Consider the following 72,089-nt stretch of genomic DNA (forward strand, 5'->3'; position numbering starts at 1 on the left):
CCCACACAATATTCCTTTACTGACGTCTTTTTATCATAATATGACTTTGCACTGTCAGCAGCTCTTTCTACATTTTTCTGTACAAAAGCAAATGCATGTTGTAAATGCTTCCTCAGTTCATCAATGTATTCATGAACTGTGGATGCGCTCACAAGTGTTTGCTCATGTGTCCTGTATGGCAGGTGTTGTGGTAACACCATTTTCCTACCTGTTAAAACTTCATGAGGGCTAATACCTATTGCTTTGGCAGGAGTTGATCTGATTGCCATCAGAACCAAAGGTAAGCGTAAATCCCAGCTGGAACCTGCTTCTGCCACGAATTTCTTTAAAATGTCCACAACAGACCTATTGCTTCATTCAATTCCACCTGAAGAAGCCGCCCGATATGCGATATGTAGCTTTCTCTTCACACCCAGTATTTGCCATACCTTACTCATTAGAGCACTTGTAAAATGACTTCCTCTGTCTGATTCTATTCTTTGTGGCAACCTAAACCTTGAAAACACATGGTTCACCAGCAATCTGGCTGCTGTTTGCGCACTACATTCTGGTGCAGGAATACACTCAATCCACTTCGACATCAAACATACCACACTTAAAATATACCGGTTCCCCCTGCTCGACCTCTTTACAGGCCCTACATAGTCTATTTGCAAATCTGACCATGGAAGAGTTAGGCCTCTTTTCATTAATGGAGCTCTATGCATTGGTGAAGCAGGTTTAAATTGGGCACATACTAGACATCCTCTAGTATATAATTCTACATCTTGGGACATATGTGGCCAATAAGCATAATCTTTTGGTATTTCCATTGTTTTCTGTGAGCCTCTGTGGCCTGCAGTTATAGCATCATGCGCATGGTGTAGCATTAACCCTCTGAATGAAAGGGGTACCACCCACTGTATTTGTCCTGTTATGGACTCTCTAATCATGAGTCCATCTTGTAGTCTTATTAGTTTTTTATTCTTTAATAGCACCCTCAACTCTTCTTTTCCCATACAATAATTTTCTGTTAAAGGTTTTTTTTCAGGATCTATCAAATGATTATAATAGATTCCCAAAATGCGATCATTCTTTTGTGCCTCAATCAGATCTTGGTCTGGTGTATCATAACTCCACTGTACCACTGGCTGATCTGTCTCCTTTGGTGCTTTAGAACGTGTTACTGCATCAATTTGTATTCTACCCAGTAAATGTTCAATAGGTAGCAATTCTCCCATCACAGCCCCAATTTTAGCCAGGTGATCTGCCTTATCATTTCCCTCCTTATCCTCTCCTGGAGTTTTTAAATGCCCACGGAGTTTCCTCCAGTATACTGTTAAATCATTTTCTGACACCAATTTGTCTATGGCTTGTATCATTTTTCCATGTTTAAGTGGCTTTTTGTTGTATGTAATCATGCCTCTCATTTTCCAGCCAGGTAAATATTCCACAAAGCTATTTCGTGCATAATCAGAATCAGTCACCAGGACAATTTCACTGAATTTATTATCAACTGCAGTAGCAAATGCTTTATAAATGGCTGCCAATTCTGCTACCTGACTGCTCCTAGCAGCAATTCTCATCCCTATACTCGGGATACCTTCACACTTCAACCAGACATTCCCTATTCCTGACACTAATTGTTTATCACTGTCATTTTCAATGTGAATGGCACAACCATCAACATATACAGTTGGCAAGTCTTTGCATGTTTTTTCATCAAAAGCTATGTGTGGTGATTGGTCACATTCCTGCCAATTAGGTTCCACTTCTATTTCATTTGATACTGGTTCAGCTGCACAGTCATGTAAATCTGCTAAACCTTGAGCAATTGGGCTTTTTTTATTTTGACCATATCTCACTTCTACAGGAAAACCCTGTAATGCTAGCGTCCATGAAGTGATTCTGGACTGCGCTAGATTACCTGACCTAATTCTTTTACTCTCTAAAAACTGCAAAGGTTGATGATTTGTCTCAATAATCACCTTTTCTCCCTGAACAATGGGGCGGAAATGTTGTAGCGTCCACATAGTGGTTAATAGGGCCTTTTCACAATCATTGAATTTAATTTCAACTTGGGAAAATGCCTGACTTGCATATGCAATGGTTTTGTGATTCAAATCATGTTTTTGTGATAACACTGCTGACATACAATGTTCAGAGAAACCTATTTCTATAAAGAAATCCCTGTCCTTCATGGGATATGCTAAACATGGTGCCTTTACAAGAAATTCCTTTAATTTAGCCACTGCCTCAGACTTCTCTTTTTCCCATTTCCAGGGTGTATTCAGTTTAAGCAGTTTAGTCAACGGTTGAGTGATTTCAGCATAATTTTCAATGAACTTTCTGTTATAGCCTGTCATTCCTAATAAACTTTTTACCCCTTTCACATTTTTAGGATCTTTTAGTTTCTGTATGGCCTCTATTTTCTTCTTTTGTGGATTTAGTCCATGTTCAGTCACTTCATGGCCTAGAAAATTCACCTTTTTCTTGCACCATTGTGCTTTTTGTAAAGATACTTTGGCGCCTGCTTTCTGCAATTGGCCAAGAACATGTCTTATTTCATCAAAATGGCTTTTCAAGCTATCATTTTTTATCAGGACATCATCCACATAAATTATGGTTCCTCTTTCTGCTGCATCAGGCATAGCCTTCCTCAAAAATATGCCAAATTCACTCCCACTATTGACATACCCGAATGGAGTTCTAACCCATGCGTATTGATTCTTATCAAATGAAAAGGAAAATAAATTCTGTATCTCCTCTGCCAATGGCACACACCGATATCCAGAGGTGAGATCTAAAGTGGTGAACACTTTGGAACCATGTACCTGAGCTAATCCCTGATCAATGGATGGCAGTGGCCATCTGGATACTGGCACTCTTTTATTTAACTCTCTCAAATCTGCACACGGTCGCCATTGACAGTTTGGTTTTAACACACCTAAAATAGGTGTATTGGATGTGCTATGAATGGGCCTGATGATTCCCCGCGACTCCAAATTTTTAATAATCTCTGCCAATGATTCTAAACATGCCAGCGGTAGTCTATACTGGCGTACAAATACTGGGCTTCTGCTACACCCTTCCGGAAGTGTGGCCACATGTAAATTAGTTAGCCCACAATCATAAGCATCTTTTGCAAATACATCTTTAAACTCCATAAATATCTTCCTCAATTCATTCCTATCCTCCTCGTTGTCACATGCATCCGCTAACAAAATCTGCTCCTCTACCATTTTGGAAAATTCTGGAAAATGTTCTGGCATGGGAATCTCAGTGCTTTCCTCTAATTGTGTGGCTGTGTCTCTTTGTAAAGCTACCACATTTAAATGTTTTGGCATATCAGCTTCCACTTCAATGGGCTGATTTTCTATTTGATTTTCATTTAAGTTAAATGTTATGCAGTCCTCTTGATTACAGCACACTGTCTCGCTTGAATCATAAGGGTACACAGAATGAATTTTAAATATCCCTTTGGGTTGAGAGTCCAGGTATTCTGGCAATTCACCCTTAGCATCTACATATTTTTCAGGGATATTTCCAATCACCATGTTATTTAGATCAGCTGTGTAATGTGATTTTTGTATGGCCATTCCTACTGGGGAGTTTTCTTCTAAATGAATATTCTGATAACCTTTATTATTCACCATAATTTTTACAGACCCTTCACCCACATCTACCAATGGAATGTATTCATAATCCAGGCCTTGCAGTTTTATGGATTCATTCAGACATACAAATGCATCAGAATCTTTCATCTGCTGTCATTTTTGCATTTCAGTGTTATTGCAAACTGCTTTGTGAATGCAGGGATAACAGTACCTTTCCTCATTTGTAATTCAATTGCATAAGGGACCAGCTGTGCGCAATGATAAGCCCTTCTTTTGTCTTCAAATTCAGGTGCCGGCCCACCTATGCTTGACCATATGTTTTGATTAAGGAAATCTAGCACCATACACATTCTGTGCATGATATCATTGCCCATGTAAAAGTCATTTTGCGTTCCACACACTATCCAAACATTATGGAAAATTGTTTTTTGTCCAATGCTAATTTTCGGCATGCATCTACCCGCAATTCGGTTTTCAAAGTCTGGACCGTCTAAACCAGAGACATACTGGTTTTTAATCCTAAATTTCGGGATCTCGTCCCTTTCCATTATTTTTTGCAACAATTTCTCATTAATGAAGCTCCTTTCCTGTTCAAGCGCTAAAGTGGCTTTTATTGTTTTAGAATAGTCATTTATCCCAACATGAACCCATGGTTGTTCATCTTCCATGTGTATTTCAGCAAGAGTGGTAATGTGTTTTTCTGAACCTGCTCTAGGAGCAGTATTCTGTTTGCATGTCTTCTCTTTTAAATAAAAACGTAAGGTTTGCTCATCTATGGCAGTTTGCCATTCTTTCCTTGGGTCTAAGTATATTTGTACAGGTAATTTTTTATTTTCACTCTGCATCTTGTCTTGACACATTAATATAACAGTGAGGCTAGGTATGCAACTATTCTGGAGATACACCTCCACTGCATCATTTGTTTTTGCAACAGTGTGACATTCATTTATATTGTTGTTTTGTGATTTTAGTTTTTTAGGTCTCAATGGTTTTTTTGTTAAGGACCACAGTACTCCATTCACCCCATCTATGAGCGGACATAATCTTTTCAGGCAATCTGTTCCCATCAGAAATGGAATATCACAAATGGATGTGACCAATACCTCTTGTTTCATTCTGTGTTTACCTATCTTTATGTCAACCTCGGTGGCGCCTATAATAGGCACCTCCTCCCCGTTAAAATTATGCACTGGACCTTGATTCTCCTTTACTGTGATCTGATTCTGCGGGGACCTCCCTTCATTGATACTCTTTACTAATTCTTTAGACATAATAGTGGCCTGTGCGCCAGTGTCAATCATTGCAAATGTATGGCATTTTTCTTCCACAATGATGGGAGCATAATACCTGTCTTCAACTTCCTCTAACACACATAGGAAATGCAAATTCTTACTGATTTCAGGGCTCACCTTTCTCAGGCCTTTTTCACTTTTGGCTAAGCACATCGGTAAATGGAAAGACATTTTTCCCTCCTTTTTCTCATTCCTGTGTGAGAGACTTTATTAATTTCTCCATGTTTAGAGGTTTTCTGGAGTGTGGCCACCGTTCGCCCATCCATCCAGGTATCATCAGAGGTCACACTACAACCCTCCAACTGAACATGTGTAACAACATCACTTGGCAATTTGTCATTGTCTAATTATGTGCATTTGTGATTATTCAGTATGCTACCAGCCCTTTTAACCTCTTCAAAAATATGTGGTTCAAAGAATTCTTCAGGTGATTGACCTGTACCCTCCTTTTGAGAATTTCTTTTTCCTGCCTGTGTTTGGTCATTGTTTGGATTGCCCAGGGAAGGAGCTATAGCATCGCCACTTACTCCCGGTTCACTGGTATTCCCCATGCATGAGTCATTTTTCTTAAACCTGTCTCTTTGTTCTTTTGGATTTTCAGGTTTTCCTATTTCATTTGTACATATCGCCAATGTTTGATTTAGTTCTAGGTTAAACCGTACCTCTCTTTTAGAAGTATTTGCATTTTCTGTTACATGTTCATGTACTGGTATTTTCACTTTTAAATCATTAGGCATCTCAGAGTCATTATGCAAAATTACCTCAGAGCAAACTGTCTTTTCAGCGCTGCAGGTATCATAAGTACTTCGTCACTTTTCAGAAGCCCCCCGATCATTGCTATGGCCATCTGCCCCCTCCTTTGACGACTGTTTTTTTGTTGTGCAGACCTTTCCTATTTGCTCAGCCAACATTTTCACTTGGGCCTCGAGGCACTGGAATCTTTCCATCTCTCTAGAATCCTCTCTCTGTGGCCTAGATCGATATTGGTTGTTTTCTCCCTGATTGGATCTATTCTGATACCTCTAAGGAGAATGATTTCTATTGGGATGGTTCCTGAACTCTTGATTAATTTGCAGAGGGGAGCGGGGTGCTCCCATCCTTTGGTTGTAGTCCCCCGGTGGGGAATCATTGTACTGACGTGAAGTGTAGTTCATGTTCTGTCTCATGTCTTGTCTCTCAGGTTGTGGGTACTGGCCCCTATGTTGATTCCCATTATCAGCAAATCGATCCACATATCGGGGTCTATCCTGATTACCATATATCATGGTATTGGGATCAAATCTGCTTTGTGTCCCCAATGTCTGATAAGGACCATCATTTCTTTGATCCTGATTTTGTCTCTGGTTATTGTTCATACCTGACATATCAGGTCGATAGCCTGCCCGGGGCCTATCTCTTAAGTACCTGGGGCTGATGTAACTCTCCCTATAACTAGGATCATGTGATTGGAACATTGGTGCAGTGTGTGATGACCTTTGTTGATTACCCCTCTGTTCAGGTGCCAAATTATTTTTACTTGGACTTTGAGCAGACTCAAGGGACATTTTGGCTGACCTGATTTTCATCACTGTTGCTGAGGGTTCTTTAGATTTAGGTCTAGTATCTCTCATTTTATCACTTTCACTACCCTGACAATAGAGTACCTCATATACTTTTGTGCTTTGGTGTACAATCCATTCCAGGGACTTGTCACGGTCAAATTCACGGACTAATTGGGATATAATGTCTTTCTGCAGCCCATAGAAGTAGGCAGTTTTAAACTCATTGGAATTGGGGTCAAAAGATACATCAAAGCGAGGAAATGCTCTTTTTAAGTCTTGTAAAAACTGGCGAGGGGATGTATTAGGCCCAGAAGTGATTGTGTAAGCAACTTTCTTTGCCTCCTGCAATGACTGGAAAGGAGAAAAATGACGCCTAATATCTTTTTCGAACTCCGCCCATGTCATATTCTGCTGTTCATTCAATCCTCTTATAATACTGGCCGTTGGGGCATCTAAAGTTAAATGAAAATATTGCCTGTACTGTTCCTTAGGTATCTGGAGTGCTTTAAAAATGTCATGAACCGCTTCTAAGTGATCCTCAATGCAGCATTCCCCTCCTTTTTTAAATGGTTTGATCAGGGCTTTAATGGATTTCATTATCTTTATGGGGCTACTTCTTGCAATGCATGGAATTGCACTACTTGGTGACTCAACCCTGGTTCCAGGTGTATGGGATTGGTGGCTGCCCCCAATGGGAGTATCAAATCCCCCAAGGGCGCTGCAACCAAGTTCAGTCACCGGCCAGTCACTGGGGCACTAGCCCTTTGGGTAGAAATAGAATTCACCTCAACTCCATTGAATGTGGTACCCTGCCGCCTCTCCTGGGACATGGGAATGCACATTTGCTGTTCTAAGTCCTTACACTTTTTAAGGAGCCTGTTTGCTTCGTTTTGCAAGTAGTTGTTTTCATCACTCATTTTATTAATTACCTCCTGCATGTCGCACATTTGCATTTGGCACTCATTAAATTCTTTATTCCTCTTGTCTCTTTCTTGGAGCATTTTAACCATTTCTTGTTCCGCATTTTGGAGGTCACTTTCTTTCTCATAATGTTCTTTTTGTAAAATCTGCATTTCTGACACAACCTCATCTTTATCTTGTCTAATGTGTTCCACCAATGCTTTTAAGTGTACCAATTCTTGTTCACTGTCCTCAAATTGTTTCTTGCTTTTGGACAATTGAACATCAAAATCTCTGCATTTTAACTGCATGTCTTTTTGGCATACATCCAATTCTGCTCTTAACATTTCCTGATTTTCACTTGCCCCATCTAAGTCGGTCACCTGTTAATTAGCTGGGTGTCATTTTCTTGCATTCGCAGGGACCTATTAAAAAAAAACCAGATTTTGGTGCATAGCCCTATCAAACAGTCTTTCTCTGCATTTTTATCGGCTGCATTTAATAACCTTAGAAGGCAGACCTGAATTAGGCTGCCTTGTGCAAAAATATTGTCTAGTTTTTCTTTCTGCACCTCACCCTGAATGCGGTCATGCCATTCTGAGGTACTGTTTGATGACCACGTCCCACGTGCGAATAACTTTGCCTCTAAATATTGCACCAGGTCTGAGAATGTGGTTTCCCTTCTGAAATTTGTTTTTAGTGACACACTGCTATTATGAAATGGGTTCCCTTTAATGTACAGATGGCGGTGTGAGACACACTTGCCACGCCCAGTAGGTGCTCTATGATCATTTCCCGGCCTGCAACGTACCATAAATATGTAGGGTATTTTGTGTAGATTTTGGGCCTAGCGGTATTTTCTTACCACCAAGGATAAAAGTAATTTAGCAACAATCACCCCTTGCATTCAGATTGGGTTTGGTATTATGGTGGTATCGTGGCTATGCATTATTTCAGTACACAGATGCATTTAGTTGGTATGCGTTTCGTTGTGGCATAGTGATGAGCATAGTTTCTTTGTTTTATTTGTGGCCCCAACATACAAAACCCCTTGCTTCTGTTTAGACTGTTCTTATGATCTCTAGAGGCCTCAGGCTTCTACATTATTCAAGAACACCACATTTTCATATGTTGTGCCACTTATGGCTGTTATCACTGATTTATCTACACCAGTGAGCTATGCTTCCATAACATATTCACAATAACATGTGGTATAATCACTAATTTATTTACATTAGTGAAACTATTTACAGAGGCCTCTTTCTCTGTTGACTCATGTACGTCCAACAGACTATCAGATTGTGTTCCACTCAGAAGTCACACACACATACACTGAGTGGAACCACACACACAGCTATTTATAATTTCTCATAACATAACTTTTTCCACATGGGATGCTTGACATATATTACCTAATAACCTCCCCTTTTATCGGGTGATATGGGCTAACTGTACCAGAGAAAAACAGAAGAAAATAGAAGCCTTTACACGGATTGTGATTTACATCAATTTCATTTCAAAATCATACATTACCAGTTTTGCAAGGCAGTCTTTTCTAGAATAAACATAAGAGAAGCAATTGCAAAATACATGGCATTTCATTAGATTCTTTGCAACAATAAAAAGAACAGTGCATCAGTTGACTTGCATTTCTGAATAGCAACATTAGAACGCAGCTATCGCTACGCTGCCTGACTGAAATAGCTTTCATTCACACACCGCATTCTCGCTTTGTGTGAGATAATTACCAGCAAAATTGTAGCAGATCAGCACGCAAACTCTCTGGACAGGTCGCCTTCTTTAAATGGCTCGGGACTTCCCTTTGTAACAGCCGGCGAGGACATGCAGTTCCAATCTGCACTCTTTGGTCCTGAAACCGGTGCCAATTGACTGGAATCTCCAGCCTGTGAAAGTCAGCAGTACACTGGAACGACGCCCCACAATCAGGCAGCCCCACAGCAACTCCCCTCAGACTTCTCACCCAAGCTGTGTAAAAATGTCCACTGCCGTTCTCTCTCCCCGAGATTCTTCAGGAAACCTCTGTTACAGCCCCTAGGGTGACGTGCACCCAATAAAATTCTATCATGTCATCCCCTCCTTCTTCAAACAATAGCTCACTTTTCAGTAAGAAACTGTATCCATTAATTTCCTGCTTATTCGAATTTTGTTTCTTTAGCAAGGACCGTGAAAGGCACAGAAAATTCTGAATGTCCGTTTAAAATGACTTTCAGCCTGCCTCATTTTGCACTTGGAGAACACATTATGATATTAATAAGTTAAGATCATGTTAGTACTGTTAATTATATTAGTTCATTAATCCTCTAATGTGTCTCCTGCAACAGAGGGATTTCAGGAGAAAAAAAAAATGGTGCAATTGCTTGTACCGCATTATAGCAATACATTGATCTCATGCAGTGGTGTTGCACTCCAAAAACACGCTAAATAATCCTACACAACCCATTAATAATGCATTGCAGCGCAACTGTTTCCCTGTTCCTCACTCCAGTGCACAATTTAGTTACTCTTTACATTACCCCTGCCTCTCTATCTCTTGTCCTTGTACTACCTTACTAATGCTTTACATTACTCTTGTCTCCCTGTTTCTCTGCTCGTTCTACTGTAGGTAATCCTTTGTTTTCGTCCCTTTCTCAATTCATTCTGATGAAATCCTTCTGTGCTTTAGTAGGAAATATGGCAGGGTACAGTCACTCTGCAGTGTTCCTGTGTGTGTTTCCTTTCCCTTGACGTCTCCTGCACGCTTGCCCTTTATCTTTGACACGGAAGATTGAGGGTGGAGTATATAACAGTCCCGGGCACGAAGAGTGCAGCAGAATACAGTTGCTCTGCAGTCGTCCTGCCGGAGGATTCAGGAGTGATGTTGGATGGGGTATATAGCTTGAGAAGCAGCCGAACCTGGAAGGGCACTACCCATGAAGACATGAACGACATGAATGAGGACCCTGTACTTACACCCTTTGATCCAGGTGAGCTCGAAGAGTACAGTGAGTGCTCCTTTGGAAGTCGCTATTGTAAATAATTACTTGTGTGGCCAGCCAGCCGACCTATATGGTGTTCAAGATAAACTAATTACAAAAGAGATTCTCTGTGACTCGCGGGCTAAAAACGTTTGTAACTGTTTAAAACCTGTGATCTAGCACCTTGAAGCATCTCTTGTGCTAGATGGGATTACTAATAAAGATCTCAGACCAAATAACCGGACAGACTCAAAGAATATGGCAAATTACTACTTTATTTGCAGTCAAACCAGAGCAGGGCAAACTGGCAGAAATTAGATTGATGCTCGCAAACTCAGACACAAACTTGATTATACAGAGGTGTTGTACCCCAATATGTGTCATCTATGACATCATCATGCGTGGCAAACTGTAAAACCTATTGAAGGGAGGGATTGGTTAGGGGAAAATATTTCCCTATGGTATACATAGGGGTTAGTACATGATTGACTGCCTCTTATCTGTAAGGCATGCTTTTAATTACCTCTAAATACGTATAATACTGACTAAAGCAGAGAACATGGCAGCAGATTGGTCTATGCAACATTTTATAGAAGGTTGCCCCATAGACCCCCTCATTGATTGGCATTCTTATCCAACTTTGAACTTTTGGGTTGTTCGCAGCACGTACAAGAAATGAAAACGAGGTGTTTGAGTCACATCAGATTACTTCCCACTCTCCCAATTAATCCATCATCTCTCATCAGTCCGGCCATAAGCCAAAGTTTCCCATGTGTAGTTGACCTTGTAGCCAGCTCTCTGTTCTAGGACGTTTTAAGGGAGTGCAAGCACATCACTATCTTCATCCAAAGCTTAATGAATATCCCGTTTTTTCAACTTCTGAATCACAAGTGAAGAGACCACACATGTGTTCATTTCGACCTTTCAGTTACTTCTATTTGATTTAATTATGCTGGGTGTTCTTGGCCAATAGAGACTTGCTGATTCCATCTTCTATACACTTTATACACTTTTAATTGTCCAATACATAGCTCTTGCAGATGTTTTCTTCTTCTTTCATCTAAGCGAAATGTGTCTTACATACATGGGTTATCTGTCTGCCTACCCTTGTGCTTTTCAATTATTCCTTAAAATAGCATCATTGATACCAGGCCAATGTAGACAAAAATGTTTCTCCAACATCTCCTGACTCTGCAACCATGGTCTGTCTCTGAGGTAGCTGGATTGAGTTTTACACAAGCCAGCGTCCATCTTTCCATTATGACCATCCTAGCCATGTTATATTTTCCTCTTTAGTAAGCTTCTATATGTCTCATCTATTTTGCGTTACTGCGTATTTATACTTATTGATTAGCAAGTTACTTTCTCTTCTTTTGCATATATGATTACTTTATCATTTCGCACATGTTTTTCTTGTTGCTTCAGTTACATCATCACTCACAGCATTTCAGTATGTCTTTGTATATCTACTTCATGACATCACTCTGCCCTCATTAGGTTTCACTCAGCGCTCCATAAAGTCTACTGGTGCATACTGACATCCATCCACTCTTTCAGTGCAAGGGTACTTTCGGTATGGCTGTCTGAGTGCATATCATCTCTCGTACACTTGATGCAGTATAGGGACAACACATGGAGTCCGACATAGGGCTCTTCTCCTGCTGTTCCAATATGACAGCAGTGAAAGGGCGGGAGCCAGGGTAAACACATCCATCTGCTTCTCTACAAATCCCTGTATATGACATGGGGAAGTGAACCATTTCTGGCTTCAACCCCAAGTCCAGATGATACTATGCGCCAAGACGTGCGGGCTAGCACCATTGAGCCTGACCGTCCCCTACCTATGCCCTTCCTCACACCATTATGTTGAGCAAGCTTGTTTACCATCGATGCCTTAGAAGTTGGAGCACTACCAAATTCTGCAACTATTCCAAATCATGAAGTGAACAAAATGACAGCATACTTTCCAAAAACTATCTTAAAGGGCAATGAGAATTGGTTGAGTGACTTGTGCAAGGTTACTGATGCAGAAATATTAGAAGGAGTTGAGGAGGAAGTTCACACAAACAAGGAGTCTCCTTCTTTGCCTGCTGCCATCCCTTTTCCCCCTTTAAACAATGTCGACCACCAGTCCTGGCCATTACCCCTTATAACAGTGTTTGTAAAGCGGTGCTGCATACTAGTACCCTGGAAGTACCCCTTGAAAGGATGCTGGAGAAGAAACTGGAGAAGAGACTGACCACAGACAAAGACAGAATAATGTGGATGATTGTCAAGACTTGATAGTCGTGTAGATTAGAAAGGCCTCCGTCCCCAAGTACCACACAGGGAGATATAATATAACTCTCTGTGCAATCCTTGAGGCCACAGGTGATAGGTACTGGAACGCCGGAAACCACAAAACACTGGAAACTCAAAGGCAGCTGTAAGGCAAACAATTGTTTAGAACAAACACCAATAATAACAGCCAGGTATGGGAAGCTGACAATATCAGAGAAATGCCTTACCTAAGTGTGAAAGGAGTGTCAACTCTATCCAAACTTGGACCTTGGGAGCAAAGCATGTGGTGGGCGTGGGTGTAAGCACCCTCAGTGAATGGTATGAGTGACCGCAGAAGGACAGCAACAGGTAGGTGACCACTTTGTTCTCTATGTACCACTCACTGGAATTATCTGTAGATGGAATGTCACTCGATGCTTCACTGGATGAAGAAACAAGAAGCGTTCCAGCAAGAGGAACGCCACGTGAAATCAGAGCTGACTCGTGAGTCTAGGTAAATTCACAGAAAACAACAAATCCAAGGGCTGAAGCAGAGGGAATCCAGTTGAACAGTCCGAGGATCAGGGCAACACAGGATCCGTTCGAGAGGTGCCAAAGCAGAAGGGAAAGACAAAAGGAAGTCCGTAATTCGTAGTCCGTGATCAGAATATGCCAGGAATCAAAGTCGTGAAGAACGCCAAACAGTGCCGGTACAGAACAGCTGTGAAGCACTGTGTGAGCGCGGAGACCCGGCTTTTAACCAGTTGCAATGGAAGACCTGTCACATGAGCGGCACTTCTGTGTCACGTGACCCGTGGATAAACCACGTGAGCGGGCCTTTCTCGTCACATAGCCCGGAAGCGAGCGTGACTGCTGGGTATCAGGGCGCCTGACTCTGCCTGACCCAATGCGCCAAGGAAGCTGCCAATACAGGAATGGATGTAATCGTCCCAAATGGTATTTCCTCCTATGGTGATTGGCACAAGTTCCAGTTCCCGCACGGGGGAAGCAGACCCCAAGCTGTCGCTGTCCTGTTTGTGAGCCGGAGGTGAAGGTGGGTGTACATGCTGTAGGTGCACTAGCAGGAATAGGGACGTGATGCATGACAATGATACAGATGGTTGATTCAGGCAATCTGACCCCCACCATGAAAGATGTTGCAGCTAAGGCAGACAAGGCCAAAGTGGAGGGAACTACAGACCTGTTGGTGGAACTAGAGAGAACTTTATCTGAACTGGGAAAGGACCCAGTATTTTTTAAAACTGGCAGCCCGTCTCAAGGAATCTCTCAGGAGTCATTGTCCTCTTCAACATCTGACTCCACAATCTCAGAAGTGGAGTTTAGAAGAACAAGGCACCGTCCAAATCAGAGAAGTCTAAATCCTGTCAACTCTAAACATTTTAACATAAGGACTGCTCCAATGATCAACCTCTCTCACGTTTTGAGGCTTCATGATAACATGAATGATCAAGCCACTTTAATGGCAATGCTACATTCAAAAATAATATTCATAGAGGAGTACATCACAGTGATAAGAAACAACACTGTGATGACAACTGACCATGTAGGGGAGTCCGGAAGAGAAGATCAACACTGGAGTGACCCAGCTTCTGTACACTCAAATACCTATGTGAGTGGAAATGTGAATGGAAAAAGGAACGACCAACAGACGACCACAGAAGCAACGATTGGCACCGTGGCTCCTGACTACTAGGTACAGACACAAACTGGGGTGAAGTCAAATAGGGACAACACGCCGGAAGAAACATTGGAAGTGCTTGTACCCCTAGATGTCATCGAGAGAAGCCTAATACTGGAAATTGGAACACAGAGGACAAATTACTCCAGCAGTGACTGAAGAAAGATATGTGCTTGCAAATGAGTGGGAAGAATAAAGGGTTATTTGCTGTGCATCTCCAGCAAAGAACTACCCAATTTTCAGAGAAAGGAGAAGGAAAAGGCAGGCCAAAAAACTGGTGCCTAAGAAAGCAAACAAAACAGAAGCCACAACCATAGATGAGATGTAATGACTCACAGAAACTTTGCGAAACTTGTCTGTCCCCATCAAATCACTGGAATGTGCAACGAAGCCGCTGGAGAAATAGAAAGCCGGCCAAAAGCACACAGAGAACTGTCCATTCACCAAGCGACTAATAAGGGGAGGTGGCGGCCTACGTAAAACAACCCTCTGAAACTTTAAACATAGAAGCTTCAGGAGGGACAAGAGTGGATCTGAGCAAAACAGATGTGGGAGACCAGAGGCTGGAGGGCCACCCAGAAGCAGAATGGAATCACTCTCTCCATGCAAACCCTATGGAAGGGGAGGGGAAACTCCCTCTGTTTTTTCTGCTTGATTTTTGATGCCTCTGAAATTGGATGTGATGGCTTCTGAGTCTCAGAAAGACTTACATTTTGCTTTTCTCATCATAACTACTATATCTAACTGTGTTGTATGGGGAGTATCCCGACCCCTGGCAATCAGCTCACCAGGACATACCTTTTTCATGATTGACTGCTGCTGGCACCATGGTCAATTCCAATTGAGGCTGAATCTTTTGGAGGCATATATACCTATTTTAGCTGCTTTTGCTAAAATAGACCATGGTGATTTTGATAGGTGATGTTTCCGATTGTATTTGATATTTTTGGGATTTTCTTTGGTTGTGCAGACCACAGGCCTCCAGGCATCCAGCCTCCAGCTCTCATCTCCCTACCTTCTAAGCATACTAGTGTCTATGAGAACCTGTTTTACCCATTTTAATATCACATTGGGAAGGAGGAGAGGTATTGAGGAGGCAGGTTATTATATAAGGTTGCCTAGCGAGATCCGATGAGGTAGGCAGTTACATTTGAAAAGGAAATTAGGCTGCCGAAAAGGTTGGTCTTGAGTAGACATAGAGGCAGTGACAGTGATAGCTACATATTCATTAATATTCTTTTGTATATTAGGTACATTATGTGTAGTGACAATAATGTAAGCAATGTAACTTTATTACGTATTTCTCATTATTAAACAAATTAGACTATACATGAGAGTGTAAGAGCATTCATTGAGTGTTGATTATTGAGAATCCTGTCAGAAGCATTTTAGCATGAGCATTATGTGTGGGGCTTCTGTTTGAAGTACTGTATATTGATATGATAGATATGGTGCACGTTTTAATAAACAATGGGTTACTGGAAGGATTGAGCAGTGGACCATCAATAATGCTTATGACATTAGCAAACCACTCCGGTCTGGACGACTAAGAATAGCTGCCCACTGCAGGGGGGTTGTTGCCTACTCTCTTTACTGGTGCAGAGGGACAGGTATATGCTTTTCTCTGCCTTTATTCCTACCACAGCCCCTACTGTGGGGTCTAGGACACTGCCCATGGATGGAGAAAAGGCTCTGTGAGGTAGAGGTGATAAAAATCACATATGTGTATTTGCCACTTGATTTGAAGAAAAACAATTTCAAGGTCTGGGTGTCAAGCACCATCTTAAACATTTTTTGTTTTGAAATGGAGTTGCCACAAAGGATAAAAACCGTTGCGAAGAGCTTATTGATGTTAGGGAGCTAATAAAATAATTGCAATTTGTAGCACCAGAGAATGAGCTCTACATTGATATGCAGTGCAGTGGCAGCCTGTGACTTTTTTCAATGAAAGGATATACGTATTTCACAGCATGAAGTGCAAGAGAGGGAGCATAATTAAAGAGCACAAAGCAATCCAGGCGAGGGTTAGGGGGAGGGTTTTCTCCCGATGTTTTTCTTTTTAAATAATGGGTTAAAATGGTGCATTTTACAGTAGACGTTGTGTTAAAAATTGGATTCAAAAGCTGTGCAATTTACAGTCAGTTTATAGAGTAACACATGAAACATATCCAAGCGATGCCATGCCACCAAATGTACGCATGGCCATTGGCTAACACTTTCAAGATACATGTTTCCACAATATATGCCAGCATTGCCAATTGAAGGACACACATATTGGCTGTGCACAATATTGCCAGTATTGCTACTCTAAGATGCCATGTTCATGCCTGCTGCACCAATGGGTGGCAATATTGTCACTGCATAAACACACGTATGTTGGCTGTGCCAATGTAAACCACTATTGCCTGTGCTGGTTTTGCCCAATAAAGCCAGTTTTGACACGCTAAGAAGATATGGTTGTGTCAATATATGACAGTACTGCCACTAAGTACAAACTCATGCATGCTCTGCCCAATATGGGCAGTATCATCATAATTCCACCTGGCACTGACAGCATTCAGACACTGGCACAAACATGAGTTTGGCATGGGTAGTATAGCTCAGTTGCAACGTACTCGTCTTGGAAGCAAGACCACGCAGAACAACACAGATTCGAACCCCAGGTCTGTGCTTAGAAACCTCTTAAGCGCGTTATAAGAAACCAATTATAATTATCACTAACATCCTTCATCCCTTGCTACTTCGTCAACTGTGGGTTAAACGTATGAAATGTCAGAAAAAGAAAAGAAGCACCTCTGAAGTTACACTTAATACAATTATTTGTTTTTAAAAATGCAGGTACTTTGTTAATAGTTATTGGGCCTCATTAGGACCCAGGCGGTAAGGGGTTTACGCCGGCGTAAACCATGGCGCCCCTTACCGCCTGAGTACGAGTTCCCTTAGCGCCATGGTGATTTTAACGCCTGCTTTTAGCAGGCGTTAAAATCCATGGCGCTAAGGGACCTTGATGTTAATTACGCCACCGTAATTTACGGTGGCGTAATTAACGCCTTCCCCACTCCCATTATGCCCTATGGGGCCAAAAATGGGAATGGGGAAGGGTAAATGGGGATTGGGGACTTACTGCCCCGCCAAGGTCGGAATGGGGCGGTAAGTCCGCCAACCACCATGGCGGAGTTGGCAGCTTAGCGCCATGGACCATGGTGCTAATAGCGCCATGGTCCTCCGCCAAGGTCCTAATGAGGGCCATTGTCTCCAGCAATAGCTCATATATGCACACATATGCGGTACATGTTATCAGCAGGAGAAACACACATGGCGTTAAATGCACCTTTTCTTGATGTTATCCTACACTGGAAGACTTCCATTTTGCCACATGATGCTCCATCTCATTTTCTTCAGTACCATGAACACAGAAATCACTTCAAAGTTAAATTTGTTTTCCAGCACATAATGTATTCCTCCCTTTTCCATATAACTACCAACAGTGTGAAACAATCGATAACGCCACTCTATTTCAACAATCTGTAAATATAGAGTGGTCTTGAAAGACAATTTTGAATTTCATGAGCTTGCTTTACTGTTCATTTGCTATATTCCCGGAAACCAGTGTTTATCATGACATGTCAGCTTATTTCACTGCATGTACATCTTAAATGTAATCATATGAAAATCGTTTTCAAGCAGGAAGGAAGAGTGTGCAAGTGACGGGATTAGTCAAAGTTCGGGGACCCTTGACCAGGTTAGTCAAGTCAGTCTATGCTAACAGTGCAAGAATTCTGTGTGTGACAGAAGTGTGACAGGAGCAAATATGGACAGAGGCCAGCAAGACGTATGTGCGACAGTGTTGGAGGCCACTGATCCTTGTGTGATACAGTGACAAGGTCTGTGAGCTGTATGTGTAGGATAGCAATATGATGGGGCCTGTGAACTGTGTGTGAACATGGGTAAAGGCCTTGAAGGAGTGTGTGAAAATGAGTCGTACGTTTGTCTTGTATGTAGATATATCGGCAGTATCAGTGCTAAGCAAAGGACCATGGATGTTCTGCGCAGTGTTTCGCAGCAGTTTTGGGGTCGGGGGATCCTAAAGACAGGTGCTGGTTGCTTTCGTTTACTTGATTGATTATTCTGTAAGCAGTGTCATATTTTGATTTGCTTCAATAAAGAGCCCAGAGGCTAGATCACTGTTTCTTGTATCAATTAATTTGAGTGTTAATGTTTTTTTCTGGTTTACATTTACTGGCTGCCATTTTTGCATAATAAAGCAACATTTTGCAGGTGTCCGAATTCTGTGGCTCAATCAGGGATGCTGACAGGCATTTCTGTTGTGGAAAACCATTTGCTGTGCATGGTTTCTTACCAGGGGCCAGATTACAGAAACTTTGTCCCGGTGCAAGTGCAAAGTTTGCATGGTATTAGCACTAGGTCAAAGTTTGCCCTATTTTTAAAAACAATGGGACACATTAGAAAACGATTGCACCTTCACAAAGTTTCCAAAATACTTGCTATTTCATGACGGGATTTCTTTTTCCACTGTGCATGAAAAGCCCACTTCATCCGTTGGGCTGTGAATTGTGGGTAATCTATCGGACACCCAAAAGCTACCGCGCAATTGATTCGAGGAAACCCATTAGATGAACATGGCACCTGAAACTGTGGTAATCACAGGGTGGGTCTTGGACACATATTCAGAAATTGCATTTATATCCTCGTGACTCTCTCCAGAGAGCATCAATATTTCAAAACCTCTCTCTGCGAAAACCTATGAACAATGATGAGTCATCATGACCTCTCCTGGTGGGATATGTCCGGATTTGTGTGCCTATTGCCCTGCAGACCTAACGTATACCTCAGAACCTCCCTTTGGGAAACACATAGAATGCTACTAAACCTTGTGCCATGGACCATGTTCCGATCTCGCACTTCCTTCACTATCGATTCTTAGCCATGCTGTATTTTATTTGCAGTAAAGAAACTCCACATTTATCTGCTGTTGTGGTTAAAAGATGCTCCAAGAAAACATGTGACGCAAACTGTTCCTTCAGAAGCTAATAATTCAAAGTTACAGTTACATAATATACTATGATTCGAGACTCACAAGTGCAATAAATACTGCATTTAAAAATATAAGAGTAAAGGAAAATGATATACAAAGTGTATGTTTGATTTCCAATGCTCAAATGTGCAGCAGGTCAGGCAAACAGTGGCCTATCTTCTGTCCATCAGAATGTCACTGGCAGGTCTCCCAAAGATAAATATAATCCTTAAAGAGACAAAGCCACTTGGTTTATTAATCGCTGCAGTCCTGTCATTGCTAGGCTTTGCAATGTAAAATATTGTAAATATTGATGTCCAGTATGTAGCTGATAACACAACAGTGACTGCTCATTATTAATTAACTAAAGCAGTAATGTTAACAATGTTTGGGCTGATTTGCCAGCTGACAAATGTTATGTTTGAGTCAGAAGCTCCTAAGCTGTGATATCAGCATGTTCTCCTATAGATAGTGTGGGTGCACAAAGCCTCAGATTGACTCCATAGCTTACCTCTGTATGACTGGAGCATGAATATTATCTGGCTTAGCCTTGGCCCTTCAATTAGTAGGAGGTGAGTGCTGAAGCCTATTACTGACATTGAAGAATTGGGAGAAAGGTTATCTGACAGTACAGATATCCTTAAAATGTATCTGATTAACACCTTTTCCCCAAAGAGGGGCAGCATCTTGGAAGACAGTGGGCCTGATTCACAGAAAGTTTTCCAATGGGGGTGTGCCATTACCCATGCTTCTCTGAACCAGGCCCAGACTCTGCTAAGAGTAGCAAAGCACTCTTTATACCACAATGTGAATGGTCAAGTAACATCTGAATGTTTTAAATAAATTGGCTGTCCTGGTTGCCTGAAGAGACATTAAAACACCCTCTCATCAATAACACGAAACTGTCTTGTCAAATTGCTGAGAAAAAAAAACCTGTTTTCCTTTTTCAGCTTTGTTGTCAGTTCTTACCTTGGAATAACAAGGAACAACTTCTTGGAAGGTCTGGTACTTTTGAAGCCACCTTTGAATCTCATTCTAACACAGAGCAGATGGAAATACATGATGAAATTAAAAGAAAGATGCCTGCATGATTTAAAACATGACAATCACGGATGCTCCTGACTGCAATATCATCCTTTCATGCTGCATGTTAGTGAACAGGTTAGAACAGGGAAGCATTTCTCATTCGTGATTCGATGTCTTAAGACTAACAACAAACGGGCTATACTGTCTCTTGTATTGTGACAGTCCCAACATGTTCGGCAGCATTTAACAATGTAGGAGGTGTTATTCTGCATCACGGTGTGAAACCACATTTTGAAATGCATTTTATGTATGATGGGTTATCATCAGATTAATCAATTTCATCCATTTATTGGTCCATGCATTTATACATGCATTCATTTTGCATTCAATTAGAATAGGCCATGTTTACACTATAGTTTTTCTCTAAGCTATAATGGTTCCATATATGCTGTGATTATGTTACATTTGTCATTTATAGCACAACGTAGCTTAGCTTTTAGGCACTAGAAAATCTTCTTTGTGTCTCTGTCCATCAGTGAATTCAGCTTGCAGAGTGCGCAGAGAATTGTTTTTGCACAGTGTGAAATGTTTTGATAACATTCTTGAGTCTTGGCAGACAATCAGCTATGTTAGAGGCGGCCTTGGCTAGCTGACTGCAGAGAGAGAAGGTTTCAGCTGAGTAGGAGAAATAATGTTTTGGGTTCTGCAAATGAACTCGAGAGAGCAGAGAGACTATAGCTTGCTGTTCTTAGAATAACTTAGAGAGACAGGGGGGCGTGGCCAAGGAGCCATGAGATGGGACGTGTCCTGCAGTGTATCCTGCTGATCCTGCAATATTCTGGCGCACTCTGGTGCTAAAACTAATGCAACTGGAATACAACCAACACTTTTGCTGTGGGAATATGAGAGGAAGAAAATGGTTACACTCTGGAAGTGATTGGTGAGGAAATGAAATAGTTACGGCGAGGAGAGCTGTGCGAGATTCCAGAGAAGAATATCCAAAAAGGCCTCCATATGAGAACAAAGGATGGAGCCTGAATCTGCAAACACAACAAGGCGTGAAAGCACAATTGCAGACTGCAACTGTTGTACTAGAGCAAGCGAAGATGGCAGTGCAGGCTTGCACAGACCCAAAGCCAGTACAGACTGAACCAAGGTGAACGGAGCGTAGGTTATGTGCCCTGACGATGAAGCGCACCTCACAATAATACGGGCTGTGCCTCCGCAAGAGGTGGCATAATGGAAACCTGAGGCACTGCAAACCGAGGGAGATGCCAATAGCCTGTACCGTAGAATAGCGGACACTGCGATACAGCTAAATGAAACTGGCTGGAACCGTGGACGTGGAACTGCAGGAAATGAGCAGACCACAGTGTACATTCCGATGGAAGGGAGCGCCGTCACACCGTCCCCGTTCACCATATGTTCCAATGTCTTTCTATAACATTGGAACATATGGTGAACGGGGACGGTGTGACACGGGATACACGAGAGTATCCGAAAATTGCCATTGTGAATAGAAGGTAGTGGCTGTGACCCCACAATCACCGGAAAGCACGCTGCAGCGGACAGACTGAATCGGCTTTGACGTGAAACCTTTTACAAACAGAGCAGGACATAGCCTGCCCACATCAGAGAGCTACCCGCAGAACAACACTATCAGGAAAGGAACGGTGAGAATCCTAGAGTCTGAGATGCATGGAATGATCGCACAGGCTTGCTACACCGTATCGGGAAGGTAAATTAAGCCCTGCAGTCAGTGAAACTGACGAGATGTTCGGTCGAGCGGACCCGAATTGAAAGGGCACTCGATACTAGCATGACACCGGCTAATACAGTAGCACAATGGAAATAGACCCGTGAAGGTTGGCACAGGGTAATAACCTTACAATGCAGCATTTCCAGCCCTTGCAGTGGGTGCCTAAGCAAAGTGGAGGGCATAATAGTGACACCCGAAGCAATGGGGGCAGATGCAAACAGTAGACAACACAGGCCATATGACCTGCCAGTGGAATTGGATGCATGGTGGTGCATGAGCGCTGCAAGGACACATGGACACTATAGCAGTCAGCTAATCCAGATTTACGGAGGCTGGATGAGAGCTGCATGACACTGTGACAAAACGAATTTAGACATCCAAAGCAGAGAGACCCCTCCTATATTGACATGGCCTTCAAGCTGACTAAAGTCAAGGCGAAACATCCAACAATTTTGGATTTTACCAAATCTCCACAAACAGCAGAGGCCGCTAAAACCAAGAGTCAGAACACGCAGGGCAAAGTGACCCCAGCACGAAATGACCAAGAGATCCTGGAAGCGATCGTAGACCTGAACGTATCGTGGGAGAACAAGCTCGACACCGCAATGGCTGAACTGAAGACCTTGCTGGAATTTAAGATAGACGCTGTAAGTGTGGACGTCAGTTTGCTGCGGCAGGATGTGAGGGTGCTGGCTGAACGCAAAGGTGTATTGGAAACAGAGGTGAAAGCTAACACAGCCACCTGCACGGCGAATGCCAAAGAAGTTTCTACACTACAACAGCAAGTGTGCCAACTAGAGAGCAAGGCGGAAGAAGCAGAAGGCCGTGCGCACAGGAATAAAGTATGAATTGTGGGGCTCCCGGAAAGAGAAGAAGGAGCAGACCTGACTAACTATGTTGAGACTATGCTGTTACAGGAAATTAAGGGAGGAGCATTCACCCAGGGGTTCGCAGTGGAGAGAGTGCACAGAGCCCCGGCTAGGAAGCCACCACCGGGAGCCCCCCACGGCCGATTATCACAATAAATATTGAATTATAAAGACAGAGAAAAGATCTTGGAGTACTTTCAAAAAGGGGGAACAATAAACAGAGCATCAGCGACCATCACAGCGTACCCAAATTACACCTTCTTGGTACAGAGACAGTGACTAAATTATGTGGTGATCAAAAGGAGACTACCCAAAGCTGACTACAAATACATGCTGGTGTACCCAGTGAAACTGAAAGTGTTTCATAAGAGTAAGGCCCTATTTTTTGAGACTCCTGAGGATGTGGCAGAGTGGTTGGACACAAGGAATTGTCCAGCAGGATCGGATGACCAGACGGAGAGCAGAACGGTTAAGTGAACCTGTGGTTTCCCTGGCAGTAATGTTGCATACGAAATTGACTTTGGGACTAGAATATAACACAGCATTTAACGTGATTAGCGGGAGAGGTTACACAAGGACGTGGATAGACGTAAATTGTGCAACATAATGTTAGCTTGATGCAGGAGACACAGGTGTCGCTTCAGATCAGCAGCACCAATAGACACAGTATCACCCCCCCCGTACTACCAGTATCCCACTACCAGTGGGATACTGGTAGTACGGTATCTCCCTGCTGAGCTCCGAGTATCGGTTGTACCGGCAAAGGGGCTAGATGCGGGGTAGCCTGAGATCCAGGGATGGAGCTGGGCAACAATTGGGGATAGTTGGGGTGGGAATTGGGGTGGGAGCTGGGGTAGTTCGAGCAGTGGGGAGGGAGGGGGTTGGGAGAGTTATACAGCTGGGGTTGGTTGGGGAAACAGGTGGAGGGGAGTTGGAGTAAGAGGGAGGGGGGCCTACAGACACATACTAAGGATGCAACAGTTTGGGACGGTAGGGAGGGGGTTAGGGGGACTTGTGGTGTTGAAGTGGAGGAGGGGGGAGGGAGTTTGGGGAGTTGTAAAGGGGCGAGCCTACAATCACAAGCCACTGTGTAGGAAGAGGAGGATAGGAGAGGAGGCGGGCAGAGTAGGGAACAGATGAGATGGGAGACCTGAAGATAGTGACCTGGAATGTGAGAGGGCTAAATAATTATATCAAATGGAATAAGGTCATGATGTACTTGAAGAGACAGAAAATAGAAATTGCCTTGTTACAGGAAACTCACTTGACCAAAGATAAGCAAGAGGTGGTGGCGAGGAAATGGAAAGGGACCACCATAGGAGCAACGTACTCGAGTGGCCTACCCCCGTAGCTAAGGCCTTGAGGGCCCTATTAAGCGATTTCTGACTAGTGGACGTGTAGAGAATGCACCATCCACAGAACAGGGAATACTCTCACTATTCTGCCCCACAAAACCTGCACACCTGATTAGATTATATATTTGCTGCATCAGAGCTAACGGGAGAATTGATGAGATCAGAATACAAAGCTGTGGTCCTCTCAGACCATGCGCCATTGATAGTAACATGGCAGAACTTGTCTCCTAGGGCGAGAATCCCGACATGGAGACTCAGGGCTGAGGGACTAAAAGATACCGTTTTTAGAGAAGACCTGAGGAAAGAAATACAAGAGTACTTTGAACACAACACCGGTAGTGTAGGATCGGCTGGTACACTGTGGGAGGCATTTAAGGTGGTGGTGAGGGGGGCGGCAATATCAAAGTCAAAAGGGTTGCAAGGAGATAAGCCAGGCAGATTACTAGCCAGGTTCTATAAAAGCGAGACAAACAATCAGAGCAATCCAGGGGATGGATGGGCAGACACGAGACACCCAAGGAGGTGTGAACAAATGTTTTTTGAGTACTATCAGCGATTGTACACAGACATAATGGAGGGGGAGGAAATTGATGCGTTGGAAACATTGACAGAGATTAATCTTCCCAAACGTGAGGCAGTGGAAAGAGAGAACTTAGAGGCTCCGATTACGTTAGAAGAATTAGAATGAGTGATTAAGCTATTACCCACTAAGAAAGCCCCAGGAGCAGATCGACTCCGAAGTGAATTTTACAAAACATACAGGTCAGAATTGCTCCCCCCGATGCTAGCAATGTTAAACAGGGCATTTGACAGGGGCACGTTGCCAGAGTCCTTTAGGGAAGCAATCATCATTCCACTCCTTAAACCCAATAAATCGAGCACAGACTGTGGATCTTACAGACCACTATCATTGCTCAACCAGGACAGTAAGATACTCACAGCAGTGATGGCCAATAGGTTGAGACCAGTTATACATAAACTCATACATCCTGACCAGATGGGGTATGTCCCGCGCAGGAGCATATCCGACAACACTAGGTGGCTCCATCATGTTATAGAGCAGACGGAGGGGGGATCCCAAGAGTTGGCAGTAATCTCATTGGATGCAGTGAAAGCCTTCGACTCAGTCAAATGGCCCTGGTTAATGGCTGTTTTAAAGGAATATGGAATAGGGCCCATATATTTAAAGTGGGTCCAACTGCTATACAGCAATCTATTGGCTCGAGTCAGAACGGGAGCGACCATATCAGAACAGTGGCAATTTAGCACAGGTACTAGACAGGGATGCCCATGGTCCCTGATGCTTTTTATTTTAGTACTTGAACTCCTGGTGATATACTTGAGGCAGCAATATGGAGAAGTAGGGATCAGCACAAAGGGAGGGTAACATCTGATATCGATGTACGCGGATGACATGCTGCTGTACTTGAAGTATCCTGAGGAAAACCTACAGTACATTACGGAGGTTATGGAGCGATACACGATGCTGTCTGGTATAACAATTAACCCCAAAAAATCTAACATATTCGGTAGATATATGGGACTACCACAACATAAACTGCCCATGACTTGGAAAATGTAGCCACTGATGATGGACACAGGCCAAGACTCCCACAATCTGCCCACTGCCCATGGCCATAGGCTATACCTCAGTTACCAAAGGTATGCCACTATTTTTTGTACCTACATTATGACACTTTTCAAAAAATAAAACATGGACACATTTGCAAAACTATGCTTTCGGGTCCTTGCCAATGCTCCTTTCATGGCTTTGCTGCAAAACCGTACATGTTTTTTTTGTTGTTGAAAAGTGTCAAAATGTACGCGCATAAAAGAGTGATATAACTTAGCTCCCACTTGACAGAATCCATTCAGACTTTGCACAGACATTCAAGGTTGGGTCTAGAATCTTTCTAAAATCTTTTGTGCACCATTTTCAAATGGCAAAAAACTTTGCAAAAACATTCATATCTGGGTCTTAAATCTTTTTGCAAACTTTTGTGCATCGTGAAACTGCACCAAATTTATAAGTCTTTCAAATATTTTGGGACCCCTGCTCTAATTTTGTTCCCTCTTGGCAAAACAGCACCAACCTGTGTAGAACCATTCAAGGTCAGATCTAGAATGATACCACAAAATGTCATGTAGTTTCATTGAGTGGCGCAAAGTTATAAGCCATCCATAAACTGCTTTTCACCAACTCGGTAATGCAAAAAAATGTATGGATGCCCCTGAACATCTGAGATGTTCGCGGACTTCGAAGATGAAAAACCACCAGTGTTTTGGCTTTTTATGGCCATATCCCATCCTATCCTCATCACCCCTCACCTCCCCAGAGATTGTTTCATTAGTTTGACAAGTGCAGTGTTGTGTTTTTTAATATGTTTTACCTCGATTTCCGCAGACATCAGCGGCTGTCTGCGGATCCAACATGGCGACCTTTTAAAAATATCTGACGTAGCTCACATTTTTCCCCACCGAATCAGCGGGCACATTCGACATCCGTGGACATCATGCCAGACCCTAATTGCTCCACGGGGTTGTCCGTTGTCCGAATAGGGAAGTATGTCTGCGGACTGACTCCAGATATCACACATTTATTTGGACCTACTTTTTGGCCATTTTTAAAAAAGACTACTGGACAGATTTACACCAAATTTACAAAAGCACGCTTTTGGGGCCAAGCCGCCACTCCTGCCGCAAATTTGGTAAAAATCCATCCAGCGGTTTGGGCTGTAGAGGTGAGCAAAAATGTGTTCCATTGCATCTATGAGGAAAATCACACATTTTGCCCCCCCCCTTTTCCCTTTTGGATGAAATCTCACCAAACTTTGCAAAATCAATCGGAGGGGGCCATTGTCACGCCCTCTCACACAACCCGTCTCTCACCTCCCCCCTCACACCTGTCTCCCTCATCAGGCGCTTCTCGCCGTCGTATTCTCTATTCACATCAGCGGGGGAAGCACGGCAGGCGGAATACCATGTTGGGCGGACCCGCCTCTTTTCGCCCTTTTCCGCGTTGGCGGTTGCCATGGTGCCTCCTGCACAGCCGGCGAAGCCAGGATACCAGGAGGTACCGGCAGCCCCAATCGCTGGCCGCGTTGCGCTCCACGCAATGTGCGCGAGCGGTCACGTGATGCGTCACGTGATACCGCTCGCCGCTTCAAAAGAAGCCGGAAAACAAGACTCTTTGCTTCACAGCTACTTCTACGGAGGACTGCCAGGCGTTACCTTTTTCTTCTTGTTTCTCTCCTTGCATCGACCTTGGAACGCTTCATTTGGACCTGCTCCTGGATTACCCTTGGACTCTGGCGTGCTCTCTGATTTCCTGGACATCTGACATTTATTTGTTCTCTGGACTTGCTTTTTGGATTGCCCTTCTGTTTTTGCAACCCTCGGATTGCTTCAAGTTTTGCCATGGATCCAGTCTTGCTCCACCAGGTGCTTTCAGGAGTGCCAACTACATCATCTCAGCCTGCTGTGGGTTCCCCTGCTGTCTGCATAGGTTTCCTACCTATAAATCTGGAAAGGAACTACTGTCGATTTTGCTTTAATACTTCTATTCGAGAGACCCTCGAGCATCTTGTCATGAAATGCACTGCGCTATGTAGATTGAGAGAGATACACTATGCTAATCATTTGCTTTATATGTCTTATGTATTACCAGAACATAGATGGTTAACAATACTCACAACTGAAAATATGAGCCTATACATAGCGACAATCAACTTTTTGAATGCTTTGAAATTAGAAGATGGACCTATCCACACTGCAATATAACATGAAGAAACTAAGTCTCCTATGAGGACTTATGAACTAGTGTGAGGTTTACTATGTTATACTATGTTAGGTCATGTGACGATTTACATACATTTGCTGTGTTTTCATGTTTTAATGTTTTAAGTTGGTTAAGTATAAGTATAAGTCTAAAGATAAGTATTACATGTGTGTGTAATTTTGTGATTTTGTGTTTCGACCCATCACACATCTTACGAATGATTAATTATTTGGAAAACTGGTGAAAATGAATCAAGTATTTGTTAACCTTTTTTAACAAACTGTTCAAAAAAATGTTATTCTTGTTCTTTTGTAAAAATTTGAAAAGTTGAGTAATCAGCTAAACCAATAAAAAAAAAAAAAAAAAAAAAAAATACTCCATCCCTTTTAGGTAAGCTGGTGTCACTGCATCTTGTTTGCTCCTTCTGCCAATTGCCAATTGCCTTTTTGGGTGTTTCCTTGATTATAACCCTTTGCCTTACAGCACTCAGGGGTCCTTCCGGCGTTCCCGATACCAGGCTGACGACGACACTCCCACCTGTGGCCTCAAAGATTGCTAGGGCAGTATTTTACATTCTGCTCGAGCGGTACTTGGGGACGGAGGCATTACATAACTGCACGACCATCAAGTCGGACCCATCAAGTTAGAACAGCCATATACTTTTTTTGCAAAGTTTGGTGAGGATTCAACCAGTGGGGGCAAATCTATAAGCCACCCAAAAAGTGCTCTTCCTAAGGGTTGTGCAACTTAACCATAACTACAGTGCCGCTACCACAGGTCCAGTAATATAGGCATATGGTGGGAAGAACATTAATTGCAGAACTATGCATATGTAGGCAGAATCTCACAAGGTCTACTAATCCTTACCTCACCCTTTTTTGATGACCAAGATCCGGAAATGCTATGGGAATGGGTTGATTTCACCAACACATGTTCAGTGTAATTTCTGAATCTGTATTGGTCGACAGAAGACTTTGATGAAAAAAAAGAAAGTAACTGCATTATTGTCACAAGTTGCATCAAGTGAGGAAGTGAGGAAACTTAAAATCAGCATAGAAGAAAGCCTAAAAAGCTTTGAGGTTGACATCAAATTTAGGAAACAATGTAAGTTCCTTTGAGATAAGGAAGATTATGAAAAAGGCAGAGTCTACACCTTTGTTTGCCATTTTGATTTCTTAAGAAAAACTACTATGACAGTAGCAGCAACAAGTGAAAATACAACCCTGACTTCTAGCAAAGTTGTATCAACCTCAGATTCCGAAACCACGAATAGCCGAAGTGAGCATCCTCCTAGAAGAATACATTTTCTAGAGGAGATGAGACTATTGTGAATCAATGACAGAATCAGCAACAACAAAAAAATGAGGCAGAGGACGAGGCAGACCAGTGGCACAAAAAGGAAGAGGAAAACAAGGTGGGCACAGTGGCACAAGCACATCAGACACAGACAAGACAGTCAAGTCAACTCGTTCTAGCAAATAAATTATGAAATAAGCATTGACAATGGAGACAAATGTATTTTGAATCTTTCTAATTATGTGTTAACTAGAGAACAAAACAAAGTCTTCAAATATGGCTTCAACTTCTGTCCGACATCAGGCTTCAATTATGCGGAAACCAGAATCAACTTAGATAAATACATGCAGAAAATCTGGCAAAAAAAGTTTGTGTGTGAATCCACCCAAAAACCAAGTTAATACCAGTCTCAAAGGGAAGACAGAAGTAGCTATAGAAGATCTCAGCACTCTATTAGATTTGGCTAATTTGGAATCCAGTGCCCTAATAGATGAAGTGGCTCTTGTTCTTGATCTGGATACATTAAACATCAGTACCAATTGGCCTACGAAGAGCAAACTAAAGAACGTATCCATTATGTATCCTCTCTTCCAACCAGGTGGGCACATTGATGCCTTTCAAGACTTTGTTATACATGACCTTAAGAAGGCCAGGCCACAGCACAGCCGTACAAAAAACGATGTTACCAAAGAGGAAAGAGAAACTCTAAAGGAATTACAGAATCTTCCTGACTGCATCATTAAAGCCTCAGATAAGGGCACAAATGTAGTCATTCACAACAAAATTGTTGAAGCTGAGCAACTGTCTGATGGTCAGTGCTATAAGAAATGAGACTCTAATCCTACACCTGAAATTGATCTTAAACTGACTACTCTACTTTCCAATTGGACAGGGAAGGGTATTCTCAATTAGGATGACTACAACTATTTACATATCAAGTTTCCCATAATGCCAACAATCTATTTTCTGCCAAAACTGCATAAGAACACGAAGAAACCTCCAGGCGGACCCATTGTGACCCTAAATGGAGATATGCTAGAAAATATTTCAAAATATGTTGATGAAACAACTTCCCCTAGTTCTTACTCTTCATTCATATTGTTGGGTGTCTTGACCCACGTTCAAGTTATTATGCTACAACATTTGGTGCTGTGGGCTTAGAAAATCCAATATGGTGGAAAAACCCACATTTGCGCCAAAATCCAGGAAAACCACGCAGTTTGTGCACACACCAAAACGGTCGCCTGACCTGCCACCCACCAGTGTGAGTGTGAGGGGCCAGAAGCGCCATGAGCGAAATCAGTGCTAAGGAATATGGTGCTGTTCAAAATCTGTTGTTATTAATGTCAAAAATGGGTGCAATACTGGTGCTCACCAGTACCAGAAAGCCGGCGTTTTAAAACCACCAGACACTTGTGTAAAACTGAACAAATGAACCCAAACCAGGCCAAAGAAAGACTTGCTAAGAGGTGGATACAATGTAAAACTATATTCTGAAATGACGGGAAGGAAGTAATTGTCTAATGTATGTATTGAAAATAGCTGGGGATGTCAGCAGTTTAAGTGAATTTGGGTTTAAAGCCACTAAAATCGAAATGTTTAGAATAAATGAGTGACCTACTTTTGAGTGTCACATAGGTTGCAATTGTTTAAATGTCATAGTTTTGAACTTAGAATCAGTGTTCTAGCTGCATGTGTAAAAATTGCAAGTTTGGTTTGAATGTAGAAAACTGGGAACCAAAGTGACATTTAGCTGAAGCATGGATTAAAGAGATTGCATTTTGCCTGATAACTACCCCCGACAGGAGTTGAAACTTGATCAGCAGCTGTGTTCCCAGGCATGGCTGCATACTGCTGCCCCTGCCAAAAGGAGATGACACCTCTCTGATTGAATTAGGGGAGTGGCACCTGGGGACTGCAGGAAACTGAACAATGGGCCTTCCTTGGCCCAGGCAAATGTTAAATTAGGGGGTCGTAAATGGCTTCCTCTTGGAAGGAAATGGGAGCGGCGCTGCATCTGTGAGCAACTTGAGTTGGGGGAAGTGGACAAACCAGAAATTCCACCATCTGCTTTGGAAAACCACACCCCTTTGGGGCCAGAGCATAATTTTAAAAAGATGGATAATTCATAGTGCGGACTTGTACAAATTATATAAATAATATCATCATTCTTGTGATTTTCTGTGCACATTTTAAGAGGTGTCAGAACTCTGTGGTATGTTCTGGGGAGTAGTAGCGGAAAATAAGGTTGTTACTCCAAATGTATGCATGTTAGAAATCTGACACTTTATCATCTGAAACCCATATCCCTTGTGCACATTTGGGTAAAATCTGGAAAAGTTTAGAGGTCGTTATCTGGATGAAAAGGGCAGAATTCTGTCAAAAGTGGACACAACATCTTACAAAGACAGGGATCGGATGGTTTGGTGCTACAGAAAATATGTTAACTGGACATATAATATTAGAAAAATGGTACATAGATAAATGTGTATTTGGATCAAATATAGATTTGTGTACAATTTGACAAGGGGAGGACCCTCTGACCCATAAACCTACCTCATCACTCTGACACACAACTCAGTTCCCCAATCAAGGGAGAGAGGAGGAATTGGCCAATGATAAGTTGAGAGGGTTGGGCATGCAGAATGAGCCGACCCATCCACTTTCAAAACACATAAAAGGAAACTGTGCAGGACAGGTAGGGATTCATTCATTTTCCACTTCCTTGCGGGACGCTTTGCCGGGAGACTCCAGACTTCAAATCCATCAATCTCCAGAGACCAGAACTTTTAATCCAGACTCCAGAACTTGTAGCAGAGAGGCCTGAATCCACAAGCTGAATCCTTTTTCAGCAGGCCTCAAAATCATTTGCAGATTATTCAAACAGCCGGGCTGAGCTGTCGGATTCTGGCCTAGAACCCTGTGCCAGAAACACCCAGAAAGCAGAGCTGTATCCAGAACCGCAGACCGGACCCAGACCAGATCGCTGTGAGCAGAACCAGAGATCCAGACCAGACCAGACCAGAACCAGAGATCCAGAACCAGAGAACCAGTACCAGAAACCGCCCAGAAGTCCAGTCCAACCTGTTGACCAGATCCGTGACGAGGCCCATTCCTTCCAAAATTAGGAGTGAGTACCCAGCTAGAACTGTGCAGGACCCATCTCTTAGCTTACATTAATCTGATTCAAAACATTTGAACCTGTCCAGAACTGCATCATAGAATCGTGTGTCCCTTCTCCGATTTTAAACCTGTAAAAGTGTCATTTTGCCATTTGAATCATTATTCATTTCTGAAAATCTACCTTCACGAAATCGTCTGTATCTCTTGAACCGTTTGTGATAGAAGTGAGATTTAACTTTTATTTTAAAGCTGAGATTCTAAGCTTTCCAACTACTTCCAAGCTACTCCTTATAGTTTCTCCGTAAGTGCGCTCGACGCACGCGACTAAATTGCTGCGATTTGACATTTTGCTTCATTTCAGCCATGTGTAAAAATATTTGTCTTTTGCTTCCATTACGGAATTCCGTTTTCAACCTGATAACCATCCCTGAATCATTGATAGGGCTGGCCTGAACTGATTTAAAGTATCTCTCTCTCACTCACCCTGAACCTCTAGAGGGAATTAAAAACATTTTTAGCATATTTTTCACTTCATTGCCACCACATTAAAGTATTTTGGGCCTGTGTTTAAAAATCATCCCTGGTGCTCTCAGCTTGCTGGGGGGGAATTGGAACTTTGTATTGCATTTTTGTTGGTATTCTTGAAGACTGTGTGCTCTCCTTCCATTTCCTTATATTGCATAAAGGGGGGGGGAGTGAATTGTCAAAAGAAAAAGTGATCACATTATCTCTTGTTGAAATCATATCAAATTATTTCTGTGTTGCATTCTGTCCCACCTTGCATTTCCTTGAACCATATAAAGCATTCTCTGCTACCTTAGTCCTCTGTTCTTATTCATAAGTAACCAAGAACTGTGCTACTGTAGGATTACCTATTGCTGATTACTGCTCAAATTCACAAGTGTGCTATCAATTATCAATTTATTTATAAAAGTGTGATATATATATATTGTTTCATTTTTCAAATAAACCTTTTCAATTTGCAAAACAAACCTACTTCTTGGCTCAGTGAGGTCAGGGGGATTCTAAGAGAGGGGCGTTATACAAGGGTTCATCATCCAGAGTATAACTTGTCATAAAAATATATAAATAAGGGCTTCCCTTGGGCATCCCAGATGAGGCACTGACTTAGTGGGATTGCTGAATTGAAGTCATTTAACAATATCTTTGTGATACCAAGGATTTTGTTGAGAAAAATTAATGATGTGACCTGGGAACCAAGTGTTATGTTGACAACACTAGATGTTGTCTCACTATACACGTCAATTCAACACTCTGATGGCAAACAAGCATGCAAGCATTTTTTGGAAACTAGGTCTTTACATTTTTTGTCCCATGGAGAGTTAATTATAGAAATGATTGACATCTGACTGACCAACAATGACTTCCTTTTTAATAATGACTACTACATCTAATTAAAAGGCACAGCAATGGGCACCACTTTTGCCCCTTATGCCAACCTAATGATGGGCTGGTGGGAAAAATGTATTATGGTTGTGTTACATTGACAACCTCTTCATTCTCTGGAATGGAGATGAAGGAGAATGAAAGACTTTGTATGAATTCTCAATGGTAATTCGCTAAATCTGGAGTTTACAGAAACACATAGTAAAGAATCAATAATCTTCCTGGACGTTCTGGGTAAATCCGAACAAGGCGAAATAGTAACAGAACAATATGCCTCTATTTGCCAGTAGTAATCATCTCCATACACTCAAATGGCGTACACCATACAGTGAATTTGTCAATACATACCGTAATTGCACAGAATTTGAATGTTTCGATAGAGAGTGCTGAATAACATCACAGAATGTTCTTAATCAACGATATCCCAAAGCCATTTTGTAAAGAGCTTATATGAAAGCACAAAGTTTGGATTGTGACTTGCTCCTGTTAACTAACAATGTGCAAGTCAACAAACAAGATATCGATCAACAAGACTCATTCTCACCTTTGGGGCTCATTCCAAACTCATGGCACGTGGTGCAATTGCATACAAATCTGTCATCAATTTTAGGTGACAGAGTAAACATTACATTTAGACAATCTGTATCCTTAAAAGACTCTTTGGTCCACAGATTCATGATTCATGACAAATCCAGTAGCTCTTCTACATGACTGAATACGCGTCCTCCTGGATTACACAAATGCACACATTGCAAGGCATAGTTACATGCATCCTGTGTTGGGTCTAAAAGTACAATTGAATGCCAATATTTCATGCAACACAGAATTTCAGCTATATGTTGTTATGTGCCCTTGTGAACTTTGGTACATCGGTAGCACAATTGGCAGCTCATGCTCTGCATTTTGCAGCACATGAGAGCTAACAAGAAATGTGATCTCTCCTATCCAATGACTTTACATTTTTTCGAGAGAAACACAGTGGAAAATAGGAAGGCTTTGAGCTCTTCACAATACAGAGTATAGAGAAACACTGTACAGGAGGAAATAGAGAGCTCGAGCTGCGTCAAACAGAGACAAAATATATTTTGAACCTCGATCAAAGAAACCGAAAGGACATAATCTTGATGAAGAACTGTACACTTTTCTGGGTGTTTGATATAGTAACATAACAAACATGCTGGGCGACTTTGAGCTGTCATAGCTGTAGGCTGGTTGTGACGTTAGTCTTTTATTCGGGTCTTTTATCCCTGTCTTCCAGATTTACCTAGTAATTTCCATCCAAATTTGGTTGTGTTCTCTCCATTCCTTATTTTATTATTATTTTTTCTGTTTGTAATAATTTTGGGATTGCTCTGTATGCTCGTTTAATGATAAACTTGGAGGGAGCCCCTTTGGAAGGCTTTATTGATAAACCAGAATCTGTGTGTCTGCACTATGCACTTTATTTCCAAACAAGCAGCGAATTGAGAATGTCCATCTATATTTGCACTTGGTGTTTGGCATTTTTGTTTTGTTATCTGAAAGCACAGACATGCCAGGGCACTAACAACAAGCACTGTGCACTACACATTTTATCTCATGCACTATGCACTTTGACTATTCAGTCATTTTGTATTTTGTATGCACTGTGCACTTTATTCGAATTTGCACATATCTGATTTCCTCTGCAATGTTGTGCAATCATAACATGCACTGCGCACTACGCACTTTACTCCACACACTATGCACTTTGACTATCCAGTCATTCTGTGTTCTGCAATGACTGTGCACTCTAGTTGAATTTGTACATGATAAGCAAGGAAGGAACTGCTTTTGCCGTTCTAATTTGAATAGTGGACTTAATGGCCCTAATTCACAGAACATTTTTCAATGGGGTTTTGCCATTATAAAATGCTTCTGTGAATTAGCCCCAATGTGTTTGCACAATGTATTTTACTTCTGAATATGAAGTTGTTTGGAATCTGTTCTTACATCTACAGTTAATGTCTGGCATTAATGATCTTGTAATTGATTTTCTGTTTGTCTTTGTGTAACAACAATAGGCACCATGCATTATGTATTTTATTCTTTGCATTACGCACTTTTGACTATCTTGCCATAATGTAATTTGAATGTACTATGCACTTTATTTGTATGCACATGTGCACTTTAATTTTGGATGCTTCTACCAATTACTTATTCGAATACTAGACCTAATCTGTAGGCATTTTTCATTACACTTCTGAACATGAAGTAATTTGGTTTCTGCTTTTGCATCTATAGTTAATATTCGACATTAATGATTTGTTTTTGATTCCAAGTTTGTCTTGGTGAAATAGCAATGGGCAACATGCATTATGCACTTTATTTTATGCACTAGGCACTTTTGACCATCTTGCCATAATGAACATTTAATTCTTTGTGCATCCATTCTGTATTTAAACCAGTCCTGTAGCTTGTTTTGGAATTACGTAATAACTTAAGTGGTACAGATGCTTTTACACTGATTTTACACTAGTTCTATACTGCCTTCTCACCTTAAGCATACTTGAAAGTGAATGATATATTGGTTCAAAAATGTTCGAAAACCTTTAAAAATGGCAACTGTATTTGCTAAGGCTTCACCTTCATTACTTTAGCCACACTGCAGTTATAGAAATAATGAAAGGACTGCCTGCAAAGAACCATAGAGAACATGAACTGTCCTCCTTCAAACGTAATCAGAGCAATGATTGGATTGTAAGCGAACAAGTGGCCAGCAGGCTACGAAATGCATAATACTGTGTTTCCTTTTTACCGTGTGATGGAAGATAAATTGTAATTGATCCTTTACACCACCTTTCTTTGCTGACAGAGTTTATTCTGGGCATATATATATATATATATATATATATATATATATATATATATATATATATATATATATATATATATATATATATTAACTGAAAAAACTTTGTTAAACAGACTTTATGGTTTCAAGTAAAACCGAAAAACCCCTGAAATTCGCCAGTTATGGTAAACTAAGCAACCATAACTCGCGCCACCACCGTGCACTGCTAAGAATAACAACCAGGACATCAAAGATGACATCACAAATGTCATTGATGACATCACTGATGACATCACATATCTGGGCCACTTGTTTTTGTTCCTTGACATATATAGGCCAGGTGGTTTTGTTCACTGGCAGTCAGAATAATACAATTTAAAAAGGTTCTATATATCTAGATGTTAACCTTGTCATATGTTCTTTAAGTACTTTCCTTAGGGTTTGGTCTCAGCTCATGGTGCACATACATGGGGAAATGAGCAGGCCTCAAACACACAATTCATTTGTATACATGAAGATAAACTTTAATGTCATTAACATTTTCTGATGATGAAGTTTCTTTCTTCCTTACTTTAGTTTCCCTGTATGTGCCTCTGATGTGTATGCATTGTGGTGCTTCATATGTATTGTTTGCACCAGCACAAGTGCTGTAAGTATTGAATTGTTAGCTAGTTATTACATGTTTAACATTACTCAAAACTCTGATAAGGGAGCATTCATTATTGTACTATCCAAAATTACAATATTATAAATAGTGTACTTCTATGGTGCATGCTGCAGTCATTGCCTATGTTTATATATGATTAGGTTTCTGCATTAACAACAACACTCCAATAAAATGATATTAGATGAGTACATTCTTTAATAGATTAAGTAGTTCATGATAGGTCTCCCGATTACGCCTGACATCTTCTTATCAACAAAATAAACACAACTCCTTGTAGAGACTTTTCATCAAATGTATTTCACGTGTGATGTCATCAGTGATGTCATCAATGACATTTGTGATGTCATCTTTGATGTCCTGGGTGTTAGTCTTAGCAGTGCACAGTGGTGGCGCGAGTTATGGTTGCTTAGCTTACCATAACTGGCGAATTTCAGGGGTTTTTCGGTTTTACTTGGAACCATAACGTCCGTCTAACTAAGTTTTTTCTTTGAATTTCATAGGTTTTTATTAGTCCAACTTAACCATAACGTCCCTTTAACAAAGTTTTTTCAGTGAATTTCAAAGGTTTTTATTAGTGCAACTTAACCATAACGTCCCTTTAACAGCGTTTTTTCATTGAATTTCATAGGTTTTTACCAATGCATGCTATTTTCCTACAACTTACTAATATCATACTTACCCAATATAGCAATATTTGTGTCCAATTTCCAAAGTTTCACCTTAAAACTCTGCCATTTCCCACCATCTGGAATAATTTTTAACACTTCTATACACTTCTTGCAACTATTTCAACTAGTTTTACATCCGTAGACGTCTACGAACATCTGACTTCATAGCGGACCTTCCAGACAGTGCCACATGACCATACGCTGGCGTGCGGCATGGTGACGTGTTTGAGAACCCATCTGCACTTCACGATAAGATCACTGCTTGGCGGACAGTTCAGAACTGCATTTTCTACTGATCTAGGAACTTCCAACTTCAAAATTTCCCATGCACAGCTCCAACACCCATTCTTACTCATTATCCATTCACAATCTAGTACACAGTAAATACTTTTAGCAGAACTGCTATTTATCTTAAAATGGCATCAGCTAATGCCATCCCTCCTCCCCAAAAGCCACCACCACTGCTGTAATCAAGGAGCATGAGAAACAGTGCCCCGTAACTTAGAAATAACACACGCACAACATTTTCCCTTGTCCACCTACCCCTCCATATTAGTATTTGGTTGCTCTTCCCTCATTTCCCTCCCCACCTTTCGTTCTCAGTTCTCCTGCCAAAAAAAAATACATCCAAAAACAACAAACAACATATTCCTTTAGGAACCACCTTTCACAGTTAAAAAATTGAACTAAAAAAAAAATGTACACACTCCATCTACTTTATATTTCTCAGTACAGTACATAGACTAAATAAGATTTTCCAACATTTCCATTTGCATTTTGTGTTATGCTAATGGGAATATTGTGGCGCTCATCCTCTGTTCCAGGCACTGGAACGGTGGATACCGGCCTAGCAGCCCAAGTTATCAGCCCAAGCGAAGCGATGGTGGATAACGAGGTCTCTGGACCATTATCCCCCCGTTCGAGCCCCTGAAATGGGGGATGAAGGCATTAGCACCCTAGATTCCCAAAGCGGGAACCCGGGGTGCTAAAAAATAGGATTTTTCTTCCAACACCGGGACACCTGCGGCGTCCCGGTGTAGGAAGGAAAATCCTTTTCCAGGATGGCCACCATGGAAAGGGAAGCTGAGGGTTCCATACAGGGCCCCTCTTCACTTTCCATAGCAGCCTGCAGAAGGCAAAAAGAGAACCCTATGACCATATTACCACAAGCACATTTTTCTTCCCTTTCAAATCAATCCTAATTTCGAATAACTTTACCACAAAGCCAGTCCCAGGTGGACATGGCCACTTTAATCCTTTGTTTTGTCCCTTGTGGTCATGGCCAGTAGCCATATTGTCCGGATCATGACCTTATTCCATGGCCACAGGCTACCTCTCAGTCACTAAAGGTATACCGCTATTTTTTGTAGCTACATTATGACACTTTTCAAATAATAAAACACTGGCACATTTGCAAAACCATGCTTGTAGGTCCTTGCCAATGCTCCTTACGCAAGTTTGCTGGAAATCCACTCACGTTTTATTTTTTCAAAAGTGTCAAATGTAGGCACATACAATCGTCATATAACCTAGCCCCCACTTGACAAAATCCATTCAGACTTTACAAAAACATTTAAATCTAAATCTATAATCTTTTTGCAAACCTTTGTGTAGATTTGTCAAATGGCACGACATTCATAAGCCTTTACAATATTTTGGGACCCCCACTCTAAATTTGCTCCCTCTTGACAGAATCCCACCAAACTTCGCAAAAACATGCATATCCTGATCTATTATCAGTTTGCCAAATGAAGTGTAGATTCGTCAAATGGCACATCATTTATAAGCCTTTACATTATTTTGGGACCCCCCTCTAATCTTGCCCCCTCTTCACAAAATCCTACCAAACTTCCGAAAAACATTCATATCTGAATGTATTATAAGTTTCCCAAATAAAGTGAGGATTCGTCAAATGGCACCTCATTTATAAGCCTTTATATTATTTTGGGACCCCCCTCTAATTTTGCCCCCTCATGACAGAATCCCACCAACTTTGCATACTCACTCAGAATCAGCCCAGGAATATACCCTGTAATGCTAAGGTGGTGGGAACTTTCACAGGACTGTTCGCGAACATCAGGACTGTTCGCGGACTTTCGCAGCAAAAAACACCCGTTTGTTTTGCTTCTTGCAGCCATATCCCATTCCATCCTCATCACCCCTCACCTCCACAGAGATTATTTGATAAATTTGACAAGTGGAATGCTGTAATTTTTCATACATTTTTACCACGATGTCCGCGGACATCGGCTGCTGTCCGCGAATCCAAGATGGTGGGCATTTCCAAAAATCTGACGTACTTCACGCTCCTCACCATCCAATCAGTGAACACGTCGCTTGTCCGCGGACATGACGCAAGCCGATTAGCCAATCAGGACACTGTCCACGGAGCAAACAGGGAAGTGTGTCTGCGGACCGGACATATATATCACACATTTTTTGTGACCTACTCTTTGGTCATTTCAAAAAAAAATACTGGACGGATTTTCACCAAAATTACGAAAGCACGCTTTCGGGACCAAGCCGCTGCGCATGCCGCAAATTTGGTGAAAATCCATCCAGCGGTTTGGGCTGTAGGCGTGAGCAAAGTTTTTTCCACATTCAGTCTATGGGTAAAAAAGACATTTTGGGACATTTTGGGACCCCCCCTATAACTTTGCCCCCCCCGGACCAAACCTCACCAAACTCAGAGTGGGCCATATTCTTTTTTTGCAAAGTTTGGTGAGGATTCGTCCAGGGAGAGCGAAGTTATATGCCGCCCAAAAAGTGCTCTTCCTATGGGATTAGCAACTTAACCATAACTATTACACAGCCACGGTAGTTGCAAATTTGGTGAAAATCCATCCAGTAGTTTTTTTTAAAATGACCAAAAAGTAGGTCACAATAAATTAGTGATATCTATGTTTGGTCCGCGGACACATTTCCCTATTCGCTCCGCCGACAGTGTCCTGATTGGCCAACCGGCTTGCGTCATGTCCACGGACATGCAACGTGTTCGCTGATTGGACGGTGAAGAGCGTGAGGTGCGTCAGATTTTCAGGAACACCCGCCATCTTGGATTCGCGGACATCCGCGGACAGCGCAGTGAAACTTGGTGGAAAATACAATTTAGTAGAGTGTGTTGGTGTGTAAAAGTGTTTGGGGAGGGTGGGGGCGTAAGAGATGGGTTAAATGTTGTATTTATTTAGGTGGTAGACCCCCTGTTGTGTTCACTTTGTCCGCGGACAACGCAGATGTTCTGAAATGTTCTAAATAAATGAAATGGGGGTGTTCTGAGGCCACTACGCCTGTACGTATTGTTCGCAAGCAAGCTGAAAGTGTTCTAAGAAAACTGGCAGTGTCCTGAAATGTTCGAAAATAAATGAAATGGGTGTGTCCTGAGGACGGTAAGCCTGTTCGTTTTGTTCGCAGGCAAGCTGAATCTGTTCTAAGAACACATCATGTGTCCTGGGATGTTTGTCAATAAATAAAATGGGGGTGTCCTGAGGATGGTATGCCTGTCCGTTCTGTTCGGAAGCAAGTTCAAATTGTTCTAAGAACACATGTTCGCAAGCACCTTCAAAGTGTTCTTAGAACACATTATGTGTCCTGGGATGTTCGTAAATAAACAAAATGAGGGTGTCCTGAGGACGCCATAGCAAAACGAAAAGGTGATGGCTGGAAGGTTTTGAATAAATCATAACCAAGGGCAAAATTCTGGGCAACCCTCCAGACCATTGTTTTTCAGTCTGCCAAGCCATAACAGAAGGGGAAAAACCATAATCAAATCAGGCTTGGTCCTACCCCAAAACAGCCTGAACTGCTAAATCACATCCCTTCTGCACGAGACCACAAGCATCCCCAGACATGTTTCTGTCATGAACTACAGAACACGTCCCTTTTGGACTTCCTGGTCCTTGTCTCAACGGGGCTTAGACTCCCTTGTACTCCCAACATGGCCGTCCACTGTGAAATACCTTCCTCGCTCTACACCTTGGACGTAGCGTGTTCTATTAATAGACCACGCCTCCCACGGCTCCGCACGTCTCAATGCTATTGCGAAGTAGCGACCAGACGTGTGCTACGTAGTTCGCGGTATTGTTTTCCTTGCTTCTTTCCAGCCAACCCCATTCCTAGTCCCTTTCCTTCCTTTCTTGATTCCTGGACTCGTGTGCTGGTAGCGCACTCTGTACATTTCCCGGATTCCTGGATCTTTGCATCCCGGAACTTTGAACGCACGCTGGAGTCGGAAGAGACTCGTGCAGCCTTATTCAAGACTCGATCCGTCAGCAAGAAGGCATCGATGAAGAAATCCAGCAAAGATCGAACTCAGGTGAGAAGGGGGGGAACTCCTTGACAGTTTGAGACGCCACCCGACCGAACTCGATATGGACATGGAAGCGGCCGTCCAGGATGCATGGCATGCAAGAGCTATCAACCGAGGTGCAGAATCTAAAGGCGGAAAACGCCGCTCTCAAACAATTAGTTCTATCCCGTGATTCTGCCACAAAAGAAAGTGTGTTGCTGGGCGGCATAGTGGACAAATACGATGGGTCGGCAAAAATCCTTTGCGGATTCCTGGATTCATGTTTGGTCCACTTTACCTTTAAGCCCTACTACTTTTCAACTCCCAGGGCTAAGGTGGGGTTCATAATTTCCCACCTTTCAGGAAACGCCTTAACCTGGGCTATGCCCCTCGTTAATTCCGGCGATGCTCTCCTAGATGACTATGATGGCTTCATACAAGCCCTTAAAACCATGTTTGACTGTCCAGAGCAGGTCTATAGTGTCCAGGAACGCCTGTTAGACTTTCAGCAAGGATCCCAGGATATGCTCACCTATGTTACCCGATTCAAGCAATTAGTCAAGGAAGCTGATTGGTCCCCTGAGGCGAGTTTTACCCTTTTCAGGAGAGGACTGAATGAGGAGATTAAGGATTAGTTGGCCAGAGTGGCTCGCCCAAACTCATTCCAGGCACTAATGGACCTTGCCATGCAAATAGATTTCCGTATCCAGGAAAGGAAGGCAGAGAAGAAGAAATCCAGAGGTAATCCTCCAAAGCTGTCCTTTGAGAGTACCACCAGGACGGACACAAACCCAGGCTCAGTCTCTGAACCAGAACCCATGCGGATAGGAGCCTTCCGTGGACCTATATCCCCGCAAGAAAGGATGAGAAGGATTCCCTATGGGGTTGTGCATGTATTGTGCCTCAGACAAACACTTGGTTAGGGAGTGTCCTCTAGCCCCTCTACGGCGTTCGGGAAACGCCAACTCCCGATCCTAGATGGAGCATAGCTTCGGGAGAGAGATGTTTGCTCCACATCAATTCCATCCTTGAACTCTCCTGGACAAAACAATTTGGTGATACTACAGGCCTTCCTGTCGCCCTCCAAGAATAAGACCTATCCCATTCTGACCTTGGTAGACTGCAGAGCTATGGGAATTTTCATTGATCAAGACTGGGTTGTTAGTCATCATATTCCGTATGAGACACGAAGCACCATGCAGCTGGTGGAAGCAATCGACGGACGACCCCTCACTTCAGGACCCATAAGCCTGCAGACAAAAGAGATCCAGCTTTCCATAAACCATCACCAAGAGCGGATTACATTTGCCATCATTAAGTCAGCTCATTACCCCATGGTATTGGGTATGCCCTGGTTACAGAAGCACAATCCGTATATCAATAGGACAGCAGAATCACTATTCCTAGGCTCAGAGTTTTATATGTCCCACTGTCTATTCCTGGATCCCTCCTCGACGCCCCCTAAAGAACCACTAAGAGACCAGCAGACACCACTCATGGTTTCCAGTATCATACAAGTCCCAGAGGCCTATCAGGGATATGCTGATGTATTTTCAACTGCCATAGTCCAGGCCTTACCCCCTCACAGACCTGAAAACTGTGCCATAGATACAAATCCCTCAGCAGTGATTCCCTTTGGCAGAATGTTCATCCTTTCCGAACCAGATAAAAAAGGCCCTCGGAGAATACCTGGATACCAACCTTGAAAACGGCACCATAAGACCCTCAAAATCTCCAGCGGGTGCTTCGTTGTTCTTTTTTCCCAAGAAGGACACCAAGGAACTCAGACCTTGCCTCGACTATCGTGGCTTAAATCAATGCACCCTCAAAGATCGGTACCCACTGCCCCTGATCTCGGATATTCTGGAAGCTGTGAGAGGCGCCGTAATATTCACGAAGTTGGATCTCTGGGGTGCCTATCATTTGATCCATGTCCGGGAAGGAGATGAATGGAAAACAGCCTTTAGAACACCCTTTGGTCACTATGAATATCTAGTCATGCCCTTTGGACTAGCTAATGCCCCCGCAGTTTTTCAACGTTTTATGGATAGGGTGCTTTCTGACATGTTATTCCTCTTCGTCATTGTCTATCTGCATGACATATTGATCTTTTCCAAGGATCCTCTAAAGCATGAAGAACATGTAAAGGCAGTATTACAACGACTCTGTGAACACAAACGTTTAGCCAAACCTGAAAAATGCTTGTTTCACGTTACTTCTGTTCACTACCTAGGATTCATCCTTAGCCCAGAAGGAATTGGTATGGACCCTTCAAAGGTAAAGGCCATACTGGCATGGCCCGCTCCCACGTCCGTGAAACAAGTTCAATCCTTCCTGGGGCTTGCCAACTTCTACCGGAAGTTCATTTCTACCTTTTCTGAGATCGTTCAGCCGATCGTTGCCCTCTTGAAGAAAGACACCCCCTTTATCTGGTCTACACCGCAAGATAAGGCACTCCAACGTTTAAAGAAAGTGTTCACGCAAGCCCCCATCTTGGCCCAACCCGACATAAATCGGCCATTCCTAGTGGAAACGGATGCCTCTAACTACGCCATAGGAGTGGTCTTGAAGCAGGAACTTGAGGATAAACTGGAACACCCCATTGCTTACCTCTCACGAACCCTGACTCCCAGTGAGACACATTAGTCCGTCCTGGAAAATGAACTGTTAGCCATCCGCCAAGCCTTCACTGAATGGCGACATCTACTTTTGGGTGCTAGATATCCAGTTCAGGTCCGCACGGACCATCGGAATCTTCAAATTCTACAGTCGTTGGAGTGCAGGAACAGTCGTCAGGCGCGTTGGGCCTACTTCTTTGCCCAGTACCAAATTCCAAATCACTCATGTTCCCGGATCACAAACCCTGATTGCTGACGCCTTATCTCAACGTCCTGACTATGTAACTACTGAAGACAGGGCCACCCTAAGATGTTTCCCCACACGATCTTTGTAGCTCAAGCAGTCAACCTCCTGGAAGAAATTTGAGTGCAAACCCAATCCTCTGACCTCTGGAAGGATATTTCAAGGAAGAATCCATGGAACCTAAGAGTTAAGGAAGGATATTTATTCAATGACAATGCAGTGGTCATTCCTACACAGAAATTACAACAAAGAAAAATAAACCTCTGTCATGATACCCTTCACTCCGGACATCGTGGCATAACCAACACCCTCCGTCTCATACAAAGACAGTTTTGATGGCCTGGAATGAAGACCAACGTACAGCAGTACATCAAAGCTTGTACTATCTGCAGTCAAAATAAACATGATAACAAGAGACCGGCGGGTCTTCTACTGCAACCTACACTGCCAACAAGGCCATGGGAATTCATTGCTACAGACTTGAATGTGGAATTAACACCTTCCCGAGGATACACAACCATCATGGTTACCATAGACTTGTTCACTGATATGGCTCATTGTACACCCCTGTGTAAGCTACCATCCTCATCAGAGTTTGCTGGAATCTTCCTGGAACACATATTCCGTTTACATGGACTTCCTTCCAAGATCATATCTGATCGAGGACCTTAATACGTCTCTCAATTCTGGAAAAATCTCTGTCGCATTTTGGGAATCGAACGTGCCCTCTCATCTGGTTATCATCTCCAAACCAACAGGGCCACAGAACGTGCTAATCAGACTCTGGAGCAGTATCTTCGATGTTTCGCACCAAGGTTCAGGATGACTGGTCGCTCCTGATACCCGTGGCTGAATTCGCCTACAACAATTCCGATCATTCAGCACTTAAGACCAGTCCCTTTTATTGTAGCCAAGGTTTCCATCCATCGGTTCTACCCTCTGTTCTCCCTCATCCTACACCAGTACCTACTGTCGACTCCTGGATAGAAACCCTCATCAACGTACACCAGGAGGCCAAAGAAAACTTAGAGAGGGCCAGAACACAGACTAAGAGGTATGCATATTCCAAAAGAAGACCAGGTCCTTCTTATGCAATTGGTGATCAAGTCTGGTTGTCCTCGAAATTACTACCCCGACATCTACGGCCAAACAAGTTGGCCCCTCGGTACTATGGTCCATTTCCGATCAAGGAAATTATCAATCCAGTTTCATACCGGATCAGACTACCAGACTCCTGGAAGAAAATTCACCCAGTATTTCACACTTCCTTATTAAAACCCTACACCCAATCCTCCCGGAAATCCTGCCGACCTCCTCCTCTGCTGGTCGACAACCAATTGGAATATGAAGTATCCCGAATATGTGACTCCAGGTATAAACAGGGTCAGCTTCAATACCTGGTTGAATGGAAAGGATATCCTCCTAGTGAAAGAACCTGGGAACCGCTTTCTAATCTCAAGGCCCCTCGACTGCTCCGAAGATTTCACCTTATACACCCGGGCAAACCTGGAGGAACGGGTCTTCGGAGGAGGCTTGCTGTCATGAACTACAGAACACGCCCTTTTGGACTTCCTGGTCCTTGTCTCAACGGGGCTTAGACTCCCTTGTACTCCCAACATGGCCGTCAACTGTGAAACACCTTCCTCATTCTACACCTTGGACGTAGCGTGTTCTATTAATAGACCACGCCTCCCGCGGCTCCGCGCATCTCAATGCTATTGCGAAGTAGCGACCAGACGTGTGCTCCGTAGCTCGCAGTATTGTTTTCCTTGCTTCTTTCCAGCCAACCACATTCCTAGTCCCTTTCATGCCTTTCTTGATTCCTGGACTCGTGTGCTAGTAGGGCACTCTGTAAATTTCCCGGATTCATGGATCTTTGCATCCCGGAACTTTGAACACACGCTGGAGTCGGAAGAGACTCGTGCAGCCTTATTCAAGACTCGATCTGTCCACAAGAAGGCATCGATCAAGAAATCCAGAAAAGATCGAACTCAGGTAAGAAGGGAGGAACTTCTTGACAGTTTCAGCCTTATTGGGCATCATCAGTGAGGAGTAGCTTGGGTCTCTAGGCCCGGCAGACTCAGGACCTACGTCTGGACATACCCGTCCCACTCGGGGTGACTTTAGCAAAATGAGAAGGTGATGGCTGGAAGGTTTTGAATAAATCATAACCAGGGGCAAAGCTCTGGGCAACCCTCCAGACCATTGTTTTTCAGTCTGGCAAGCCATTACAGAAGGGGAAAAACCATATGCAAATCAGGCTTGGTCCTACCCCAAAAGGGGCTGTCCAGCCCGAACTGCTAAGTCACATCCCTTCTGCACGAGACCACAAGCATCCCCAGACATGTTTCAGCCTTGTTGGGCGTCATCAGTGAGGAGTAGCTTGGGTCTCTAGGCCCGGCAGACTCGGGACCCACGTCTGGGCATACCCGTCCCACTCGGGGTGACTTTAGCAAAACGAAAAGGTGATGGCTGGAAGGTTTTGAATAAATCATAAACACGGGAAAAGCTCTCGGCAACCCTCCAGACCATCGTTTTTCAGTCTGCCAAGCCATTACAGAAGGGGAAAAACCATATGCAAATCAGGCTTGGTCCTACCCAAGAGGGGCAGTCCAGCCCGAACTGCTAAGTCACATCCTTTCTGCACGAGACCACAAGCATCCCCAGACATGTTTCAGCCTTGTTGGGCGTCATCAGTGAGGAGTAGCTTGGGTCTCTAGGCCCGGCAGACTCGGGACCCGCTGTCGGAATTGAAACAATATTATGCCTCCTATCGCAACAATTGTATGTGTATTGGCCTACGCCAAGTTGTCTAAACATCATATGCGAACAAACTCCACGGCAAAGTCTTGACCTTAGAGAAAGTAATGTAAGTCACCATCTTGGATTAAGCCGCCATTTTAGGTTCTCTTGTTATATGGAAGTCACCCTGAACATCAAAATGGAGGCCGAATGACATTCTGAGTAAGATTCTGGCCGTTGTGACCTCCGTACTCATGAATAATTAATATGCCTGCAGGCCACTTGTCGGGGTCGCGAACTGAGACCTTGTCCTACCGTTGACCTATATGTAAATGTACAACTATATCAGTGAAATCAATCGAAAAGCATATATTACAGGATTGACCTGGCAAGGAACCCATAGGCCCGGCTCATAGAATGGTTAACCTGCGAGAGGGTTGGCCAAGGGCTGGACGAATTGTATAAAAGGCCCAAGTATTCCAATGTACGCTCTCTCTTACTAACACATCGAACCCTCGTTGAAGTTCTTTATGTTACTGTGAGAGCCGAATAGCTATCCGTTTGTCAATTGACTTGGTAATTGCTGTAGCTTTTAAATAAAGCACTTGTATGTTCTTTGTAACCTGTGTTGGTGTGTTTCTTTCTGGGCTTCCTGGCCTCATATTATTTCTCTGTTTCCACAGTTGGCGCCCAAATCGGGACCCTCAAGATTGATGCCGGATCATTGAAGGTTGATGCAGACTATCGAACCGGGATTGGACGGTGTGATACTGCGGGCCCGACCGAACGAGACGCGATACCTCGGCAGCGCTGCACGATCCGATCCTTGGACGATAGTCGTGTGGTCTGACACAGCATCTTGACGAGGGTCCATTTTTGAGGCGGGCAGATTTGTCGAAACCACCAAACACAAGGTAAAATTCGTTAGGTAAGTTCTTTGGTAAACCGTACGGTCCTCCTTAGGTTTGGTCAGGTGGAGTCGTGACCCGACTCTTAATTTAACCCTGACAATTTGAATTTGACGTATTGTATCTGCAGACACAATTATTGACCAGGTAACACCAAGTTTTTGTGAAATGCCTGGGAAATTGTCTAGCTGCTTTAGGGCTCTGTTCCGCAGCGATCGACAATCTTTGGAATTTAGCCGCCCGACACCACAGGAGGGGTCGCCGGCATGTACTATGTACTGTAAGTATGGCATTGGAAGTATAGTATTTAATGATATTTGGCACAGACAAACCAGACATGCCTCCGAATTTCAGTGGCCAATCAATGGTAGTTTCGAGATCCCCCGTATTGAATACCTAGAATCGGTTTTGCTAAAAAAAGAAGGCCAGACCTGCAGCATTCGATGTTTTGCAGAATTGGAAAAAAGAAGCGTTGCAGCAGCTTAAAATTAGGGATAAACATGCACCCCGTCATAAAACAAATGCCGAAAAGGCATTATATGATAAGGAAAAACATTCGGAGTCAGTCAAAAATATGGATAGGGCTTTCTGACTAGGTATCCAGAAAATGTATCCCTCTAAAGATTTCCATGCTTCTGAAGAATTTTTTGAAAAATTGTTAAACGAACGCAGGCCTGGTGCCTCTGCGCCACCTCCGTATGATCCTCTCCCTGGTGCTCTGCCCATTCCTGTTGCTATTCCTGCTGTTATTCCTGTTCCCCCTGTACAACCTACTGTTCCTATTCCTCCAGTTGTTGTTCCTCCACCTATCCTATCACCCCTTCCTCTTGCGCCGATAGTTGCACCCTCATTGAATTTGCCCACACCTCCGCTCCCGAGTGGTTCTGTATTGACAGAAGTTGATCGGGGTGCGGGGTCAAAGATTGTCACTCGAAATACTGTTTCTGCAGACAAGAAACAGGAATTATTTGCATGGGCTAAGCACTCTATGGAGAGAGGTGATCAAGCTAACGTTTTTTCCACATTATCAAATATGGGCAATTTTCCCGCAAAAAATGTTTTTATCGAAGGTTTGTGGACTCATTTATGTGTAATGTGGGGTAGATTACATAATACGGATCTCCCACAAGGGGTGAGGGATCTAAATACTTTAGCGCTTTCGAGGGACACAGAGGAGAAAGTACATGGTCATGTTGAGAGATTGTTTGAGTATAGGAGGGACTTTGAAAAATTACGGGATGAGGATGGTGAAGAGGACAGTATGTATGTGCAGAAACGGTTCCTTCCGTGTCGTAGATAGGCATCTGAGGAAGTACGAATTTGTACCAAAGATGCGATTCGATGGATCTCGGATTCATTGATACCGCCGAATGAAGTATATGACACGTATAGTCAGTATACAGTAGAAATGCAGAGGACGGTGATTCAGGTAATGGTACAGAACCTGCAGGATGAATGTGTAAGGAAGAAGGTTAGTTGTCCTATAGAGTTATTGGGTATTTGTAAGAGGGCTTTTTCGCCCGACACTTCTTCAGCTGCCTTAGCGCTCGACCTGGCTCTGTTGCTTAGTAAGCGGTCAGAGTTACCTATATCTCAGTTGCCTATGAGAGAGGTTCCTCCGACATTTGTCCCAAAGGTTGAGATTCCCGCTAACGCTGGGACTGGTGCACCCGCTGTGGACATCCCTGCACATTATGTATCGCAATTTGTTCACGTCCCGTTTTCACGACAGGAAGTGAACACTATTAGACAATCAATTCCCGATATTAGGAAAAACCCGACAGGATTCTACAAAGAGATAGAGTCCGTTTTGCAGTCCTCTGTGTTCACCTTAAGTGATATTGACTTGCTATTCCCTGTACTCCTGCCTGTAGATTTATGGAAGCAGGTTCGAACAATAGACGATGTGCCAGGGTTGGGAGATACGTGGGCTAACATGACTAGGTTTGATGGGGAAAGACCAGCTGGTGAGAAACCACCTCAGGTAATACTTACTTTGCCTGATAGAATTGTCGCAAAATTGAAAACCATAATTACTGAGAAAAGAATTATTTGGGACAAGCTTACGGCCTGTGTTCAAGGAAAAACTGAAGGTGCCAACGAGTTCTTCAATAGATTCGAACAGGTATTCTCTGACTTCAGTGGACAGGACTTGGGCACAGAGTCTGGGAAAAGGTTGTTTGTGGACAAATTTGTACGTGGATTGTTGCCCGACATCCAGTCACAGATTATGTCCTCTGAGAGCGCTTGGCAGGCGAAATCCCAATCTGAAGTTTTGCACATGGCTCAGTATTATGAGAACCGTGTTAATAATGAAAAAGAGAAAATAGAGAAGAGGAAAGGAGAGTTGAAGACTAAAGTATTGTTACAACAAATTGTTAGAAATCCCAGAGGAGGTACTTCACAGACCAGAGGTCAGTATGTCCCAAAAGGAAACGCTCCTTTGGGTCCTGTGAATGTTAATCAATGTGCCTATTGCCGCTAGGAAGGTCATTGGCGAGCACAGTCCCCCGTCCTTCGCCAAAGGTCATACAATGCATTTGGGAGTATGGGTAGACGACCTAGAGGTCGCCCCGGAACGGGGGGCCCTGATAGAGGTCAGTTCTCGCAAGATCCTCAGCAATGCTGCTGCCTACCTTTCTGAAGAGCTTCCTTCCAATGACATTTTATTTCGTTAGGACTGCCCGAAGCAGGGTTTGGAACCTTCACCTATTCCCGTTAATCAGAAAGGTCCCTATGTTGAATTGTTAGTGGGGAATAGGAAACATCAGTTTTTGATAGACACTGGAGCACAGAAGTGCTCCATTGATCATTCCCGGGTTCCAAACATTCCACTGTCAGGGCAAACAAATGTTTCTGTAGGGTTTTCTGGCATACCAATTGCTTGCCTGGTTTCTTCGCCGGTGTCTGTTTCTTTGGGTCCCTTCACGGACCATTGTCCCTTCCTCCTGACTTCGAACTGTGGAGAGAATTTGCTGGGGTTAAATTTGTTGAAGAAATTGAATGCAGTAATTCATTGTTCCTCTGACGGAGTGCGACTGACGGTTTCACCACAGCAACTTCCCAATTCTCAGTTTCTGACTCGACCATTGCCTCCTGAGTTTAGCGTTGTTCCAGAATGTTTGTGGGCGGTTGACGACAATGATGTCGGGGTGCTACAGATCGAACCCGTTAAAATAGTTTTGAAACATGGAGTTAAACTACCACGCAGTCCGCAATATAAAATATCAGTTGAGGGCGAGCGTGCTTTGAAGTGCATTGTCTCCGATTTCCTGTATCGAGGAGTGATTGAAGAGATTGCAGGTAGTTTATGTAACAGCCCGATTTTGCCTGTATACAAGAAAGGCGACAATGCAATCCCATACCGTTTTATAATTGATCTACGTGCTATTAACAAAGTTGTCGCCCCACAATTTCCAATTGTGCCTGATGTAACAACGATACTAACAATGATCCCTGCCACAGCTACGCACTTTAGTGTTGTGGATCTGAAGAATGCTTTCTTTAGTATTCCTATACACAAGGAGAGTAGATATTTGTTCGCGTTCACCTTGGGGGGCCGTTCGTTCACATTTACTCGTGCACCTCAAGGGTATACTGAAAGTCCAAGCATTTATAGTAGGGCTTTGAAAGAGCAGCTTGATACCCTCGAATTGCCACCTACTTGTACATTGCTTCAGTATGTCGATGACTTACTTTTAGCTGCAGATTCTGAAAGTGCTTGTAAAGAAGGCACTGTATTGTTGCTTATTCATCTGGCCGAAAACGGTCATAAAGCTTCGCTCAAGAAATTTCAATATTGTTGTCAGGAGGTCGCCTATTTAGGCTACCTCCTGTCAGAGGAGGGGAGAAGATTGACACCTGAAAGAATAAAACTTATTTCTGGCATGTCTGTTCCAAATACACAGAAGGAAGTCAGAGCCTTAATAGGTATGGCTTCTTACTGTAGGTTGTGGATCCCGAACTTCTCACTAGTGATAAAACCGATGTTGGCTTTGACAAAGAAGGGCATTTCTTTGCCGCTGCCATGGAAATCGGAACATCAACGATCAATTGAGCTTCTCAAAACTGCGTTATGCTGTGCACCGGTTCTGGGTATTCCAAATTATGACAAGGCCTTTGTGTTGTTTGTGCATGAATGTGATGGATGTGCTTTGGCTGTGTTAACACAGGAACACGAAGGGAAGAATAGGCTGTGCGGCTACTACTCTTCCGCCCTTGATCCTGTCGCATGCGCTTTGCCAAGACGTTTGCGAGCTGTCGCTGCTGCTGCTGCGTCTGTAAAACAGAGTGAGGGAATGGTCCTAGGCCATGATTTAATTTTGATGGTACCTCACTCTGTAGATGTTCTATTGAATAAAACCCAAACGCAACACCTCACCTCTGCACGGCTGACGAGGTATGAATTAATTCTGTTTGCCCCTCACATTCAAATTAAGAGGTGTTGCGTTCTTAATCCGGCTGAACTCCTACCTTTCCCGCAAAATACTGTTTGCGGTGACGAGGAATTACATGACTGCCTGTATACTACTGAACAGGAAACAAAGGGCAGGATAGATCTTGTAGATACTCCTTTGGGCAATGCGGAAGGGGAGCTGTTTTGTGATGGCTCCTGCTTCAGACTCCCCGATGGTACATCTACAGCTGCCTACGCAGTTACTACATTGAGTACGGTTGTTGAAACTAAGAGAATTCCGCATAACTCCGCGCAGGCCGCAGAGATTATAGCGTTGACCCGAGCTTGTGAACTCTCCGAAGGGCATACAGTAAACATATATACTGATAGCCAGTACGCCTTTGGGGTGGCTCACAACTTTGGGAGGCTCTGGTCGGAAAGAGGGTTCCTAACCTCACATGGGACCAAGATTCAGCATGGTCCCCTGATAGTGCAATTGCTCTCGGCACTCTCGCTCCCTAGTCAGTTAGCCCTCATGAAATGTGCAGCACATCGTAAGGTCATAGATGATGTGGGAAAGGGGAACGCTTTTGCTGACCAGATAGCCAGGCAAACGGCCACAGACCTTAGCGCAGACATGTATGCTCTAAGGGAAACAAAAGATGCCTATGTAATGGATGAGGGTATCGGGTCTGTGCGAGATATCCAAGCTGATGCCACAATAGAAGAATCTAAAAAGTGGGCCGAAGGAATGGGGAAACTAGATGACGATGGGTGTTGGGTGGATACATCTGAAGGGAAATGGTTGCTCCCTGATTCATATGTACTGGCGATGGTTACGATGGCACACGGTCCTACGCATGTGTGTGCTCAGCAGATCACGAAAATGTTAGAACAAGTCTGGGTGAATGATAACATTTTGAAGATTGCACAGCGACATGTTCAGAATTGTATGATTTGCTTATAGCACAATGTGGGGAAGGGGACAGTAACTCCAAGGGGTAGCTTTGGGCCCCCTTCTGTTCCCTTCGAGGTCATCCGCTTTGATTTTATTGAGATGGAACGGTGTAACAATCTAAAATATGTTCTTGTGATTATTTGTGCTTTTAGTAAATGGGTTGAGGCTTTCCCCGTTAAGGATGCCACTGCCATGACCACTGCAAAGACTATGGTAAAAGAATTTTTTCCACGGTTTGGGCTGCCGAGGGTAATTTGGTCGGACAACGGTCCCCATTTTGTTGCAGCAGTAATTTTGCAGATATGCACAGCGTTACACATTGAAAAGCGATTTCACTCAGCTAGGCATCCTCAAAGTGCTGGGTTGGTAGAGAGACATAACGGTATCCTAAAGAATAAGCTTGCCAAAACATGTGCCGGCACCAAACTGAAATGGCCAGATGCCTTACCTAGTGTATTGTTAGCCATGCGTACCACACCTCAAACTAAGACTGGACTCTCTGCATTTGAGGTAGTGATGGGGAGACCTGCCAACATTTGGGGCCTTCCAAAGCCCAAAACCCTGAGGGAGGTCGAAAATGTATTGCTTGTAGACTATTGTAACCAGTTGACTAAAAATCTGTATCTTATTTACCATCAGATCCAATCAGCTTTACCTGTACGGTTTACGGGCCCAGGACATAATATTCAGCCTGGAAGTTGGGTCCTAGTGAAGGCCTACGAAAGGTCTTCCTGTCTCGCGCCTCACTGGCGGGGACCCTACCAGGTGCTGTTGGCCACCCAGACAGCAGTGCGGGTGGCTGGAAAGAAGCATTGGATCCACGCAACGCATGTCAAGAAACTTCCTCACCCGACGCCGCACGTTACAGAAGAATCAGAACCCCTCGCTGATGCTACAATCTCTGATCCTGCAGTAGCAAATAGCGCTGTGAGTGTGTCGGAGAATTTCTCTGAGCCCGTGGGGCTTGGGGAACAGTCCATTTCGTCTCTGCACTCTTTGAAAAGGTCAGTTCCGGAAAACACTGTTGCAAGTTCTGCGACTTCCGTCGCCTCTGATACGTTGCTTCCCGCAGGAAGTGACGTTACCCTGTTTCCGGATCATACAGTACTGGGTACCACCAGGTACGACCTTCGACGAAGAAAATATAACTACGGCACGGGTTTTTCCTGTGCATATGGAAAAAAGAAGTGATTGAAAGTTTTCTCTTGTAAAAGAAAGTTCTTTTTGAACAAAAGGAAAAAAGGGATTCTGCTGGCTAGGGTTGGGGAAGGGCTAAGAAGTCACGCGACCGTAGTGTCGCCAGCAAAGAACATTGGGGTGGTCGATTGAGAAACTATGATGCCTGCCACCTCCACTGCTGCTGCTCGCATTGGACTTGTAAATAAGGGGGTGGCCAACTCGGACAACGAACAATGTGCCTGGGCCCCGAAAACGTATTGCTGTGTTGTGTTAATAGTAATTGGAATTTGTGTAATTACTGCTGTGGGACTTTGGTACTTCGAAGAAATGTACCCTCTAAAACCTCTACTGCCAATTGAAATTGTACCTACTGCTTTGACTCCCTCTGTACACCTTCATACTTTGTCACCTAGAGACTCCCAGCATAGACGAAAGTACCATAATAACACTTTAATGATAATAATGAATTCAACACATGCCATTTTTAATAAGAGTAATTGCTGGATTTGTACCCATTTACTGCAACATGGGAACAAGGGGCTAGGATGGTATATTCACCCTTTACCTTTAACGACTGCTTGCTATGCCTCTCTTAGAGCACTATTCTTTGGCCGTTGGAATGATAGCATCTCAGGGAACTTTGATGGAACTAATTTGAATGACTTTGAGAAACGTGAATTGACTCCCCTGGGATGCTCGCTTTTTGCAAATAGAAGTAAACCTAATGTTGCTTCTATTAGGCCATCTGATAAACTATCTCTTCCTTTTCAAACTCTAATTTCCTTTAAAATGGCTCCGATAGGCAATAAGGACGCTGTGCCTCCTTCCTACTCTATTAACCATAGCCCCGATTCAGTCCCCTTTTGTGTACAAAGAAATGGCACCCGGTCAATGGGAGACTTTGAAGGTTGTGTGAACATTGTAAATTTGACCAGGGAGAACAGGCCTCTGTATGTAGGGGGGCCTGTCTATTTCGTTTGCGGTAGTTCAGCATTTCCCTGGTTGCCCAAGGATTGTCAGGGATGCGCGGGAAGTTCCACACCAAAATCAGCAGGGTACGTATTACAGGGGTGCGCGGGAAGTTCCACACGCGATTACAGCAGGGTACGTGTATTTCAGGGGTGCGCAGGAAGTTCCACACGCGATTGGCCCCGTGCAAGCAGGCTACGTGTATTACAGGGGTGCGCGGGAAGTTCCACACGCGATTTCATCAGGGTACGTGTATTTCAGGGGTGCGCGGGAAGTTCCACACGCGATTGGCCCAGTGCGAGCACGGTACGTGTATTTCAGGGGTGCGCGGGAAGTTCCACACGCGATTGGCCCCGTGCAAGCAGGGTACGTGTATTTCAGGGGTGCGCGGGAAGTTCCACACGCGATTTCATCAGGGTACGTGTATTTCAGGGGTTCTGGGGAGTACTACACGTGAATTGGCTGTGTGGGTCCTCCCAGGTGTACGCTCGACAACCCCCACGGCCCCTGCAGGCAGCCCACACCACGGGGGACTACCCTGCACCCCTGCTCATGTCCCGCAGGCAGCCCATCCACCATGGGCATGCCCCCCAGCCAACCCACATGTCACCTTGCACTACTGATCAACAATGCATGTCTCCCACCACCCCACCCCCCATCAGTGCAGGGGCAGCCTCCACCAGGCCCCCACTCATGTCTCCCACCACCCCCACCCCCCAGCCACCATGGGCATCCCCCACCAGGCCCCCACTCATGTCTCCCACCACCCCCACCCCCCAGCCACCATGGGCATCCCCCACCAGGCCCCCACTCATGTCTCCCACCACCCCCACCCCCCAGCAGTGTGGAGCACCCTCCACCAGGCCCCCACTCTTGGGCCCTATCACCCCCACCCCCCAGCATCCAGGGGCACCCTCCACCAGGCCCCCACTCATGTCTCCCACCACCCCCACCCCCCAGCAGTGCAGGGGCAGCCTCCACCAGGCCCCCACTCATGTCTCCCACCACCCCCATACCCCAGCAGTGCAGGGTCAGCACCACCAGGCCCCCACTCATGTCTCCCACCACCCCCATCCCCCAGCCACCATGGGCACCCTCCACCAGGCCTCCACTCATGTCTCCCACCCACCCCACCCCCCAGCCACCATGGCCATCCCCCACCAGGCCCCCACTCATGTCTCCCACCACCCCCACCCCCCCCAGCAGTGTGGGGGCACCCTCCACCAGGCCCCCACTCATGGCCCCTATCACCCCCACCCCCCAGCATCCAGGGGCACCCTCCACCAGGCCCCCACTCATGTCTCCCACCACCCCCAACCCCCAGCAGTGCAGGGGCAGCCTCGACCAGGCCCCCACTCATGTCTCCCACCACCCCCATCCCCCAGCAGTGCAGGGTCAGCACCACCAGGCCCCCACTCATGTCTCCCACCACCCCCATCCCCCAGCCACCATGGGCACCCTCCACCAGGCCTCCACTCATGTCTCCCACCCACCCCCACCACCCAGCCACCATGGCCATCCCCCACCAGGCCCCCACTCATGTCTCCCACCACCCCCACCCCCTCCAGCAGTGTGGGGCACCCTCCACCAGGCCCCCACTCATGTCTCCCACCACCCCCACCCCCCAGCAGTGTGGGGCACCCTCCACAAGGCACCCACTCATGTCTCCCACCACCCCCATCCCCCAGTCACCATGGGTACCCTCCACCAGGCCCCCACTCATGTCTCCCACCACCCCCACCCCCCAGCAGTGCAGGGTCAGCACCACCAGGCCCCCACGCATGTCTCCCAGCACCCCCATCCCCCAGCCACCATGGGCACCCTCCACCAGGCCTCCACTCATGTCTCCCACCCACCCCCACCCCCCAGCCACCATGGCCATCCCCCACCAGGCCCCCACTCATGTCTCCCACCACCCCCACCCCCCCAGCAGTGTGGGGCACCCTCCACCAGGCCCCCACTCATGTCTCCCACCACCCCCACCCCCCAGCAGTGTGGGGCACCCTCCACCAGGCCCCCACTCATGTCTCCCACCACCCCCATCCCCAGCCACCATGGGCACCCTCCACCAGGCCCCCACTCATGTCTCCCACCACCCCCACCCCCCAGCATCCAGGGGCACCCTCCACCAGGCCCCCACTCATGTCTCCCACCACCCCCACCCCCCAGCAGTGCAGGGGCAGCCTCCACCAGGCCCCCACTCATGTCTCCCACCACCCCCATCCCCCAGCAGTGCAGGGTCAGCACCACCAGGCCCCCACTCATGTCTCCCACCACCCCCATCCCCCAGCCACCATGGGCACCCTCCACCAGGCCTCCACTCATGTCTCCCACCCACCCCCACCCCCCAGCCACCATGGCCATCCCCCACTAGGCCCCCACTCATGTCTCCCACCACCCCCACCCCCCCAGCAGTGTGGGGCACCCTCCACCAGGCCCCCACTCATGTCTCCCACCACCCCCACCCGCCAGCAGTGTGGGGCACCCTCCACCAGGCCCCCACTCATGTCTCCCACCACCCCCATCCCCCAGCCACCATGGGCACCCTCCACCAGGCCCCCACTCATGTCTCCCACCACCCCCACCCCCCAGCATCCAGGGGCACCCTCCACCAGGCCCCCACTCATGTCTCCCACCACCCCCACCCCCAAGCAGTGCAGGGGCAGCCTCCACCAGGCCCCCACTCATGTCTCCCACCACCCCCATCCCCCAGCAGTGCAGGGTCAGCACCACCAGGCCCCCACTCATGTCTCCCACCACCCCCATCCCCCAGCCACCATGGGCACCCTCCACCAGGCCTCCACTCATGTCTCCCACCCACCCCCACCCCCCAGCCACCATGGCCATCCCCCACCAGGCCCCCACTCATGTCTCCCACCACCCCCACCCCCCCAGCAGTGTGGGGCACCCTCCACCAGGCCCCCACTCATGTCTCCCACCACCCCCACCCCCCAGCAGTGTGGGGCACCCTCCACCAGGCCCCCACTCATGTCTCCCACCACCCCCATCCCCCAGCCACCATGGGCACCCTCCACCAGGCCCCCACTCATGTCTCCCACCAACCCCACCCCCCAGCATCCAGGGGCACCCTCCACCAGGCCCCCACTCATGTCTCCCACCACCCCCACCCCCCAGCAGTGCAGGGGCAGCCTCCACCAGGCCCCCACTCATGTCTACCACCACCCCCATCCCCCAGCAGTGCAGGGTCAGCACCACCAGGCCCCACTCATGTCTCCCACCACCCCCATCCCCCAGCCACCATGGGCACCCTCCACCAGGCCTCCACTCATGTCTCCCACCACCCCCACCCCCCCAGCAGTGTGGGGCACCCTCCACCAGGCCCCCACTCATGGCCCCTATCACCCCCACCCCCCAGCATCCAGGGGCACCCTCCACCAGGCCCCCACTCATGTCTCCCACCACCCCCAACCCCCAGCAGTGCAGGGGCAGCCTCCACCAGGCCCCCACTCATGTCTCCCACCACCCCCATCCCCCAGCAGTGCAGGGTCAGCACCAGCAGGCCCCCACTCATGTCTCCCACCACCCCCACCCCCCAGCCACCATGGGCATCCCCCACCAGGCCCCCACTCATGTCTCCCACCACCCCCACCCCCCAGCCACCATGGGCATCCCCCACCAGGCCCCCACTCATGTCTCCCACCACCCCCACCCCCCAGCAGTGTGGAGCACCCTCCACCAGGCCCCCACTCATGGCCCCTATCACCCCCACCCCCCAGCATCCAGGGGCACCCTCCACCAGGCCCCCACTCATGTCTCCCACCACCCCCAACCCCCAGCAGTGCAGGGGCAGCCTCCACCAGGCCCCCACTCATGTCTCCCACCACCCCACCCCCCATCAGTGCAGGGGCAGCCTCCACCAGGCCCCCACTCATGTCTCCCACCACCCCCATACCCCAGCAGTGCAGGGTCAGCACCACCAGGCCCCCACTCATGTCTCCCACCACCCCCATCCCCCAGCCACCATGGGCACCCTCCACCAGGCCTCCACTCATGTCTCCCACCCACCCCAACCCCCCAGCCACCATGGCCATCCCCCACCAGGCCCCCACTCATGTCTCCCACCACCCCCACCCCCCCCAGCAGTGTGGGGCACCCTCCACCAGGCCCCCACTCATGGCCCCTATCACCCCCACCCCCCAGCATCCAGGGGCACCCTCCACCAGGCCCCCACTCATGTCTCCCACCACCCCCAACCCCCAGCAGTGCAGGGACAGCCTCCACCAGGCCCCCACTCATGTCTCCCACCACCCCCATCCCCCAGCAGTGCAGGGTCAGCACCACCAGGCCCCCACTCATGTCTCCCACCACCCCCATCCCCCAGCCACCATGGGCACCCTCCACCAGGCCTCCACTCATGTCTCCCACCCACCCCCACCACCCAGCCACCATGGCCATCCCCCACCAGGCCCCCACTCATGTCTCCCACCACCCCCACCCCCTCCAGCAGTGTGGGGCACCCTCCACCAGGCCCCCACTCATGTCTCCCACCACCCCCACCCCCCAGCAGTGTGGGGCACCATCCACCAGGCACCCACTCATGTCTCCCACCACCCCCATCCCCCAGCCACCATGGGTACCCTCCACCAGGCCCCCACTCATGTCTCCCACCACCCCCACCCCCCAGCAGTGCAGGGTCAGCACCACCAGGCCCCCACGCATGTCTCCCAGCACCCCCATCCCCCAGCCACCATGGGCACCCTCCACCAGGCCTCCACTCATGTCTCCCACCCACCCCCACCCCCCAGCCACCATGGCCATCCCCCACCAGGCCCCCACTCATGTCTCCCACCACCCCCACCCCCCCAGCAGTGTGGGGCACCCTCCACCAGGCCCCCACTCATGTCTCCCACCACCCCCACCCCCCAGCAGTGTGGGGCACCCTCCACCAGGCCACCACTCATGTCTCCCACCACCCCCATCCCCAGCCACCATGGGCACCCTCCACCAGGCCCCCACTCATGTCTCCCACCACCCCCACCCCCCAGCATCCAGGGGCACCCTCCACCAGGCCCCCACTCATGTCTCCCACCACCCCCACCCCCCAGCAGTGCAGGGGCAGGCTCCACCAGGCCCCCACTCATGTCTCCCACCACCCCCATCCCCCAGCAGTGCAGGGTCAGCACCACCAGGCCCCCACTCATGTCTCCCACCACCCCCATCCCCCAGCCACCATGGGCACCCTCCACCAGGCCTCCACTCATGTCTCCCACCCACCCCCACCCCCCAGCCACCATGGCCATCCCCCACTAGGCCCCCACTCATGTCTCCCACCACCCCCACCCCCCCAGCAGTGTGGGGCACCCTCCACCAGGCCCCCACTCATGTCTCCCACCACCCCCACCCCCCAGCAGTGTGGGGCACCCTCCACCAGGCCCCCACTCATGTCTCCCACCACCCCCATCCCCCAGCCACCATGGGCACCCTCCACCGGGCCCCCACTCATGTCTCCCACCACCCCCACCCCCAAGCAGTGCAGGGGCAGCCTCCACCAGGCCCCCACTCATGTCTCCCACCACCCCCATCCCCCAGCAGTGCAGGGTCGGCACCACCAGGCCCCCACTCATGTCTCCCACCACCCCCATCCCCCAGCCACCATGGGCACCCTCCACCAGGCCTCCACTCATGTCTCCCACCCACCCCCACCCCCCAGCCACCATGGCCATCCCCCACCAGGCCCCCACTCATGTCTCCCACCACCCCCACCCCCCCAGCAGTGTGGGGCACACTCCACCAGGCCCCCACTCATGTCTCCCACCACCCCCACCCCCCAGCAGTGTGGGGCACCCTCCACCAGGCCCCCACTCATGTCTCCCACCACCCCCATCCCCCAGCCACCATGGGCACCCTCCACCAGGCCCCCACTCATGTCTCCCACCAACCCCACCCCCCAGCATCCAGGGGCACCCTCCACCAGGCCCCCACTCATGTCTCCCACCACCCCCACCCCCCAGCAGTGCAGGGGCAGCCTCCACCAGGCCCCCACTCATGTCTACCACCACCCCCATTCCCCAGCAGTGCAGGGTCAGCACCACCAGGCCCCACTCATGTCTCCCACCACCCCCATCCCCCAGCCACCATGGGCACCCTCCACCAGGCCTCCACTCATGTCTCCCACCACCCCCACCCCCCCAGCAGTGTGGGGCACCCTCCACCAGGCCCCCACTCATGGCCCCTATCACCCCCACCTCCCAGCATCCAGGGGCACCCTCCACCAGGCCCCCACTCATGTCTCCCACCACCCCCAACCCCCAGCAGTGCAGGGGCAGCCTCCACCAGGCCCCCACTCATGTCTCCCACCACCCCCATCCCCCAGCAGTGCAGGGTCAGCACCAGCAGGCCCCCACTCATGTCTCCCAGCACCCCCATCCCTCAGCCACCATGGGCACCCTCCACCAGGCCTCCACTCATGTCTCCCACCCACCCCCACCCCCCAGCCACCATGGCCATCCCCCACCAGGCCCCCACTCATGTCTCCCACCACCCCCCCAGCAGTGTGGGGCACCCTCCACCAGGCCCCCACTCATGTCTCCCACCACCCCCACCCCCCAGCAGTGTGGGGCATCCTCCACCAGGCCCCCACTCATGTCTCCCACCACCCCCATCCCCCAGCCACCATGGGCACCCTCCACCAGGCCCCCACTCCTGTCTCCCACCACTCCCACCCCCCAGCATCCAGGGGCACCCTCCACCAGGCCCCCACTCATGTCTCCCAACACCCCCACCCCCCAGCAGTGCAGGGGCAGCCTCCACCAGGCCCCCACTCATGTCTCCCACCACCCCCATCCCCCAGCAGTGCAGGGTCAGCACCACCAGGCCCCCACTCATGTCTCCCACCACCCCCATCCCCCAGCCACCATGGGCACCCTCCACCAGGCCTCCACTCATGTCTCCCACCCACCCCCACCCCCCAGCCACCATGGCCATCCCCCACCAGGCCCCCACTCATGTCTCCCACCACCCCCACCCCCCCAGCAGTGTGGGGCACCCTCCACCAGGCCCCCACTCATGTCTCCCACCACCCTCACCCCCCAGCAGTGTGGGGCACCCTCCACCAGGCCCCCACTCATGTCTCCCACCACCCCCATCCCCCAGCCACCATGGGCACCCTCCACCAGGCCCCCACTCATGTCTCCCACCACCCCCACCCCCCAGCATCCAGGGGCACCCTCCACCAGGCCCCCACTCATGTCTCCCACCACCCCCACCGCCCAGCAGTGCAGGGGCAGCCTCCACCAGGCCCCCACTCATGTCTCCCACCACCCCCATCCCCCAGCAGTGCAGGGTCAGCACCACCAGGCCCCCACTCATGTCTCCCACCACCCCCATCCCCCAGCCACCATGGGCACCCTCCACCAGGCCTCCACTCATGTCTCCCACCCACCCCCACCCCCCAGCCACCATGGCCATCCCCCACCAGGCCCCCACTCATGTCTCCCACCACCCCCACCCCCCAGCCACCATGGCCATCCCCCACCAGGCCCCCACTCATGTCTCCCACCACCCCCACCCCCCAGCAGTGTGGGGCACCCTCCACCAGGCCCCCACTCATGTCTCCCACCCCCCCCACCCCCCAGCAGTGTGGAGCACCCTCCACCAGGCCCCCACTCATGGGCCCTATCACCCCCAGCATCCAGGGGCACCCTCCACCAGGCCCCCACTCATGTCTCCCACCACCCCCACCCCCCAGCAGTGCGGGGCACCCTCCACCAGGCCCCCACCCATGTCTCCCACCACCCCCACCCCCCAGCAGAGCAGGGGCAGCCTCCACCAGGCCCCCACCCATGTCTCCCACCAACCCCACCCCCCAGCAGTGTGGAGCACCCTCCACCAGGCCCCCACTCATGGGCCCTATCACCCCCACCCCCCAGCATCCAGGGGCACCCTCCACCAGGCCCCCACTCATGTCTCCCAGCACCCCCACCCCCCAGCCACCATGGGCACCCTCCACCAGGCCCCCACTCATGTCTCCCATCACCCCCACCCCCCAGCATCCAGGGGCACCCTCCACCAGGCCCCCACTCATGTCTCCCACCACCCCCACCCCCCAGCAGTGCAGGGGCAGCCTCCACCAGGCCCCCACTCATGTCTCCCACCACCCCATCCCCCAGCAGTGCAGGGTCAGCACCACCAGGCCCCCACTCATGTCTCCCACCACCCCCATTCCCCAGCCACCATGGGCACCCTCCACCAGGCCTCCACTCATGTCTCCCACCCACCCCCACCCCCCAGCCACCATGGCCATCCCCCACCAGGCCCCCACTCATGTCTCCCAACACCCCCCCCCCAGCAGTGTGGGGCACCCTCCACCAGGCCCCCACTCATGTCTCCCACCACCCCCACCCCCCAGCAGTGTGGGGCACCCTCCACCAGGCCCCCACTCATGTCTCCCACCACCACCACCCCCCAGCATCCAGGGGCACCCTCCACCAGGCCCCCACTCATGTCTCCCACCACCCCCACCCCCCAGCATCCAGGGGCACCCTCCACCAGGCCCCCACTCATGTCTCCCACCACCCCCACCCCCCAGCAGTGCAGGGGCAGCCTCCACCAGGCCCCCACTCATGTCTCCCACCACCCCCATCCCCCAGCAGTGCAGGGTCAGCACCACCAGGCCCCCACTCATGTCTCCCACCACCCCCATCCCCCAGCCACCATGGGCACCCTCCACCAGGCCTCCACTCATGTCTCCCACCCACCCCCACCCCCCAGCCACCATGGCCATCCCCCACCAGGCCCCCACTCATGTCTCCCACCACTCCCACCCCCCAGCAGTGTGGGGCACCCTCCACCAGGCCCCCACTCATGTCTCCCACCACCCCCACCCCCCAGCAGTGTGGGGCACCCTCCACCAGGCCCCCACTCATGTCTCCCACCACCCCCATCCCCCAGCCACCATGGGCACCCTCCACCAGGCCCCCACTCATGTCTCCCACCACCCCCACCCCCCAGCATCCAGGGGCACCCTCCACCAGGCCCCCACTCATGTCTCCCACCACCCCCACCCCCCAGCAGTGCAGGGGCAGCCTCCACCAGGCCCCCACTCATGTCTCCCACCACCCCCATCCCCCAGCAGTGCAGGGTCAGCACCACCAGGCCCCCACTCATGTCTCCCACCACCCCCATCCCCCAGCCACCATGGGCACCCTCCACCAGGCCTCCACTCATGTCTCCCACCCACCCCCACCCCCCAGCCACCATGGTCATCCCCCACCAGGCCCCCACTCATGTCTCCCACCACCCCCACCCCCCCAGCAGTGTGGGGCACCCTCCACCAGGCCCCCACTCATGTCTCCCACCACCCCCACCCCCCAGCAGTGTGGGGCACCCTCCACCAGGCCCCCACTCATGTCTCCCACCACCCCCATCCCCCAGCCACCATGGGCACCCTCCACCAGGCCCCCACTCATGTCTCCCACCACCCCCACCCCCCAGCAGTGCAGGGTCAGCACCACCAGGCCCCCACACATGTCTCCCAGCACCCCCATCCCCCAGCCACCATGGGCACCCTCCACCAGGCCTCCACTCATGTCTCCCACCCACCCCCACCCCCCAGCCACCATGGCCATCCCCCACCAGGCCCCCACTCATGTCTCCCACCACCCCCCCCCAGCAGTGTGGGGCACCCTCCACCAGGCCCCCACTCATGTCTCCCACCACCCCCACCCCCCAGCAGTGTGGGGCACCCTCCACCAGGCCCCCACTCATGTCCCCCACCACCCCCATCCCCCAGCCACCATGGGCACCCTCCACCAGGCCCCCACTCATGTCTCCCACCACCCCCACCCCCCAGCATCCAGGGGCACCCTCCACCAGGCCCCCACTCATGTCTCCCACCACCCCCACCCCCCAGCAGTGCAGGGGCAGCCTCCACCAGGCCCCCACTCATGTCTCCCACCACCCCCATCCCCCAGCAGTGCAGGGTCAGCACCACCAGGCCCCCACTCATGTCTCCCACCACCCCCATCCCCCAGCCACCATGGGCACCCTCCACCAGGCCTCCACTCATGTCTCCCACCCACCCCCACCCCCCAGCCACCATGGCCATCCCCCACCAGGCCCCCACTCATGTCTCCCACCACCCCCACCCCCCCAGCAGTGTGGGGCACCCTCCACCAGGCCCCCACTCATGTCTCCCACCCCCCCCACCCCCCAGCAGTGTGGGGCACCCTCCACCAGGCCCCCACTCATGTCTCCCACCACCCCCATCCCCCAGCCACCATGGGCACCCTCCACCAGGCCCCCACTCATGTCTCCCACCACCCCACCCCCCAGCATCCAGGGGCACCCTCCACCAGGCCCCCACTCATGTCTCCCACCACCCCCACCCCCCAGCAGTGCAGGGGCAGCCTCCACCAGGCCCCCACTCATGTCTCCCACCACCCCCACCCCCCAGCAGTGTGGGGCACCCTCCACCAGGCCCCCACTCATGTCTCCCACCACCCCCATCCCCCAGCCACCATGGGCACCCTCCACCAGGCCCCCACTCATGTCTCCCACCACCCCCACCCCCCAGCAGTGTGGGGCACCCTCCACCAGGCCCCCACTCATGTCTCCCACCACCCCCATCCCCCAGCCACCATGGGCACCCTCCACCAGGCCCCCACTCATGTCTCCCACCACCCCCACCCCCCAGCATCCAGGGGCACCCTCCACCAGGCCCCCACTCATGTCTCCCACCACCCCCACCCCCCAGCAGTGCAGGGGCAGCCTCCACCAGGCCCCCACTCATGTCTCCCACCACCCCCATCCCCCAGCAGTGCAGGGTCAGCACCACCAGGCCCCCACTCATGTCACCCACCACCCCCATCCCCCAGCCACCATGGGCACCCTCCACCAGGCCTCCACTCATGTCTCCCACCCACCCCCACCCCCCAGCCACCATGGCCATCCCCCACCAGGCCCCCACTCATGTCTCCCACCACCCCCACCCCCCAGCCACCATGGCCATCCCCCACCAGGCCCCCACTCATGTCTCCCACCACCCCCACCCCCCCAGCAGTGTGGGGCACCCTCCACCAGGCCCCCACTCATGTCTCCCACCACCCCCACCCCCCAGCAGTGTGGAGCACCCTCCACCAGGCCCCCACTCATGTCTCCCACCACCCCCACCCCCCAGCATCCAGGGGCACCCTCCACCAGGCCCCCACTCATGTCTCCCACCACCCCCACCCCCCAGCAGTGCAGGGGCAGCCTCCACCAGGCCCCCACTCATGTCTCCCACCACCCCACCCCCCAGCAGTGTGGGGCACCCTCCACCAGGCCCCCACTCATGTCTCCCACCACCCCCATCCCCCAGCCACCATGGGCACCGTCCACCAGGCCCCACTCATGTCTCCCACCACCCCCACCCCCCAGCAGTGTGGGGCACCCTCCACCAGGCCCCCACTCATGTCTCCCACCACCCCCATCCCCCAGCCACCATGGGCACCCTCCACCAGGCCCCCACTCATGTCTCCCACCACCCCCACCCCCCAGCAGTGTGGGGCACCCTCCACCAGGCCCCCACTCATGTCTCCCACCACCCCCATCCCCCAGCCACCATGGGCACCCTCCACCAGGCCCCCACTCATGTCTCCCACCACCCCCATCCCACAGCCACCATGGCCATCCCCCACCAGGCCCCCACTCATGTCTCCCACCACCCCCACCCCCCAGCCACCATGGCCATCCCCCACCAGGCCCCCACTTATGTCTCCCACCACCCCCACCCCCCCAGCAGTGTGGGGCACCCTCCACCAGGCCCCCACTCATGTCTCCCACCACCCCCATCCCCCAGCATTCAGGGGCACCCTCCACCAGGCCCCCACTCATGTCTCCCACCACCCCCACACCCCAGCAGTGCAGGGGCAGCCTCCACCAGGCCCCCACTCATGTCTCCCACCACCCCCATCCCCCAGCAGTGCAGGGTCAGCACCACCAGGCCCCCACTCATGTCTCCCACCACCCCCATCCCCCAGCCACCATGGGCACCCTCCACCAGGCCTCCACTCATGTCTCCCACCCACCCCCACCCCCCAGCCACCATGGCCATCCCCCACCAGGCCCCCACTCAAGTCTCCCACCACCCCCACCCCCCCAGCAGTGTGGGGCACCCTCCACCAGGCCCCCACTCATGTCTCCCACCACCCCCACCCCCCAGCAGTGTGGGGCACCCTCCACCAGGCCCCCACTCATGTCTCCCACCACCCCCATCCCCCAGCCACCATGGGCACCCTCCACCAGGCCCCCACTCATGTCTCCCACCACCCCCACCCTCCAGCATCCAGGGGCACCCTCCACCAGGCCCCCATCCATGTCTCCCACCACCCCACCCCCCAGCAGTGCAGGGGCAGCCTCCACCAGGCCCCCACTCATGTCTCCCACCACCCCCATCCCCCAGCAGTGCAGGGTCAGCACCACCAGGCCCCCACTCATGTCTCCCACCACCCCCATCCCCCAGCCACCATGGGCCCCTCCACCAGGCCTCCACTCATGTCTCCCACCCACCCCCACCCCCCAGCCACCATGGCCACCCCCCACCAGGCCCCCACTCATGTCTCCCACCACCCCCACCCCCCCAGCAGTGTGGGGCACCCTCCACCAGGCCCCCACTCATGTCTCCCACCACCCCCACCCCCCAGCAGCGTGGGGCACCCTCCACCAGGCCCCCACTCATGTCTCCCACCACCCCCATCCCCCAGCCACCATGGGCACCCTCCACCAGGCCCCCACTCATGTCTCCCACCACCCCCAGCATCCAGGGGCACCCTCCACCAGGCCCCCACTCATGTCTCCCACCACCCCCACCCCCCAGCAGTGCAGGGGCAGCCTCCACCAGGCCCCCACTCATGTCTCCCACCACCCCCACCCCCCAGCAGTGTGGGGCACCCTCCACCAGGCCCCCACTCATGTCTCCCACCACCCCCATCCCCCAGCCACCATGGGCACCCTCCACCAGGCCCCCACTCATGTCTCCCACCACCACCCCCCCCAGCAGTGTGGGGCACCCTCCACCAGGCCCCCACTCATGTCTCCCACCACCCCCATCCCCCAGCCACCATGGGCACCCTCCACCAGGCCCCCACTCATGTCTCCCACCACCCCCACCCCCCAGCCACCATGGGCAGCCTCCACCAGGTCCTCACAATCCCCAATCATGTGCGTTATGGTCAGCCTCCACAGCCAAAAAGCCCTACCAAGTAACCCATTCACCCACATGGAAATGGAAATTACATGTTACACCCCCAATGTTCATAAAGCTAATGAACCCATGTCCGTCACACACAATGGTTGCAATTGAATGGGAAAACACCCAACATGACATGCATGAAACCAATGAGATGATACCACACAGTGAAGTATGAAAACAAAATTGTATTAAAAAAAAGAAAGAATGCAAAAGAAATGAAACAAACTACAATGGGAATGAAAAAAAGATAAGCTGCATGTCCGTTTAAAAAAATAAAAACACCAAATCCTAATCCAAAAAAATGTCGTCCAAAGTCAAATGAAAAATAAAATCAATCCAATGAAGAACTATGTACAAAACATCCAAGGGTCCATGAGCCCAACTGAACAAAGGAAACCTACAAAAAACCCTAACTAAAATGCAACTATATACAAAAAGTGGAGCAGTGTCCGTCGACTCCAAATCATAAGAACAAACAAAGGAAACCTAATACTAAAGAACTATATACAAAGGCGGCGGGCAAGTCCAGCGGCTCACTCCGTGGTGTTCCGGGCCAGGGCATCATCGAACTCCTGTTCCATGTCCCGGAGGCGGTCCTGTTCCATGGCCCCGAGGGTCCGCAGGGACGACGCCGTGTCCTCCTCCAACCCCCTGCGGATTGCCTCGAGGCACTCGGCCCGCCTCAGGGCCCTCCGCATGGAGTTCTCTGCCCTGACCATTGTGAGCCGCGCCTCTTCCGCCCGCCGCCGCTCCGCACCTATGGCGTGGCCCAACCGCTGCCACACGGAAGACACTCTCTGTCCTGGGTCCTCCTGCCCTCCGGCCGATGCCTGCCCCTCCGATGTTGAAGGCCCCGAGCCTTCATGGCCCCCACCACGTTGCTGCTGCTGCTCTGCCTCTGCCCGTGCACTGCCTCCTGCTGCCTGCACATCCTCCGCCGGCTGGGGTGCAGTTGTTGATGTGGCCACCCCTGCTGGACGTCCGACTCCCGACTGTGGCAGGGATGCCTCCTCCACCAGCCTGGCCGCACCGTCAGAGGCAGCTCCACGGGGCACCCAGGTGACTGATGGGTGGGAAGATGGCACAGAGGACGACTGGCGCGTAGGGGGTCCAGTTGAGGAGGGGGTCGGAGCAAGCCCCATCAGACGGAGGAATCCGGCCTGGGTGACCTGTCCCAGCAGGCTGACGTGGTCAACGAGCCATTCGAGATGACGTGCAGTCTCTCCATGAAAAGACTGCAGGTCACCTCGCATGGCCCGTTGACGCAACGCCACACCAGCCAGGACAGGCTCAACCCGGACCTGGATAGCCACGTCCGCAGGCAGAGGAAGGCCAGTTGACATCAGCTCATCCCCTGCCTGAAAACGGGTCTGGACATAGGCATCCCTGCTGGTGCAAGATGATGCAGGGACAGGATCGGGGACAGGATTGCACACAGGCACCTCCGCGGCGGCCTGTGCTGCCTCCTGTCCCTGGTCCTGCACTGCACCACTAGCACCAGTGGGATCCCCACCTCCAGACCCCGTCTCTGGTGCTTGCACGGCCTCCTCCTCCACCAAACCCCCCACCAACCTGGATGACTCCGTGCCATCTTCCCCTGTTGGGCCCTGTGGGGTCCCAGCTGCCCCTTCTGCTGCCGAGGAGTCCAACTCCAACCTCCGCCTCTTGGACCTCCCCCCGGCAGCTGCGGCCTGGGACGCGGCACCGGACTCCTCACTCCCCGACGAGATGACAACACGGGAGGGGAGCCGGGCCTTGCGTCTCCGGCTGGCGGTGGGATCCCCGCCGCTGTGCTCCACAGCACCTTCTCCGCCCTCTTCATCAGTTGACGCTGCAGACAGGGAGAAACAAAACACAGGCATCAGGGCACTGTACAATGGACACATACACACATGACAGTTGCACATGAGTGGCATTGGCAAACCTCAGACATGTCATCACAATCCCCAACACACATGTCATTACAACTCGCACACATGAGCCATACCACAGCCATATCGCAACTGCCACCACCATCCCTACACATACAACAGCATGAGCAGCCAAAGGTGAGCCAGACATCACATGCAACACAGGAAGTGCACCACACACCACCACACTTGCATGCATGTGTACACCTCTGCCAAGTGTCGCACTGTTCAGACGGGCATCCATGTCACATCTGCCAATCAGGCTTCCACATACCGCTGTCACATGCATCCATGTTGCATCACTGTTGCACCCTTGTCAAATACACACACATGCACATGTACACAGTGCACATACATGCAGCCGAAAACAACATACATGCGTGACATCACGGACATGTCTACTTACATACACATTCATCCAAACATGTGTGCCCACACAACTGCATTTGGCATGCAAGCCTACACACACAAGCACCATCCATGTCTCACACATTACAGCCCTCGCATGTGTCAGCCCCACGGCCCTGTACACCCCCACCCATACTCGACCCCATACAAACAGATGTGCAACCTGCACACTACCGAATAATCACCACACGCACTGCTCACAATCAGGATGCATGTACACTCACCG

Source organism: Ambystoma mexicanum, chromosome 7q, assembly GCF_040938575.1.
Source record: "Ambystoma mexicanum isolate Mex_15411 chromosome 7q, UKY_AmexF1_1, whole genome shotgun sequence".
Taxonomy (NCBI): domain Eukaryota; kingdom Metazoa; phylum Chordata; class Amphibia; order Caudata; family Ambystomatidae; genus Ambystoma; species Ambystoma mexicanum.